This window comes from Stegodyphus dumicola, chromosome 2 (assembly GCF_044657685.1).
Source record: "Stegodyphus dumicola isolate Sdum_Otavi_A_Nest chromosome 2, ASM4465768v1".
Lineage (NCBI taxonomy): Eukaryota > Metazoa > Arthropoda > Arachnida > Araneae > Eresidae > Stegodyphus > Stegodyphus dumicola.
The window spans coordinates 83,510,196-83,582,284 of NC_140769.1; positions in this window are offsets into that span (position 1 = coordinate 83,510,196).

The following is a 72,089-nucleotide window of genomic DNA, read 5'->3' on the forward strand; positions in this document are numbered from 1 at the left end:
TGTGAGAAAAGAGTCAGCCTCAAAGAGTATAAATGTCTAAAACTTATCTGGCATTTAAGGGTTATCGGGTAATTACGCTCAATCTTCTAAATTTGTCAGTGTTACGAGACTCTATCTGAATTCATTCAGTTGGTTCTCCAGTAAATACATTTAAAAAGAGAAAATTAATCAAAACAAAACAAGCTAAGTAGTCAGAATATAACAGGCAATCCACTTCTCTACGGAAACTAGCCCTTTCCTTTTTTTAATCTAAACGTATACTAAAATATAAAGCTTTGCCAAACCATGAAAAATAACTTTAAAGAAAACTGCGTTTATTCAACCATTAAATTGTTCGCATCATTTCCTCTCAAATTTTAATTTATGTTGGGCAAAACAGAAATCAAAATATAATATGCTTAATAAGGAGACATAAACAACAATATACTTATTACAATTACACAAATATCCAGTCATAAAGATTTTACAGTTGACCTTCCATATTTAAATTTAACTATCTTATCAGGAGCCTTAATTTCTTTACTAGTAAGAATTTAAAATTGTTTTCTGTTTAGGTAAAAAAAGGGTCTCGTCGTCCATTCCTTCTAAAGAATAAAATCATTACACAGGATGGATCCGCTCACCCGCAGCTATTTTTACCTTTAACACAATTATCTTGATTCTGAAAGAAATGAACTCAAATTGCATGTCTGTCAAACCTAAATAATCGAACAAAATAGGAAAAAGCAGGCAATCCACCTTAGTAATAAAAAAAAACTGGCAAAAGCAGGCAATCCACATAAGTAATCAAAATAAAGCATGTGTCAAGGAATCCACCTAAGTAGGCAAATAAAGCAAGCAGTAGGCAAAGTAATCAAATAAAAGCAGGCAATTCATTTAAGTAATCGAAATAAAACAGATAATCCATTTTCACATCTTGATGATCAGAAAATAAAAATATAAGACACATGAAATTATCCGTGTCTTTCCTTCGAAGGATTTTCAGCATCAGTCTCATTAGGCCTTCTACATCAATGAAAACGCAAAGAGTTTTCAATTTCGACTTTTGTAGACTCTTATTGAAAGTTTCTTTCTGTACAACAAACAAAAGGTTTTTTCTCTGCTGCTTCTATTTCCTGAAAATTCTTCTTTAATTTCTAGGAGCGACTGAAGTACCTAAGGCCCTTATGCTCTTTTTTCTTTCTTTATAACATTCTACATTTAATTAAATCTTAGAAACTGGCCAGTATCCTTCATAATGTTTAAGCCATGATGGATCGTCAACCATCTAGATGTCAACAAAATTTCAGCGGAGCAACCTGCAGATGGGAGCTAGCTTGCAGGAATATGCTACTATTGCTTCTTTGACAATAAATGTTTTATTTCCTTCATTCGATCATTAATGAATTTTTTCCAATGATCCTCATTCATGACCAAAAATAAAACAGTTGAAGTGCCAGTCCAACAGTTGTTTGGAATACTTTTTAAATCTACAGCTTCTTTAGCTTAAATACTCCAGTAAAACAATCCAGTAATAATTACCAAAATTTTCAAAAATTTAATCATAATTCAAAATAATCAGTAAGAAGCTGGGATAACTGGATCCCGGTCCCTAAAATATTTCCTCTTTAGAGTACTGTAAACAACACACAGTTCTATTTGCCGACTCAAATACATTCACATTCTGAGTAACGAGCAATTTATCTTAATTCATTTGTAAGATTCTGTACTGTGTACTTTACACTTGAGTGTGAAGAATCTTAAGAACTGATAAGCGAATAAACGCTTGAGTTCGTGGTACAGAAAACAACAAGTAAGAAGGGTGAAATAGTCCTTTATTATATTAATAAGATGTAACAGAATTCCGTCTTGGAGTTGTACAATAAAGCCGACACTCGGGCTTGAACTTAAGAGACTAAGAACTAAACTAATCTTAATTAAAAAGATATAGCCGAAGCTATCAAAAGTCTAAAAGAGTTGTCCCCTTAACGCTGAACTGCGAAGCTATCAAGGGCCTAAAGTACGGCCGAGCGTAATAATAGCTTAAAAGAGAGTAGCCTAAAAAGGCGGACGCGTGCTAGACAGAATCTCTGGTTCTCTATAACTAAGACAGCAGAATTTCGCGGTTAAATACCGTTCTTCCTCAGTTTGGATTCAAACGTGATTCTAAAACTACGTTCTGGCCGGAAGTTGTAATTTGAAATTCAGAAATTAGAAAAGGAAGTTTAACTCAAAATTTAAGTGTTAGATAAATTAATATAATCTTTACACATTAATGAAAACTTTCTATAATCCTTAAGCAAGGATTTATAAGAGACACCGAAATCTAGCGTATTATTATTAATGCAATTTCTCTTAAACATCCAACTCCAATTACATATATGTATAAAAGATTGATTTAAGTTACTGTCAATGATATTAAATTACCATTAAAGTTAAGTGTTTTTCAATAATAATGTACAAACAAAAGTTATTATCATTACACATTATCAGTTACACAGAAGAATTCAAACAACAGACAAATCTGATTTTCAAAGCTGTGCAACGTCCAAGGAGTGTTTCGTCTATTTGCGCAATACACTGCGAATTGAAGCTTTCTCCTCTCCCAATAATAAAACGCAAAAGCGAAGATGCGATACTGATCATTGTAACTAACAATCATTTTTTGCTGTCCAGATGTTCACAAAATTACCTCTGGGAAAACTAAGAACTGAGAATAATGTAAAGCCTCTTTTAACTGCCAAAAATAAATTTCCACCACACTAGTCAACACGCAGATTCAAATAAAAATTTTAAAAAAAAAACTTAATATAAACTTAATTTAAATACTTTAACACAATCAAAATTTGAGGCACATCATTAGCCTAACATTATCACTGATGTTCATTGCGATAGTCAATGATTAATTAAATGATTTATCAGCAGAGCGCGCGCTTTCACATTTCATCTGCGTAATTACTTCCAAAGGATTTAAAAACAAGGAAAATCTATTTAAGAGTCAAATTATAAAATAAAGATTTTTTTTTTTTTTTTTTCAAATTAGTACTTTATTCTTTACTCAAATGAAAAGCATTTTGTGTTAGCGTACTCGCAAACACAATCACTAGTCTTCATATAGAATTCACTTTACTTCTGCTAAAATCTCTCAGCATCCATACCAGTGGCCGAGCGGTTAGGGACAGCTGAATGCTGGTAGTTTATCACAGTTACATATCCAGGCAACCGGACTGGCTGTATGACTGTAATCTTGGTTTTCCCCGTGGGTAAATTAAATATCGGCAACTTTACTTAGAAAGTCTACCACGAAGACATCCTACGCTTAGGCATATATCCGTCACATGATTTGCAGTGTTCAAATAATCTAAAAATCTAAAAGCAGGTAACCTCTATAAACGTAAGGGGATGAAACCAGATGAAAATGCTTTGATTTTAGTCTGAGAAAAAGAAGAACATATTCTGTTGCGCAGAAGGTTCAAATTTGTAAGTCATAGGAAAACAGTTTCCTTAATATGGAGCAGAATAAATAAAGTTCGTGCTTTTATTTATACATAACTACACGCGATTACGAAAAAATGCGAAATTCTTGTTAATTTACTACCAAAGGCGTCGTGAAAATCTGTTTAATATGAACTGTGTTTTTGAAGATGTCTAGTTTACCACTCAAAATTTCCTGAATCTGAAAAAGGGATTTCCACTGTCATAAAGTTTGGTCATCTATATTATATAACATGTGTAAAATGTAAGTAAAAAATAAAGAATACAGTTTTATAGCAGAGCTTTTATCTTAGACAATATATCAATATTGTGTTAGAATCCATTTTATATGCTTAAAATGTGTTACAGCCCACCAGCGGCCGAGAGGTAAAAGCGCTGAACACTGGTAGTTAAGTCCGGGGTTCGAGTCCCGGCGAACGGGTTGGCTGCATGGGCGTTTTCGTGGTTTTCCCCATGTGTAACGTGGATACGAGCCAGTTTCCCTTAAAAAGACCTCCACGGGGCATCACGTGGAGCGAAGCACGTAATAAGTAAAAAAAAATATTTATTACAATCCTTTGTTACGTTATTCCGACAGTAATTTTTAGGCTCTGCATTTTTTCTTAAAAATTATTGACACATTCATGAACAGATCTGAAGATACCTTTCTAGTTTATTAAAATTGTAATATTTGAGAAAGACACTGAACAATTCTATTACACATTTTTAGAGGGCGAAACCTATATGCGTGCAATAAGTCATCCCATCCGTTTCAAAGAGAACCGTTTAACATAATACTATGCTAAATTCAGTTCTATTACAAAGATTTCTTCCAGAAATAGAATTTATGCATTTTACGGTATATTTTGGAAGTATAAAATCAAATACAAGACTGGATACGAGAAAGAAAACATTGTATTAAAAAGATCACATACTTGGATAATATGTATTTCGTTATGCCTGACGCTCGCGTAAGTCTTAATCGAATAAACTATTGCATGTGATCGAATCGTATGTCATATCTCGATCGCTTTGTCAGTGGTAATTCAAAGATTATGTTTGCCAATAACATATATGTTGAGAAAATACGGAACATTCCCCCGTATTGAATATTTTACCTTCGAATTCTTGATTTTCGAATTCTGTCTCGTATATTCATGTTTTATTCAGCTGAAGAGTTTTCCAAAATTTATTCTCAGTTATCTATGCTATTCAAATTCTTATGAGGTTAAATATGCGGCTAGAATTCAGTTTTTATGTGCATGAATATTCATGACTGTTTACTTACGCATTACTTGCGAAAACACATACACGAAGGGTTTTTTTTTTTTTTTCCGCTTCCATAAAAGCAAATTTTATGAAACAAATTTAATGTGAAGAGTTTTTGGAAACGTGTATGCTTTTTTAATGATATTTGGCGATAAAGACTGAAATGTCGAATCTTCTCTCAATTACCGAAATAGAAATAAACATAACTAACACTCTAGCAATATATCGCAGCAACCTCGAGAACTAATGAAATGCGCGCATTACAAAGCAGTTCGAACTTTGGAATTTGTCGCACGGGAGCTCTCTTACAAGAGCGCTATGATATTCGACTGACTGCCGTAGGACAGACCCGTTATCGAATCCCAACGTCACTATCGTCTTGAGGGGCATGCAAACTCATGCGCTGCTGGACTTCTGAGAGATCACCCAGTAGTAGGGTCGCTTAGCGCTGCTTGGTATGAGTTTGCTTGCTCGTGTCGCCATCTATTAACAGCAAAGAAAAGTGCATCAGCCAACGAGTTTCGCATGCCCTTAAAGATTATAATAACCTTGGGATTCGATCCGGGGTATGTTTATCTCAGTTGAACATCATACCGCAGTTGCAAAACAGCTCCCATGAGACAGATTCTGATATTCGAACTACTTCGTAAAACAAACATTTGATTAGCTCTCGAGATCGCTAGAATATTAAAATAATAAAATGGAAGGAAACTTAAGTCTGCTAATTTTTAATCGTAGATTAAACACTGAATTATAAAATCTGCCAGATATGCATATATTAAGTGAATTAATTGTAAAACACTTTATATATGTGAAAATAAACAAGCACAAAAACAAGCACATGCTGATAAAAAACAAGCACATGCTGAGGTCAGTAACTAGAAATGTTAGCGTTAATTAGGTCAAATTATCAAACTCAAGTCATTCGAATCACATTCGCATATAAAATTATCTAACGCTATGCCACCTTCTCTAGCTTATTCTGCATAAATAACTTGAGTCTATATATAGAGGGAATAGCTTTAAAAAATAAGCTCAAAACTAGGTCGATATTGAGAAACTTCATTTAACATTACCACTGAAAAGTTAGAGATGTTTAAGGCACAATAACACGCCGAATAAATACTAATTGTTAACACTTATAAAGTAGCCAAAATGACCTGGCAACCTTTTTAACTGGCAAGCATTGTTTATACATCTCTTGCAAATTGATGCTAATAACCAAAATCTACTATATTCAATCGTTTTACATGCTGCGCTAAGAACTTTAATTATTTAAACTATTTATAAAATTTATTCATTTAAACTGTGTTAAATAAATCTTTAAAGTAACTGCAAAGTCATTACAATATGTAATTAAGGGTTTATTTATCCATTCGAATTGCGATATTATCGCTAAGAAAGCGAAACATGATTACTGTCCATCTTGTAATTAATACGATTTTTGGCAGCATGCCCTTTGAAATGTCATTAACATTTGATAAGAACTTGCAGTTTTGGGTAACATAAAATGAGATGAGGTAGCATGAGATGATGGTACTAATGAAAAAGCACCAATTTTTAAGAAATATCATTCATATATATACAAAGAAATTAAATCTAATGAAACTTTGACCTCAAAAATCTTTTTTAACTGATTTATTTTTCTAATTGTGTTTGTGTATTAATGCAAAAACATATTCTTGAAGTAAATAAATAAATTAACGCTCACATTATAATTTATTTACTATTTGTTATATTTATATATTGTCTTATATAAATAGAATAGGAATTTTACCTGCATAAGTTAATGATTATATTTAAAAGAAGAAGCATGCAACATTTCACAATAATACAATGAGATTACAAAGTATTTTTCCTCGAATTAAACTTCAATTCTCTAATTTATTCCGTGTAATCTTCAAAGGATTTTCTAAAGCATTTAATGGCCCTTCCACATTTCTCGTCACGGAGAAAAGTAACTTTCTTTTAAAAGTTCTTTGAACCGGTATTATCAGTTTCAACTAAGGTTTAAACCATTTAACTAAACTAGTTATATTACTTTGCCTTTGAATGTATCATTTATTTTTTCTTCCGAAATCCTTCAAAAACATTTTGTTGCTTTTGGTACCCTAAATTTTATGTATTTCGCCAGAAAAATTTCAAATTATAAAATAAGATATTTTTAGTTAATGCGTAATATTAAAAGAAGAAATCAATTTTATTTACTTTACGGTATTTAATGGTAGAGATGCTACTCCATGATAACCAACTCATTGAAATTGTAAAAATGTTTTAAGAATTTATTTCCATATACAAGCTTTTCTGAGTTATACTCATGAAACATACTAATTGAATTATACTTCAAATTATAGAATATAACAAATCTTGAGCATACGAACTGAAACTGGAACTGTTACAATTTAAATATTATTGAAAGTATCGGCTTTATATAATACTGCATAGCTGGAAAAACAAAATATTAATGTTTTATAATTACAAGGAATAGCAATTTACAATACTAAATTTATTTCCAGTTTATTAGTAAGATTCACACAATTAGAAATATAACTTAAATTTAACAGTCTCTTTTCTCAAATTTAGTGTCTTAAGACTGAAAGAAATAAAACATTTGTTCTAATTTCTTATTTATTCATGCATGGCTTCACTGTCAAGAAAATGCATCGCTTTTACCAAACTCTCTCAAATGTGGATTGTTATTATCAAAAAAGAATTAAATTAATTATTTCACAAAAGTGTTAAGTTCGCTTTCATTTGAAGCGCGGACTCTAGAAAACATTTTCGATCTAAATAATTATTTTTTGGAGAAAATGGCACCACTAAATTGCATCCTAATAGATAAAAGAATATATGTTAGATAGTAACTGTTAATGATTAACTTAATAACGATAGATATAACTGTTAGTTCAGTCTGAAAGCTGAGCAGAGCTCAAGAACATTGACACAATTACTGCTACTCATGCTGTTAAATTGACTACATGCTGATATCTCCCTTCGGCTCTTCTGACTAGACGTGAGCACCTAATTCATATTTGTTTGCTTCCTTACTAGCTGTAGTTGCTCAATAATTATTTTCGAAATTACAATTTCCTACAAATATACCAACATGAAGTCGTCATCAGAGATTCCAGATATAAATCCCGTTACATGATACGAAAGGAAAAACGAACTGTATCCTGTCACTCGCAACCAAAAATCCTGGATTTCAGAATGATCTACGTAAGTAAAATCTTTTACTTAAATGATTCATGAATAGTCTCACAAAAGTATAAAAAATTAATGCAATTTCGGTAACTTCAAGACGTGATTAGATCCGTTGTTAAATATTATGTGGGCCATTTCCGATTTTTGAAATTTCCATTCTGACATCTTTTTTTATACTCCCGGCCGTCGTTTATTGTATGGTTCGGATCTCTACCTTAGTAGTCTCGGAACGGGGGATAGAAACATGATCCTGGCGGTTACAGAAACCCCAAGGGAAGGTAATCTATATGCCTGGACCAACAAGGACTTGGTTGCAAGTTCCCAAACTGAAGGTATCGGTAGCGGTGCCAACGAATTCGTATAATTTTCCTAGGGCAGTGCTGTACGCGTATTTATTACTCGTGGGAGAATTATTGACGACCAGTCAAATCTTCAAGCCAATAAGGCCGCCCCTCGCCATGAAACTCAATGAACTGTAGTGGTGAGGTCCTAGACCCGATTCGAGTGGTGGGTAGAGAGAAACCAAAAAGTCTGCCGCTGGTAAGTATGGGGCTGGTGGATGTAAATGATAAACTAATGTTATTCAAGGTGGCGTGTTTGCCTGATTTCCTGCCTTCCGCCTAAGCCGAAAGGCTCTACGATGAGGAACAAGTCGCGTTGTGTACTCACTGTATACCTAACTATATTTGCTGCAAAACAAAGACATTAAATCTTTGTAAACGCATTTAAGTCAAGATCAATACTCTTCTCCCCTTTGCTGTTTCTAACCATATTAAACAATTTACACATTCCTAAAAATTTTAAGGTACACAGAAAAATTCATAATTTGGAAAGGAAAACAAGCCAAACCATTTAGTATGGGACTTTTATACCTACTATAATTTTACTTTAAAATATATTCTTTACTTATATTCACAAAGCCGTAAGAAGTGAACAGCCTTTTATGGCGCTCAACATTTCCACTCCCCATACCATCTTAAAGCGAAAAAACTTTAAGATACTTTCTACCATTATGATTTTGAAACTTCACATTTATTTTACGTACAAAACTAATACTGGTATGCAATCTAAGTGCAGCTAGCTACACAAATTTTATTTCTTTGATGAATTTAAAATAAATCTGAACGAGAGTTTAATATTTCCGTCTTTCTTCCCATGTTTGCTTTTTCAATTTCCCTTCTTTGGAAAAATGTTATATCTTAAATTTAATTTAATAAATGAAGGAATTCCAGAGTAAATATTGTGATATTTGCATAATGGAACTATCGAAAGGTAGGGAAATCGTTATATTTTCGTTTAAAAGATTATTAAAAAGCCGATTTTAGTATTTTTTTAATCTTCTACTTTTATTATCTATTACTACTATTATTACCATTAATATTATCTATTACTATTACTACCTCTATTATCTATTACTATTTATGTTATCTACTTCGATTATTACTACCTTCTGCTATTTTTAATAAGCGAAAATACTAAGCAAAACTATACATTAATAAAATATCATAAATTTCACCTGTGCAAAACATTCTTGATATTTTGAATTATTTTGAAGCGTTCAAAAGCACTTGAACATAACAAACAGCTTATATTATCTCTAAGCATAATAATTTAGTTTACTAAGATTACTCCTAATCAATAAAACAAAGCATCCAGGGACTACTGAATTTGCTTTAAAACGTTAATAAGCTAATTTTATTTTAACAAAGAAATTTTCTTTTCTTTGAAAATATAAGGCTTAATTAATCATCTCAGATTAGAAAAGGATTCATTATTTTACAAAGTTTACATTATTAATTACATTATATACATTCCATAATTTAGCAGTTTCATTAAAGTATTAAAGCTATACTTTGCACAGAAAATTCTAAAAGTTGAATGTTTAAGAAACACTATAAAATCTCGAAGAAACGTTACACAGGATAGTTTCGAGAAGAAAATTTCCAAAAACATATATGTTCAGCATCCAAGAACCAAATAAAAGTAAAAGCATTTCTGTGTGTATTTAATTACGGCAAAGCACACTAAGGCTACCTGCCGAAGAGGAGGGATGCCTTTCGTGGAGGACTTTCTAAGGGAAACTGGCTCGTATATACGTTACACATGGGGAAAACCACGAAAACACCCATGCAGCCAGCCCGTTCGCGGGATTCGAACCTCGGACCGAACTACCAGTGTTCAGCGACTTTACCGCTCGGCCGCTGGTGGGCCTAAAAGTATTTCTGAAATAGAACTTGAAAACAAGCCCCGAGGTGTTGAAGAATAAAATGAGAAAGAACATCTTATCTTGATAGAAATAGTCCTTATATTTCAAGAAAAGGAGAAATGTAAATATTAACGTTAGATAAGAATTTTAGCGATGACCCCATTCAATTTTTATTACTGTTATGGATCAACATAATATTTTTTTTATTAAAAAAGGATCCTAACCTTTCAGGCTCTAGAAATCATTAAAAAAGTCTAGAGCAGAGGTTCTCAGTCGGTGGTACACGTACCACTGGTGGTACGCAAAAAAAAAAAGTATTTTTAACCATTAAATTCAAAAACCTCGGGAAGAAAACGAAAAAATTGATCGAAATTTCCTGTGATCGAACTCTAACTGAAGATTTCAAAAATAATACACTTGTTAACTTTTGGCTGAACTCAAAAAAGGAATTTAAAGGCGTTTCAAAAAAAGCTGTTAATTTTTTTTTTTTTTTTTTTTTTTTCACAACCTATTTGTATGAGCAAATATATTCTTCCACATTTTGTTTGGAAAAGAAATACAGAGCAAAATTAAAATTGGATCCTAATTTACGGCTAAATTTAAGTGAAATAAGACCAGATATAAAGAGACTGATCTCTCTTAAATAGGCCCAAGTTTCACACTAAATTTTAAAGTATTTTAACTTAAATTTCAATAATTACAATGGTAACCAATTTTTAATTTAGTATTTTTTAATGTGTGCACATTAAATACAAATAACCCATAGGTTGTGCAAATGTCAATCTATAAATATTTTGATATTTCTATTGAGAAATTGAAAAATAATTATCGTAAAATGTGGTGGTGGTACTGAAGTTTTTCAGTTTTAGTTTAGATGGTACGCGTTAGTCAAAAGGCTGAGAACCACTGGTCTAGAGCATTTTAAGAGATCTGATTTTCGATATCTTTTCTTCAGAAGTAAGCGATTCTGAAGAATATTAAAACAGCTGCTGAAATGAATAAATGTTCTGGGAAAAAAGGAATATTGCTTTTTACTCTAGAAATGCATTTAATATTTCATTTGCTACTAAAATTAACTCAAAGCAAATGTTTGCTCTCGACTTCGTACAGCTGGATTCGTATTTGATATTTACTCGAAATTATGTTGATAGCACTCGATATTGCATCAATGTAACGCTGAGTGAGAATTGCGATTTATAACTTAAAAATAACTCGAGCGAGAGAGATAATAACAGCACTACAAAATGACTCCTTAGAAATGATTTGATGAAAAGTTTTATGAAAGTGCACTTTACAGCATTTTATGTTTTTTAAAGTTACTTTGTACCTACATTTTTGCAACTACAATAAATCTCTAAAGTGGGCTTTTACGTTTACGAAAAATGATAAAGCGATGTAAAGAAAACGAGAGTATCTCTTTCCATTTATTCTTTGGTTCCAGCGCAAAGGATTTTAACTCTAAGAAGCGATTTTAGAGGAATGTTAGCGATACGTTTTCATTGCCTACGAACAAATATGCAGTAAAAATTATGCGTTCCCCTAAGAACAGTATCATATTTGAAGCTCTTTCAGTAATCATATTGAATGATAAGACATGATGCATTTTTTTTTATTAAAAGAGAAAACAGACATTTTTCAATGAGTAACGTTATGGATATACTCGATGTTAACACATTATTTCCCTTCTATTTTTCATTTACCCTTGTCTCGTGTAAAATCTGTGTTCATGCAGGGTTTTAATGGCATCCAAATTTCATTCTCCAATCCCGAATTCTAAAAGGTAAAACTAGCTGGTAGCTAGTTTATAGCATTGAATTCCTTATTTATATAAACCTTTATATTTACCAAATTCTTAAAATTTAAAAACAACTTTATAGAGAAATTGGGTTATTTCGAAGCAGGTGAGTTGCAAAATGAGCAACGCCAACGGAATACGCGCCCAGCGTGCTGACCACTCCACTACGCAGGCCTGCTAAGAAGGCTATAGAAATACCTTATAACTTCTTGCTCTCAGTGTTACTTACAAATCGCATTCTTTCCTTTGTATCACCGAATAGGCCTCTTTTTGGAAACCTTAACCGCCTCCCTATATGGATGCAATTGAGATTGCTTATCCCTTATAAGATATTTTCTCTCTCCTGCAGCATACCTACGTACTGTAACGGTAGTACGCCCAGCGAGGACATTGATCATTGTCTCCTTCATCAAAAGTAACCTAATGACTCTACACTCGCTTTAATTCGTTTCAGCTGCGCAAAAAGGTTTCGGAAAAATGATTTAACGTTAATACCAGTAGCAAAATTCTCAACTCGGCAAATTCCTTACAGCAATTTTTTTGTATTATCTTAATTTCCTGTGATAAATCATTTTACCTTGTTCATCAAAATGCGCTTCATATTCTTACGTATATCTTGATTCCAAGGTTTGGTTTTCAGAGTCATTTTATTCCTAACGAGTCAATTATTTAAAATCGGTCGCTATTGACACAGAACGTTATCGTTCTGTTACTGATAAGCCTTTCAAAAATTTTCTTCTTGTCACCATTGAAGGCATTCTGCCACAATAACCTAAGATAGCCGCAGAAGAATAATAGCCACAATAACTTTGTTGGCATCCCATTTTATTCTTTAATTAGTTATCAAATTGCTGGATTCCTCCTCAGGTTCAGCTTTGCGGTCATTTCCAGGATTGTCAAAGTATACATAGGAACCGTGGGCTCTGCTTTAATGAAAGGCTAGGAGTGCTCGTTTACTCTTCTATCGTATAAAGCTGGTAATATGTGGATAAAATTCTGATTTTTGAGCTTTCTATTGTAAGACATAGTGATCTTGCATCGAGAAGCACAAGATTATTACTATTATTATTGTTATTATCTTTTGGCAGACCCAAAATACACTTAATATTTATAAATTGTTTGGCCCATATCAAGTCACTACAAATACTCTTTCACCATACCGGTTATTATAGAATAGTAGTAATTCAAAACAGCTAAGAAACAGTGCTTGCTGCCTTAAAAAAAAAAAAAAAAAAAAAAAACACTTATCGAAGTTGAGAAGAAGTATTGTTAGCACAAAGGAAAAGAGCCAGTATAACTTTTCAACAGTGCCATTTCGATCTCACACTGTTGCTTAGCGTTTTCGCCTGGACTATAGGCGAACTTTTTATGTATTGGAGCCATTTAGTCAGCTACTTTACAGGAAGAAACGAAAAAACAAATCAAGAGAGACTTACACTTTCTATTTCATACTAAAGAGCAAATTTTAAAGCTCCATAACTTACTGAAATTTCGTGAAACACACTTAAAGTAAAGAACACGAGGGACATAATATGTCCCACCCCCTGAAAAAGTTTAAAGGTTACGATGCTTCCTTGATTCGGTTAACTTTTAAAACGTGTTTTTAGTTCACTATCAATTATCTATTTACTGAAATCTGCTTTAACGCTCCCTATATTTACCCATCTTCCAATCACTATGAACAGAAATCCATGCGTATAAGTTTAAGTACATGTTTAGTTATATTCTTTAAATCTATGACATATGGAAGAATGGCATTAGAGGACCTGAAGATATGTGTGCCCTTCTCGACGGAGCTTGAAATTTTTTTTACAATTAATCATTGGTGTCATACTATAAAATTTCAGGATTACTATGTAAACAGTTTTCTAATAATAGAAATTATAAGCGTTGTTATATAAATTCAACACCATGTGTCAGCACTGATATTGATTTAAGAATTTTTAAAAATGGTTACAAGCTTTTATTAATGGTCCTGATAGATCCTCCCCGTTCTTTCAGCTCATGTTTTAAGAAAGATTTCACAACACCAATATAAAAAAACGGAGCAGCATTGCGGTTCTGGTCTAAGGAATCATGATTTTAAATTTAAGTCATAGCCATAATAAATACTGATAATCAGATTAGTTAAGCGATTATTACTCCACATTCAGTTGTTTCTGTTTTTTAGGAAAGAAATGAACGAACTGCTATAGGACAGAATATGTTCAATTATGCTAAAAAAACTATAAAATATGTAAGTGCTTAAAAACTGCAATTGTTTAAACATGCCCACCGCGCAGCAAATGAATCGCATGTTCAGTTTGCATTTCGACTGACTGCGCCATTTGAATGCAATTGTCATATGCTAGGGAAATAAAAAAGGGCTTTAAAACGTTACGAGATTCAACTGTTGCAGATGAATGGCAAGAAACTATGGGCTTTAGAATGAAGGAATGCATAGGTGCTCGTGAGGGCAAAACGTGGTTTAATCCAACCCTACTATGACGAGAATGCGATTTGTGTTTCTCATTTAGCGGAAAATCATTGACTGAAATAAATAATCCTGTTTCATTCTAAGGAAGCGAAAGTACCAGGTGTTCGAAAACAAACTATGAAGAATGAATCATTCCGTCAAAATAACAATACAAGCTGATTCGATGTGATTCCACTGGCGCCAGAGAGATCAGGCTATGTTTTTAGGGAAAAGGGGAAATTTTTATTTCGCTAGGGACTGCGTAAAAGGGTTACAAAACAAATAGCATCAACTAAGGAAATGGAAAGAACAAGCAAATCCTGAGTTAATAATGTCAGTTTCATTCTAGACTTACAACATTCTAATATTTTATAGACAATAAAAAATAAAAGCACTTATCGAATCAGGCACTCATTTTCAGTTATCGATTCACCGTTAATTGAAATCAAAACACCACGATAGGGTAAAATAGTACTCATGTTTCCATGAAACAAATGAGGTAAATTTTGCTAGAGTAGGATTATCGCTGAATTAAAATCCCCCCAGTCTTTAAATTATCATTGCAGCACTAAAAGAAAATATCTTTTTCTTTCATTTTAACCCCGAATATTAATTCTCAGTTTTGGAATGGTAAGTCTGGAAGAAAAAATAGCATACCACTTCCTAAAACCGGAAACGAATTTCAGAATGAAACATCTTTAGAAAAGTAGTTGCTTATTAAATATTGCAAATGTAATTAACTCATTAACGATCGCACTAACTTTTATTTGAAGGAAATGAACAAAAATCATTTTTGGATGTATTAGAGACTAATTAAAAGAAAAAAATGTCACAGGAAAAATATATTTATTTATACATAGGACACAAAATGTTGAGGAACCGCAACATCAGTCAAAACAGATTACTTTAAGCATTCATGGAAATCTTTCACAGATTTGCTACACAAAGACGCACTGCATTTATTACAAACAGTTATCGCTTGACTACCACAGTATTTGATTCTTTTTCTTTTGTTTGTTAAATTTTTCTCTATAATATGATTTGTGTTATCTTTTTTTGTTTCGCTTAAAGCTCAAATCTGAAAGAAAGATGGTCGGCCAACACTATGAGTACATGAAGTTGAAGGCTGCGAATTTTCAAAACATTCCTCCCTTGTTTCCGCAATGCCAGAGCAAAACTTTTTTGAAAACATGATAGGGAAAGTTTGGGCTCTACAGCAATCTTATAACGTTTCCATGCATTTTTAGCTACGTCAGTAAAATTCGTAAATATAGGCCACCACTATTTCTTACCTTGCATACACAGCATACATCGCAACAAAATTGTCCTGAAGATCGACGCCACCCATATATTTCTTATAATTTCCAATGTGTTTGGGTTGATTTACAGATACAGATTTGTTTTCTTTCTACTGTTTCTTAGCTACAGAAGGCAGCAAGATAGGCAATACAACGCGGAAAGTTCAAATACAAAGTCATCCACAGAACAAATCAACAAATGAGACACTTCAATGCATTGAGCAGAAATGCTGTTTGCATAGTCACTAACTTACAAAATGAAATCCCACTAAGATGACAACATCGCAAGAGCTGATGAGCGTCTTCAATTATTCAAGAATCTGGTCAAGAAAGGGCTTAGAGACGATTACCTACTAAACGATAATGCGGTGTATTGCAATATTGCCGAAGAAAACTCATCGTTGTACCGGATGCAATATAGATTATTCGTGGCATACACCAGGAAAGACGCTTTTCTCTTCTGAAAACTGAAGCCTTATTGAAAAGAGATTTCCATATTTACAATGTTAAAAATACAATGTACCAAGTTATCATGAACATCGAGTGCTTCCTCTGCAATTAAAAGCGAGGCAAGGGAGCGGGTGTGTTGAGCCCCTTTCCAAAGAGTAATATTACTTTAAGCACATGCAACATTGATTTCATTCGTTCCCTAACATCTGTAAATAAGAGATGCCATCACGTATTTACCTTCGAAGTTTTAAAAACCTTGCCTGGTTTTATTCAGTTAAGGCAACATCAACGGGTCTACAGAAGACAAATCTTTAGCTCTACAGGAGCTAAAGATTAAAAAATCCTCAAGAATTACCTCCGACAAGGAACTTTGCCATCACTTAAAATGACTTTGACGATTACTATTAAGGTGAAGGTATTCAGCACGTACAGGTCTTAACAGGAGTATCATGAGTCAAAAGGCAGATTGAAAGAATTCATGGAGCCCTCATCCCGTTGCTTGGAAACCTGTACGTAGATGATCCAGCTAAATGATTCAAGTTCATTTCGGACGTTCAACGAACCATTAACAACACCTTCAGCACATGCACTAAGTTCATCCTATCCTTTCGAGTTGATGCCAGGCGTTAAGATGAGAAAAATTGCAGACCAAAACATTAAGAAATCCTTGGTCAAGAATTACTGAACACGAAAATCCTTGAAAAAGAGACTATTTGTGAAGAGACAGAAGAGAATATCTTTAAACTGTAAGAGGAGACCCGAGGACAATAGAATCGGCATCGTAGAGATGCTCTTAAACGACATAGTGGCCATAAAATAAACTACTTTATAGGAGGTCTCAAGTTAAGGTCCTAAGTTCTTTGGACCTCATAAAGAAACCTCGTGGTCAAGCTAAAGCCACATGACTTCTACGATATAGCAAGAATAGGACCTCATGACAGACCTGAAACAGTTTCCACTTCGACTGAGTACATTAAGCTCTGATTAGATAGAATTCCAATTTGATATCATTCTATTGAAAACTGTTTTTTTTTCAACATCTCCTTTTTTGTTTTTTACGACTATCATTTCTTTTAAAAAATGTTCATGCTCTTCAATTTATGGGTTTCAGTGTTCTGAGGTCCATACACATGAATGACCGAGGGCTCTGGGAATCGTGCATCAACGATGCACCACATGGAGTAACTTACACTTAGGGTAGGAAGCCTCCAGACACATTCACTTGGTTCTAGAAATCCGAGAGAAGTGATCTAATTGAACGCTCGCAAAGGAGCTACAGAAAGGCACTTACAGATCGCGATAAGACCGGTACTGATCTAAACTGACCGCAAACAAGTGGTTAGCTGTCATTATTTACCTGTACATGAGGAAGATGAATACACTGGAACTAACCCTGCGATTCCTCTTCTAAAAATCATACTCGATCCATTTGTACAAATGCATCCTTTTTATCTTTTCCTCTGTGCTAATCATGAAATAAATCTAATACTTGGAACTAGTGAGTGGGATTTTTTATCTGTTTTGATACATCACCCCCACATATATTACTCAAATCTAAACCTATTTCCAGTATTCTATACATTTTTCAAGTGCATTATTTTCGTTTCATTAAGAGTAAATGCATATGCATTACCGTCAAATAAAATCTGAGAGCATTTGTACATATTAATTCAGGACTTAATTTTGCTACTGATAATTAAAATAACGTAAAGTGCATTCTGTTTCTAACAACTGAATAATCGAGGGATATATTTAGCTCCTAAAATATTGCTCAGGTGCAATCTGTTGTAAAATTTATCTCTTAGTGATATTCCCTGTAACTTGACAAACCAAAGTATTTCATTAATAAACTGATAATATAAACACTTAAATACCAGTATATGTATTTTTACTGTAGTCTACGCAAATTATTCTTCTATACAATTAAATACTGTATGCGACTTTTCTGATGTTACTTGAATTCTTTACGTATTCTTACTTGAACTCTTATAAAAGCGTTAATAAGTGATTCTTAGTAAGCACATTGAGAATGGCCCAAATCTAATTTGATAAATATTGTTGCGTTATTTTCTGACACCAGTTCGTACGGGGTGTGTGTGAATTTGGAGTGAATGACGACGACACTTGATGAAGTATCGAAACACAATTTATTTACCAATATTAATCAGTTAGCTCCAAAATCACTTTTACAGTCGTCGAACTGTTATAAACACACTGACACGTTCAGCGACACAGCCTTCACACTGTCGGGCAATAACGGTGGAGACAGCTTCACTACAAAGCACCCGAGTACAGCTCCCAACTCTACTTGATCGTTCTCGGAACTTCACGTACTCTCGAGACTCTCCACGCGATTCACTCGACGATACGCAAGAGTATAGATCTCGAATCAGCACAGTCTAAGACAAAACTCGATGATGCACTAATTCGCGACGCACTAAAAGACTCTCTCGATGCACTCGACGACGAAGTCGGCGCTAGACTTCGAGACACTCGCTCAATGACTGACTATCAGCTGGCTAGACGAGGCACACACACTAACTGACTGCGGACCAGCAAGGTTTATATAGCTTTCGGCTTGTGTTCGAGAACATTCTGGGCTAAACCAGTAAGAATTCGTTCCAGAAAGTTCTCCATCCGTCCATAGTAGATCGCCAATTGTTTCGCCAAGTTCGCCAAATAGGCGATTTCTCGCCAAATGTGGCAGCCTTGTCTTCCCTTGCCGTTTTATGGCAACCCTACAACTGCTTTGCGGGGAAGCCATCTTACCGCGCCAGTACATTTCGTAACAATATCAAATATTCTTATTACGAAAATTACTTGAAAAGAAAATATATAATATCATAGTACTTTAGGTTTTATACACAAAAGTCAGTTTTAAATAGCAGCATATCTATGGCAACCATTTAAAGCAGTTGAATATAACTGAGCTTTACGCTATTTTATTTATGAAGTTACTCCTTTTAACATCCTAATACCCGATTTCTAAACGCATCTGATGAATATCCACTATCCAAGTCTCATTTTTCGTTTAGACACTAATAGTTACCATTGCATTCTAGAACATTTTCTGGTTTAAAATTTTCTAGCCAATTAATTTAGACAGAACTTACTAACTTGTAGAGACATTAGGTTATTTTGAAGCAGAAGAGATTAAAAATAAGCAATGCCCTCGCCGGCACTCGAACCACGAACCTCTCGAATACGCGTCGAGTGTGCTGGCCATTACACCCTAAGGCATGCTAATAAGGCGGGAGAAATGTTTTATATAATCCCCCTTTTAAAGAGAGATTGGGATTTAGGGGACCCCGTCGCCAAATCCTGGTGGTGAAGAATCGTCATTCACTACCTTTTTTCGAGCGCCACTGTAGAGACATTAGTATATTTCGAAGCAGGAATGATGAAAAACGAGCAATGCTCTAGCCGGGACTCGAACCACGGACCTCTTAAATACGCGTCGAGTGTGCTGGCCATTACACCACGAAGGCATGCTGAGAAGGCAAGAGAAATACCTTATAATCTAACTACAGTTACTAATATAATAATGCAAGAATAAAATCTTTACAAGAAAACTAAAAGAAGCTTTCAGTTTAGTTCATTACTGCCATTGTTGTCTTTACTATATAGTAACAGAGTTTCTGTATTGATAAGAGTCAAAACCAACACTTAAGAAAACCATGGACGTAACTTTTCTTTTATTCACTTATATAAACTAAAACTAGTTTCAGTATAGTTATAATATGAAATGGTACTTCTCTGGTAATGTTATTCTGAAAAAAATATTAGATATTTTGTCTGCATTTTATCAATGAGATAACGAAAGGAGAAATTGATCAACGGTTATCTGAGTGTTTGTGTTACTGCTTTGGATACCGAAAGACAAGATTTTCTTTTTCTCTTAACTCAACACTGCTGCTATTCTATATAACATTCACTATATCTATAAGTGCAGTTTGTCTCAAAACAACAAAATTGGGGATAAATTAATTTTATATTATTGATTAATATAAACTGTAGTCTAACACTAGATAATGGGTGTAAATATAGAAGATAATCCAGAAACGAGAATGGGTATTCATTTCGCATGGCAAAATGAAAAGTATGCTACCTGACCCGAAAAAAAGGAAATATTCTGGCATAGACGAAAATATTTATTTTCACTCTCTTATTTAATATGCCTGATTTAACATGCTATTTAATATGCTATACTTTTACAAATAATTATAAAAGGTCTTTTGCTTCGAAAATTCTGACTTTGCATTTAGAAATATATCATCTTCAGATCAATAAAATTATTGAATTAGTTGGCACTGAGTATTATTAAATATAATAAATAAAATATGATAAGTGCAGCTTATGAAAGAGCAGTTAGTAAATATGTTTCCTGAAATTCATCGTTTTAACCATAGATATTCGGCAAAGAAATTTAATTTCTCCACAAATAATTGTTCCTTTCTACCTTTAAATTCTTTAAGGGGGAGTAGAAGTCTGCAATTTTATCAGCATGAAAGCATGAGAAGTTTCATAGCAATGAAAAATACACTCTGTTCTTAAAGCGCAACATTTTTAGAAAAGATTTAAATTATTTTCCCAAAATGCAATGACTCCAAAAGGGAAAAAAAAGTTAACCACTCAGCTCAATAACACAAGTGTTCATTTTTATCAAATCTCAGAACTAAAGGCATCCCGTATCGCTCTGAAAACAGAAACAACATAAATCGAAAAAGTAAAATGTGAAACATTTCATCTTCTTGAATGTGAAATTTTCGTCTTCAGAGAAGAAAATCTTTTAAGAGAGGAAAAAATTTAGTGAAAGATATCTCGCGGCTATGACGTCAGAGGCATTCTGATTCCAATTTTATTTGAGTAAAAAGCTCAAAGCGTATAAGGTCGCATCATGTCCTAGTTTTTCTCTTCACTTTCATCTTCAGTTTTTTTCACATGCACAGACTTTTTTAGACTTTTTTTTTTTAATCTGGCAGATGGATAGCTTGTTAGATATCCTTATCAATCCTCTGTTTTTTTCCTCTCGAACGTTGCATTCAGCCTCAAATTTCGATTGCTTAAGAACAAATATTACGCTTCTTTTTCTTATTTAAAGAAATACGAATAATTACATTTGGAAACATTGTTCCATTTATTTTTGTTTATTTCTCTAATAGGTTTTTTATTCTAAAGCGAAACAGAACTGCTTGCATCGAAATGTAATGCTTGAATTCAGTTTTACCATAGTTTTTGCTCTCAAGAAAGAGAAAAGAAATTGTGTGTTACAAGACATTTCCTCAATTATGAATAATAACAATAAGTAAAATATTTCAATTAATTTACACTCATCGAGCCGCATTTTATCTTAAAATCTAAAAGGATTTAGAGGGTTATAAGGTATCAAAAGTATCAGTAGAGGGCGCAGCCCGATTAACTTAACCAAACAAGTTGGTCTACATTATCATAACAGGCCAAACCCAAAGATGGTTATATTTTCTCCCTCCTTTCTGCATGCCTTCGTGGTGTAACAGTAGCACACACGGCGCGTATTCGAGAAATCCAAGTTCGAGTCCTGGCGAATCCATTACACATTTCTCATCTCTTCTGCTTCAAAAATACCCTAATGACTCTACAGTAACGTCCGAACCATAAAAGGCGGTGCATGATGATTTTTCACCACCAGGATTTGGCGATTGGGACTCTTAATCCCCGTTTGTCCTTTAAAATGAGTATTTTCTCTCTCCTTTCTGCATGCCTTTGTGGTGTAACGATTGGCACACTCGGCGCGAGTTTGAGTGATCCAGATTCGAGTCCCGAAGACAGCATTGCTCTTTTTACGTCTCCTGCTTCAAAAACAAAACCTAATGACTCTAAATGGTAATTGCTTTAATATATCCAGAACTCTTTGTATTCATATGCTTATACATCTGAAATTTGCATTGCATTTTCCTTCGGAAAACACACATTTATGCGAACATGTCGAGATATATAGCATTAAATTCAGAAACATTATTATTATGGGTATTTATGATTATTTGCCTTATTCTTGGTACAAAAATTTTAAACTATATGTTTTCGTTAATTAACCTTTGAAAGTATATAATATGTTTTAAGTTAAAAAATGTGTTTTTTTGGAAATATTGAAGCCATCTTACAGTCACATGCTGAGGGTCTTAAGTCACATGCTGAGGGTCGTAAGCTGTCTATTCTAGAAGATAATCTCATGCTTCACAAAGACAGCCAGGTAACTAATCGCCCCAACCTAGTATTTTAGTAAAGTAAAACTAAGTCAGGAGATTTTTAAGACAAATATTTTTCTTCTAGTCTAAAACTATCAGTGTAACAGGTCTTGTAGTGTAATGGTTCCGCTGCTTGAGGATTTAACAGAGCACATTCTTTAAATTAAATTTCGAGTATTTGCAAATTTAAAACTACAAGATTATACATTTTGACTCATTTGCTCCTCTCACGCTTAGCAGATGGAAAAGCCGATTCAATTCCGTTTAGAAGCTGTGCTATAATAGTTATGGGATGGTAAAAGCTTTGCCTTCGGTTCACAGCTCTGTTCTTACATTTACGTATTTTCTTCCTGATAGGAGTCGACAAGACTAGAGTGATAACACATATAAAAGAACAAAAATATTATTATAAGGCATAAATCATTACAAGGCTATCATAAAATAACACATCCTTTTCAAAGAAAGCAAAATTAGAGTTGCTGATCATTTTGAAAATATTATATCTTTAAATCGTTAAAATTTGTTTTCTTGCATCGGAAAAGCAACTCTAAGCAACTGGAAAATAATCATTTACATTACATTTTTTATCATTCAGTTCATATCTTTTGACAAGCGTGATTATTCAAGCAAGAGTATATTATCCTAAAACTGTATTTCCTTGTATAAAATCACAGGAAAAGAACACGAGTGTCTCTTGAGTATTCATTACGCTATAATTAGATTATGTATAAAAATAATTCGAAATCAAATTAATGATTCTTATCAAGTTGAGCTCCCACTACTCGTTCACATGACGTTGTGCCTCGAAGCTTCAGTGTTATTAAGTTGAGCCTCATAGTCTTGTTGTGTAGCGAATTTAATTTAATTAAATGATTCATAAAAATCAAAATTTTAAGTTGTAATTATTCAAAATTTGAGCTACACAAGTTTGGTTATATTCTTTTTGGGCCTATTAATTCTAGTGTAATATATTTTGGCTTTCCGAGTTTACGCGAACTGCGTCTTCAATCTTGTACACGCAAACAATGGATAAGTATTTTTGTTTCTGCGTAATAAACTCAGTTTTTCATGTCAAAAATTAATTTGATTTCTTAGTATTTAATATCATTAGTTGCAGAAAAATTAGCTCTTTAATTTGGCATAACTTTCATTTTACTAACTTTAATTGCATTTCAGTTATGAGCTTTAATTAGTAGATTTTTCTTCGTTTCGCTTGTGATTTTGTTAAAGGGGGATGAAATGCCTTCTTTCCGGTTGAAAAGTCACTTTTTGCGAGTTTTCAGCGTTCTTTCGTTGGGACCCTTGCAGGGTTGTTGAAATTCCTAATCTCCCCCGGTCGCAGGTGGCAGTTATTTGGCGAGGGTTTGGCGACTTGGATTTTCCGTTGAGGTTTCAAAATAGTGGTTTTGGCGAGTTTGATAACATGAGGGTATGCTGTGGTTGCAACTATTTCAACTTTCGGCGAAAAATGGGTTGCGCCAACTTGGCAGTCCGGCACTCTCCCTTTTTAACGGGTTGTTTTAGGGGACGAGCTGACTTTTTTTTCACTTTTTGCACTTTCTACTTACCATCTGACGCTGTCTCGTTGGCAGCAGAATTTCATCTCGGAAAATGCATTTTTCCGTCTTTGGAGCTACGGGCCTCTTGCCCTGGAGTTTTGAACGAGGAACTTAGTTGCACGAATTATGACCTCGACTAAATTATAGGCTCCTCATAGCCGTGCCTTAATATGTAAGTTACTCAAAGATAATTAAAATAGGAAAAAGCGAAGAAGAGTGATGCCTAGTTCTAGTGCCGTTAAGAAGAAATTTCAGTCTTTCTCTCCATGAACAGTTTCCATCTGCTTCGACCTACCTAATCTTTAAGAATTAATTGCCGCCATCAAGAGTCTTCTGCATCGCTAGTGATGCCTAGTTCTAGTGCCGTTAAGAAGAAATTTCAGTCTTTCCTCCATGAATAGTTTCCATCTGCTTCGACCTACCTCATCTTTAAGAATTAATTGCCGCCATCAAGAGTCTTCTGCATCGCTTGTGATGCCTAGTTCTAGTGCCGTTAAGAAGAAATTTCAGTCTTTCCTCCATGAATAGTTTCCATCTGCTTCGACCTACCTCATCTTTAAGAATTAATTGCCGCCATCAAGAGTCTTCTGCATCGCTAGCTCCGGTGTCCCACGACAAAAATGCTAACTTCAATATTGGATTGGACATCTAAGAGAACCTCCGTAGTACTTCTTAAATCAATGGAAATGGCCGGACTTTTTTGAAAACTTTCCTCCCTCGAACTCTTCTCATTTTCTACTACACTCAGCAGCCGTCCTCCTTGGCATCTTGAAAATTTTTAAATATGAGGGCATTTCTCCTCCTCCTGTTCATCTGCAGCTTGTATTTGATAAGATAAGTTCCTTTTATTTGTTTTCTTTTATTTGTTGGTCGGATATTTAAAAAAAAAAAAAAAGAGAAAAAATTATAATAGGCAATTCTTATAGTAAAGTTTACTAGACATTCCTAATAAGTAATTCTAACAACTAAAATAGTTAATAGTGATTGAAATAACTTAATTAGTTGAATTAAAAATTTTGTAGTTGAGTAAACTAACCTAATTCTAATGGAATCATTTTGTTGTCCATAAAGTAAATTATTAGATTGGCCAAGGAAATATATCATTATTTAAATTAGTTAATTGAAACTGTGAATGTAAATTAGTCAGATTGGTTAAGGAAATTTATTCTTCATTAAATTATTTAATTGAACTTGTGAATTTCTTTCTTGGTGAAGATTGATTGGTAAAGGTGTCATTATTTGAGCTTCTTTGCTCCTCTTAGGAGTTAAATTGCTTGTAGGATGTAATAGCTGATTTTAATTAACATATTACCCGGTTAAATCGTTCTTTTGAAAATAGAAAGTTACTATGTGCAATAACCAGAATTACATTGGTATTGATTACTCTGTGTGAAATGTTTTTTTTTTTTTTTGGAATGTATAACGTGTTAATTATTCTTTTTTTTTCCCCCGGGGAGGGTATTGTTAATTTATCCAAAATTTTATCTAATCATATTTATCTGAATGTAATAGCAATAATAGTTTGATATTATTGAGTCTAAGATAGAAGTAATATTACTCTGTAGAGGTATGCATTTTGTTGAAAGTAATATTTTACAGTTCAGCTTGAATCAGATTTTGCTTACTAAGTTAATTCTGCACTGTGTAATAATCTATATGTTAACAGTACTGATTGAATATTAATTGCGTACAAATTACTGGACTAAGTAACTCTTAAAAATTTTAATAAATAGGCTCACTTTTCTAGATCAGTCAACTTTTATTTATTTCTTTTTGTGTGTGTGCTCAATGATTTTCACCCGTCTCAGTCTCAAATTGATTTCAGGGTTAATCCGAAAACACAACGCAAATGTACTGGGCTTATTGATATTAGTATATTACTGTTAAAAAATTTTAAGTGTTATGTCAACAGAGTGAGTGAGTGAGTGACGGAGGACGTGGGCACCATCCCTCTACCGTTACGGTTAATTGGTATGAGCACCACGCCCGCCCTTATCTAGAATGACATAATTAGGTACTTAGGTTATCGCTACCCATTCAGACTTGCATGGTACATATTGCCATACTCTGACTTGCACGCCTATTACACATGCCGTACCATATTCGGACTTGCTTATTCATACTTGCATGGTGCATTTACATTCATATTGCATGGTACATATTTCACACATTTCATATTACACATTACATTTACTGGGAAATTGAATATGACTTATGTTTAAGGTTTTTTGCATCCGTAAGGTTCAATATTTACGTTAATTATACATGATTAGATACTTAGGTTAACTCTATGCATTCATTATTATTTACAGACTTGCATGGTACATATTACACACAGAGAGATTGATTAATACTTATGTTAAAGGTACTTTACATCTTAGGTATTTAGGTTAACACATAGTTTAACACTACGCATTCATTATTGTTTACAGGTTTGCATGGTGCATATTATATACATTACATAGTACAGCTTATATTTACTGAGAAAACTTGCATTGTACATAGTTCACGCATTACATAATACAAATTACATTTCTAAGAATTTAATTATTAATTAATAATATTAATTAATACTTGCATGGTACATATCATACATATCATACACATTTCATAGTGCAGTTTACATTTACTGACAGATTGATTAATACTTTTGTTTAGGGTACTTAATATTTATGTTTAAGGTACTTTACACCTGTTTGATTCAATTCTTACTATAAGTATGTATAGTTGGGTTCTTAGGTTAGCACATAGGTTGGCTTTACGCATTAATTATTATTTACAGTTTGCATAGTACATATTACACACATTGGTACATATTACACACATTAAATAGTGCATGCTAATTAATTAGAATGGTACATATTATACACATTAAATAGTACTGTGAATATTGACATGGTACATATTACACACAATTACTGAGACATGGGGTATATTTGCATGGTACATATTACACACATTTACAATTTACAATTAAAAAAAAAAATACAATTGCTGAGAAAATTAGCATGTTACATATTACAATAATATTAACATGGTACATGTTGCACACATTAAATAGTACAGATTACAATTACTGAGAAACTTAATAGTACTTAATTTCGTTATGTTCAGACTTGCAGAATTGCATTTACCTATTACCATATTCTGACTTGCATGACTATTATATGTTCTATACCCTATTCAAACTTGCTTGATGCATATACATTCATATTGCATGGTACATATTCTCACACGTTACATACTATATATTGCATTTACTCAGAAATTGTTTTTACTTATGTTTATGGTACGTTGCATCCGCAAGGTTCAATATTTTAATATTAATTAAACATAATTATGCATTCATTATTGTTTACAGACTTGCATGGTACATAGTACACACATTACATAATATTGATTACATTTACTAAGAAATTAATTAATAGTTTATGATATTAATTAATACTTGCATGGTGCATATTACTTGCTTATTATAGTACAGTTTACATTTATTGAGTGATTGATGAATACTTGTCTTTAAAGTACTTAATACGTTCAGACTTGCAAATCCAGGCTTGTATGATACATAAACATTCATATTGCATGGTATATATTTTACACATTACATACTATATATTGCGTTTACCTGGAAATTGAATATAACTTATGTTTAAGGTACGTTGCATCCGTTGAGTTCATATTTACGTAATCATACTTAATTAGGTACTTAGGTTAACATTATGCATTCATTATTATTTACAGACTTGCATGATAGATAGTACATACATTACATAAGACTGATTATATTTACTAAGAAGTTCATTAATAGTTAATAATATTAATTGATACTTGCATGGTACATATAACACACATTTCATAGTACATTAAACATTTAGTGAGAGATTGCATAGTGCTTAAGTTTAAGTGCTGAGAGTGTTAGCATGGTACATATTACACACAATTACTGAGACATGGTACATATTACACATAATTACTGAGACATGGTACATATTACACACATTTACAGATTACAATTACTTAGAATATTAGCATGGTACATATTACACGCATTTACAGTTTACAATTACTTAGTATATTAGCATGGTACATAATATAATAATATTAGCATGGTACATATTACTACAATATTAGCATGGTACATATTACACACATTAAATAGTACAGTTTACAATTACTGAAGGAAACATTAAGCAGTTTCTTACAATTCTGTGCCAAGTTTTACATAGTGCATATTACAAACCTGCATTTCACATACTACACACATTATTATATAATGCAGGTTATATTAATTTGCATGTAATATACATGCAGAAAAGGTCACTATGTTGAAATATTGTAACATTACTAATTGCACAAGGAAAGGTAATCTGCAGATTGGGTTGCAGTCTATATATAAATAGTCTGATGTGAAAAATAGGCATAGTACATGCATAAATTTGTGATTCCTATGTAGTAGTCACTATGCGGGAGCCTCTTTTTCAAATCCTTAAATTTTTTCACGCTAGCTTTTACTTTACTTCAGATCATTATGAATTGCAAGCTCATGGTACTTTATCATATACATACCATACCGGAGACAAAACTTTTCCAAAACTGTTAACAGAGCAAGCACTTTACTTTTACAAAACAATAAGCAAACATGCTTCATGCGTAAATATTTAAAATTCATTTGCATCCAAAAGATAACTTATTTTCCATTTTACATCACTATATACATAAGTTGCTAATATATATGCAAACTGCCTGTTGCCACATTGCCACAGAGTGACCAACATGATTGCTGGGATTGACCCACAATGATTGATTCAGCAATGATTGCTGGGATTGACCAGAATGATTGCTGATGATTGCCACAGTGGCAATAATTTCTTAATACAATCTTGTGGACTAAGATCACAGTAACATGTCTATACTTAATGCTAAAAATCATCAAGTTAAATGTATAACTGAACTAAAAAAAAATTGAATCTGAATAAAATCTTGGATGTTCTCGCTTGAGGCAACAGACATAGCAACCTTTGCACTAAAACATAAAATGAACTGATTATTCAAAGAAAATAATTTAAATTTTCACTTTATCAGGGTCAATGTTCCTTCTTACCTTCTTCGGGAACATACAAGGACCTGACTCGGAACAGAGAGCTTACTAAAGCTATGTTCACTAATTGTGGTAAGTAGACAGGATACAGACGAAGGGTATACAAAACCCTTTATTTTTCTCTATATACAATAACTTCCGTACTTCGGAATACACTGACCCGCTACTTGGGGTCTAACGTAAAAGTATAAAAATAAAACTAAACTCTAATTTAACTTTAGAATAGTAAACGTGGAAGATTGGCCTTATATTAACAGGAAGCGTATAGTACAGAGACTGTGAACACTACAATACGTTTAAATTTATCAAGAGGATTAAAACCTCTGGCCTGGAAGGCAAACAGCAACTAAGTAACTTCTAAGGTAAGCGGCCTGCTTTGACTCACTGCTTCCTCTCTCTCGCTTGGCAAAAGGCCACAACTTAAATACTTGGCGTTCGCCAGACAAACTTTCCATAGAAACCTTAACGCTTATAATTCTGGCCGGAAGTAGAAAATAAGAAGTGATAGTAAAGATTTAAAATAAAATAAACGTTAGTAAAACTTAAGATCCTTACAACTTATCTTTATTTCGTTGCACCTCACCCGTTCGTTTTCTCATAATTCTTACCAGGACGAGAGGCTCGACAACAGGCAGTTTGCACTTCCGGGATTTGCCGTTTATTTATTCAATTTCTTCTTGAGCTGGGGGAATTCTGGTGTAGCCAGCCGCTCTCTATCTTAGGTGATATATCGTCGGAAACATGCCTCAGTCCGACTGTAATTTCACTCGTTGGCCTATCTCGTCATCTATCAGTCGCTTGCCACGCCTATGCTTCGCTTCGGATTGCACCACACCACAGACTCATGCATATGCGGCTCAATAGATCACTATATGTTCATCGATCACTATATGTTCGAGTGTGAAATCACCAAAGACCTACATTTTCGGCCGTGCACAGCTGAAAATGCCCAGGCATGGCAGAAACAACCCCAAATGAGTAAGCTCCTTCGAAACAAAGCGGCCAGTAAAATCGCTGAACACTGGTAGTTCGGTCCGAGGTTCGAATCAAGCGAACGGGCTGGCTGCATGGGCGTTTTCGTGGTTTTCCCCATGTGTAACGTGTATACGAGCCAGTTTTCCTTAGAAAGTCCTCCACGAAGGCATCCCTCCCCTTAGGCAGATAGCCCTCGTGTGCTTTGCCGTATTCTCAATACACCACACCACCACACTTTCGAAACAAACTCAAAACTCTCATATACTACCTGGCAGCGAAAATCTATAAGCAATCTAAAAGCAGTCTAAAAAAAAATCATTCAGCACAGTCGACGTAAACATATAAATTCAGCTACAGATTTATTTAATTTTTAAAATTAAATAAATAAAAATTAATAATTAGTAAAATTTTAATATTCTATAGAGATTTTTGGCTAGGGTTAGCGATAATACTAGAATGCTCCATCGACAGAGTACAAATGCTGACAGTCATATAACGGGAGGTACAGCAACTCTGCTGGTAGTAAGTAAGAAAGTAAGTGGCTTGCCACGTAAAGTTGGGCTTAGTTGCCCTGTAATTTTTCCGAAATTGTAAGACTGTCTCGTAACTGAGAATCTCATTGCTGGTTTCCCAGAAATCGTTGCTGGTCACTCTGATGGTCGCCCCATCTGCCGGATGTTTACTTTTTTTTTTTTTTTTTACTTTTCGTTAGCCTTTTTTTCTGTCTTGTTGGTATTCGTTATCGTTGCTTTGATTTTTTCAGACTCGTCGAATTTAAGTTTTTTCTTCTCTTTTTCCCGCATTCCCGGCCTTCTTTCTTTGCGGACCTTGTATTCCGGATGTTTACGCTGTATCTTCCACATTTCTACACGGCCATTTGATATTCACACTTAGTAATTCCCCCTTAGTAATTAATTAGTAAGTATTAGTACACTTAGTAATTAATTAGTAAGTATCTTGTTGAGTGGCCTAACAACGCGTTTACAGTAACGCTTGATTTGGTTGACATTGGCTTTGTAATTTTCACCATTTTGACCTTTAAGGAATACTCTGTTTCTCTTATTCGTTCAATTACAAATGATTACAATAGTAATATCGTTTTGCAATTATCGAAAACTCCCCAGTCTTTCGAATGCGCACATGGAAAAGAATATTTAATTTTCAAGACTTTACCTCACACCTTAAAATAAACTTCCCGCCTTTTATAGTCATAATAAAAGTTTGTTTCACCTTAGCATTCCGAATTTTTAATTGTCCGGTTCACTAATTTCTAAACGCCTGACATAATAAATTCTGCAGACCTCTTTTGTGAAAAACATGTTTTAGGGTGTGAAGTTCCTTCCCCTGATGAAAGACGAAGAACGGAAGTGACCTACCCCGGAACAAACTGGTCGAGGCAGGCTGGTGGGGGGAAGAAAGACTGGACTGAGGGGCACTTGGAGTTGGACCGGCGAGCATGTCGTGTGAGAATGTAAAGAACTGAAATATGTTTTAATTTCTTTTGCGCGCCTTGTATATATATATTGTATATAGTATTTTTTACAGTGTATTCGTTGTATGGTGTATCAATAGTGCAGTTTGTGTAATAAATTAGTGAAGAAAATGTCAAAGCGGACAAGTGTTATTTTCCCACTATGGTAAGTTCACACAGAAGAACCCACCTCGTGTTTGAACGAGCGCGAGGCATGACATAGGGTTTACTTAATTTTCTGCTAAGAAATAATTAAGCTGGTGTCTTCCAAGCAGAACCATGTTCAGCCGTTCGTAAGGCAAATGAGAGTTCGTTGATGCAAATACCCCCAACGTATGTGATAATTATTTGCATAGTTGCGAATAATTTTAATTATATTTCTATATATCCAAACTGAAGTCTTAGACCATGGTTGATCAGGAAACATCTTAAAGCCAAGACCTATACATATATCTAAAAAATATGAGTAATGAAATGTATTCCGTCGTCTGATATTATTTTAAGCGAAGAAACATATTTAATTACATATAATTCGCAGCTCTGTTTATAATACCATCCATACTGTAGTATTCAAAGGTTTTAGGGATCTTTCAAATACGCATAAATATTTTTTTTTTTTTTTAAATTCAGGATCTGCTTATGGATTTCCTATAATTGTTTGTCGAGAATTTAAAATATGTTAAGTTAACATTCACAGTTCACATCGTTCCTGTCATCAAATAATTTAATTCTTGATATAGCTTTCGCAACAGCATTTTCTTTTTTTTTTGGATGTGTGTTTAAATATTAAATTATTAAGCAATTTAAGATCCCACAGTATAAGTTTACGTGATAAATTCTTCTCGGAATACAAACGAACGGCGACCACGTGGGCTGCAAACACAGTAACTATAGCCTTACCATAATACACTCGAAATGTCCGTTTCGCCGAAACGATTGCTGACGTTCCCTTTTCGGTAGCAGTATAATTTCTTTGAATTGGGTTAATTGTTCCACTAAGATTTACAAATTGCTCTTACAAAACATTGCATCTACTGCAGAATCTGTTTCATCTGCTGAGATTTCTAATTTGCCGTCCGCTTCAGGAAATTACAAGATGAGAACCTGAACTAATGCAGCTTTAACGCTTTGAAATACCGTGTTTGCCTTTGCCAGCAGGTGAACCTGTTTTTTTTTAATTTTAAATTTAATAATGGCTCTGCTATATGAGAAAAATCTTTGATAAAACTCCTATAACAGGAGCACAAGTCGAAGAATGAGGCCAACGGTTTTGCTGTGATCGGTAGTAGATAACGTTTAATTGCTATCATTTTAAAATCTTCCGTTTCATTTCACCTTTGCGACATCAGAAAACCCAGGCAACGAAGTTCTCTTTATCTGTAAATTTACATTTATTTGCATTTATGCTTAAACCTGTTTCTTTTAGAATCGAACAAAGTCGTGTAAATCCCGAATATGTTCATTAACTGTCTCGCTAGCAGTTATGATATTATCTAAGAAAATTAATAGAGATTTTCCGAGTCCATATATTAGAGTATCCGTATCTGTTTGATGTCTTGTATCAGTCCTTGAATCAGTCCTGTAATATCCATAGCTCTTTGAAAAGCGGCGCATGTTCCGTATGCACAAAAATGACACTAAAGAAACCCTAAACTCTTGATTTGGTAATAAATGCAGATTTTGGCACATGCACATATTTGAGAATATCCAAAGGTGAGTTCATGTACTACGGTCGTCTTCTAATTTGTGGATTTTAATTTCCTAACTATTTACTCTATTACTGGTGATGAGTAAACTGGTTAATGTGCTATGCTATTTAGTTTTCTATAGTCAATAGCAAAACGCCATGCTTTAAAACCAGTCAGTGGGAGATAAGTTTTCCTTGTGCACAATGCCATGATACTTGGTCCTAATTTCTTGGGATACAAGGCTAGCGTAAAGGCTACTTATGGGGATTATAATTTATTCTTTATCATTTCTCTAATATATTGTTTCATCATGTTTTCCTTAACCTTATTACAGAAGTAAGGTTTTGGTCGGCAGGAGAGAATGATATCAAGTTTCTGTTGTGTGATTTACCACCTGATTCAGCTCTGAGGCCTTATCAAATAAATCTGAAATTATCTTATTAACTGCTCACTAGCTTCCTGAAAAGTAATTTTCGCCCTTGCAATCCTTAAGAAAGCCATGCAATATTACATTCTCATGCATATTTTTCAAAAAGAAAAACCACCCTTCGACACAAAACAATCTATACTGTTTAAAGATTTTCCCGAAAAGCATTTTCTGCCAGGAACTACTTTTAACCCCTGTGTCCAATAATGCATAGGATGGTACGTTGTTTAACAGAATTCGAATCACCGGAAAGGACAGTTCATTTTCAACACTGTGTAAGGATTATGTTAATTTCTTTAACAGTTAAGTTTTGAGTTAAAATTTCTTTCCTGTTGTCCTGAATTTCAACTTGCAACTTCCGCTCAGAACGTATTTTTAGAATCGATTTTGAATGCAAATTGAGGAGAAGTATTTAACCACGAAGTTTTACTGTCTTAGTTAGAGAGAACCAGTGATTCTGGCTAGCTCGAGTCCGCGTTTTTAGGCTACTCTCTCTTAAGCTATTATTACACTCGGCTGTACTTTAGGCCCTTGATAGCTTCGCCGTTACTCAGCTTTAAGGGGCCACCTCGGTTAGAGTTTCGGCTATATCTTTTTAGTTAAGATTAGTTAAGTTTAGTTCTTAGTTTGCTAAATTCAAGCCCGAGCGGCGGCTTTAATGTAAAACTCCAAGGTGGAGTTCTGTTAACTCTTATTGGAATACTAAAGGGTCTTTAACCCTTTTTAAGTCTTATTTACTGTCTCACGAATTCAAGCGATTATTTGCTTACCAGTTCTTAAGATTCTTCAAATTCAACTAAAACTTAAAAATACACAGCATAGAATCTTACATCTGTATTTAATTGAATTTAAGAGAGATTCTTTTCTGTCCAGGGGGACTGTACTCTCTGTATGTCAATACAATGACCAGTTTAGGTTCTTAATATCTTCTCCTAGATTTCTGTGTTGCGATTTATTTTGGCGATGGTTTTTAGCATGTGAAAATTTCTTGTCAAAACGTCTACCACCGTCAAACCTTGGGGTTTCTTCAACTACAGATCTACGAAAGCATTCGCTTGATCTCTTCTCATCTGCTGCTATGAGTCTGCTCATCTGTGGGTACTCAGTGATACTCGCTACTTTCAAACTTCACTTCTAGTTCAAATAACTGCTCCAGCGTACTCGGGTTTCGTAATTCAATAAAACCCTGAATTTGTGGAGACAGTCTAAGCAATGTTATTTGTATAATCTCTGCATCGGGCTTTTTCTCTGCATCGTCTCTAATTCTCGACACTTCTATCCCGAATTCTACCATGGAGAATACTTGATGGCTTCATTGACGCCTGCATCATACTACGTTTATAATGACTTCTTCGCGCCGGTGGAAAGACTTGAGTCAGACTAAATGTTGTTTTGTCTCCAGATATGATTCGTAAGTTATTCGGGCCCCCTCGTAGGGTTACACTTGATCTGATAATGCTAATTATTTCAATTACCCTATAAGACTTAACGTGAATCATTGCTATTTCTGAAACAATTATATAGTCGTGAGAAGACGAAAAATAAAAGTTTTAAATAAATGGAATTTGGAACATAAAGGCGCTGCCTCGGGCTAATGTATAATCACAATTCCCAGTGATGTAAATAAGTAGAACAGTCAAATTTAAATCGAGCGTAAACAGTAGTCAAAGACCATACTAGAAATTACTATATTTGAGGCTGGCTCACTAGTCTACCAAAGGGTTAGAATTAACATGTCAACAGCATTAGTACACAAATCCGAATAATTACAACTATCATAGCTGGCAGGAAACTAACACGTAACGTGTACTTGATGCGAGAAACACGCTCTCCTTATAATCCAAAAACCTTAGATTTAATACTGGCTACTCATTTGCGTTCTGGAAAGGAATGCAGAAAGGAGAAATTTTAGTAAAGGCTTAATTTATAAATAACTGGTAAATTAACTTAAAATTCCCAACAAGCTTATGAATATGCATGTACATAATAAAGATACGAGCATTACTGCTGCGCTTCTCTACGTAAACATTTATTTTCAGACAACATTTATTGCTGAAGTACAAGTAAAGTTCGTAAAAAACAATGACTGCGGTCTACATTTTATTTTCAGTTTAAACGTTAGAGGAAATTAAGTTCTGAAGTGCATAAATAAATTTTGTTTTACTGTAAGACTTCGTGCAATATTCCTTTTGAAACTGCATTTTTTAGAGTTCTTTAGCATGTCACATTTCAGATGCAGTAAAATCACAAGCGAGAGTAATACTCTCTGTTGATTTGTAGAAATACTTGTACGAGTAGGAAAATCTTTCAAGATAGACATTTGTATAAAGATCACGTTTTTTCTACTTGACAAAAGACTGGGCGTAACACAAATGAAAACTTCGGAAAAAACATAAAATGTAGTAATAAGAAAACCCCGACAACAGTCTAAGACTGCTGCGAATGTATAGATGCAAGATATAACGCTTCACTGCAAATAATCTCTCAGATGTGTCAAAAGAGTTCCCCTTTGTGCAACTTTGGATTTGATTAAAATAAATTTTCAAAGAGGTTTACGATAATCGAGGAGCATTCTGTTTAGTGTGCATGCCTTTTGTTTGATGAAGGGAAGAAGTATTTGACTGATGATTAAAAAAAAAAAAATATTTTACAGAGTTCGTGCATTGGCTGTGGTGTTATTCTGGAGATAAATATAAAATAAGGATATTCCCATCCTATATATATGTAAGAAAAATAAAAAATATGTAAAAGATAATTTGTAATTTGAATTAGCATTTATGCTTGATGTAAAATTTGTTATAATGACTGTTTATTGTAAAAATAGCAATTTCTTTTTGTATTGCATCATTTCGAGACTAAAGAATGTCATATACTATTACATAATACTGATGACATAAGTGGAACTAAAACAGAAGAATAATAATTTTGTAGCACTATTAATTATCTAATCAAAATCCATGTAGAACCAAAACTAGTTCAGTCTGAATTAAGATTTCATCCTAAACATTACTTCACTTAATTGTACACTTCGGCTTAGCTGGACTGATGCCTGCTGCTCTCTTCTTGCTGGAAAGCTACCAACAATGTAAACATTTTAATAAACGTTTTAAAACAGGCACAAGTAGTGTCATAGTTGTTTTGTTGCAGCAACATGTTTTACTGAAATAAAAATAAATATTTTATCTGCCTCGGCTACCAGTTTCCTATTCATTATGATTCAACATTCTATGCAAGTGAAATTCTTGCTGTTCATTGTGGATTCAACATTCTACGTACTATTCAATCTACATGCTAAGCCATCAACATTGCAAAGTGCTTTTATTACATATATGTATCAATATATTAAAAGCAATTCACTTTGCATTATTATTCATCCTTTTGTCTTGCGATACGAAAGAGATGCAAAAGAGAATTTTTGATATTGATGCTAATGGCTTTCTATTGTTTGCGATCTCATTCAATTGGAAAAATTTGCTCATTTTAGTTTTAAATAAAGATATAATATTAGTTGATTGAGCTCAGAAAAAAACTTGCTGTCCATTAAAATCCTGCATTTTTATTATTAATAAAATCAAAATTATAATTTCATTCAGCTTTCTTAAAATAGATTATTGCTCTGAGAATTTTAGCAAGCTAAATTAGCGTAAAACCAAAAAGAATTTTAAAAATTCTGAAAGGTTTCAGATTTTAAATTACGTCTAAACGGGCATTTTTAAACGTTTTGTGTGTTACCTTTATTTATTTAATGTCATGTTCTTTGCACTTAAACCATAAAATCCAGTTCAATAGCAATGTAGCAAATTAATTTTAAAACAAGCATATCTTTAGAATTTGCAATACACAGTTCCGCCCCCGCTGGAGATTAAAAAGGTTTTTCCCCCCTTAGAGTCTTGCCATTGCTCGCTTTGAAATCCTTGAGTTTATTAATCAAAAATTCGTTAAAGTTTTACAAAGTATGAAATCAGTAATAAAACAAATTCCAAAATTTCAAATTTGGTCTTCTACATGCCTATATTCATAGGAGGATTACGTCATTCAAAATTCGATGGCCCTATGTACCGTTGTTTTATCACAATGCGGGAAATATACATACATTTATGCAGACTTTTCATTATTTAATTTCTTCAAATATAATGCAGGACTCTGCCATTTAGTGGCAACAGTTTGAAAAGTGAAGGTATATGATTATAGTGATTGAATGCAAAATCGCAAAACGGAAACAATAGTCCTACAGGGATAAAGCCCCTTTAGACTAATAACATCATATTAGTAACAGTTTGTAGAATCATTTAGAATCAAGAACCATTATAAGGTATTTTTACCTTTCTTTCTCCTTGCTTTCGTGGCGTAGTCGGAAGCATACTCGACGCGCATTCAAGAGGCCCAAAGTTCGAATACCGGTGACAACATCGCACTTTTTTCACATCGCCTTCAAAAAAACCTAATGACTCAACAACATAATAAATATATTGTGCCGTCGCTGGAAGTCCCATTATGGACCTTCTTATATTAAGCAGACGAGCTTCGAATTGCATCATATAAGCATGTTATAAGAAGGAGGAAGATACCTTAATTTCTCTCCACTAACAGGGCGACTGAGGAAGGGCAATTAGAGTCCCCAGAGCTTGGGTGCCACAGTAGAGAAATTTTATATTTTAGAGCCAAGAAACATAGGAAATCAGCGATAGCATCACTCACCGGGATTCGAACTTGATTTCTCATTGGTAACCTGACGTGCTTCTAATTTCATTAGAAATGGAGAAAACATATTACAATGTGACTTCCTGAAGAATTACTGATTTCAGCACTATTAATATCATATCGCCTATTAGTGTTTTTAGGCTTCATATATTGAGTTTGAAGAAAACTGCGTTTAAAAATAGGCAGCTCACAATTCATGGAAATGATTTCATAGTTCTGCGTTAGAAGTATTTTCCTGGTTGTAAAGTTTTAAGGCGCTTCTTTACAAAGTTTTCTCAGTGTGGTCAAAGTGCGGTATTTATAATTTTAGTGATGTTCCGGTGAAGATAGGAATTGCAATAATTTTAAAATTTGCTTAATAGGCAGCGTGTATTTATTTTTTAATTGTAAAAACGTAGTACTTGCATTATGGCAGTCCAATTTATCATAGCTATCTGCATTTATATAATTGAAATTTTATTTATTTATTTTTTAAGCTGTCAGTTAGATCTTCGTTTATGAGCAGAACAAGATTTAGCCTTCACATATGAGTTCAACGTATTTTCCTATGTCTCTTCGTTTTATACAGACAATATCCTAATGCACACTTTTCTATGGAAGAAAAGTGTAGATTAGGATATTACCGTGGATACCTAAAACAGTTTACCTGAAGTTCCTGAAAATATCAAACAAACAGTTGAGAAAAGTTTTTTCTCTGTTTTATTCAACACTAGCCATATGTAGGTCCTTTACACTAGGAAAATAAGAGAATTCTAGCTGGAAAAACAGTAATTCTGAAATGTAATAAATCATGAATAAAACACATTTTGACTTATATTGAGAACAATACACGTAATTATTAAATAAACCTTTCAATTATTAATATATTATTGATTATATATAGCAGTAACAAAATCTTAAAATCATTTGCAATGAAGGATCTAAATGAGAACTGCTAATGAGGAATTTAAATAAAGTAAACGTAATTTTTCGTATATTTATCATTTCTATTGTTTATTCTGTTCTGTATTGCTGTATACAAGCCAGTTGTAATAATATTGACCCGAGTTTCGAAGCTCTGAGAACAGAAGTAGTAAATTTATACTGTCTTTTCGGCATGGGAATAGTTAAAATATCGTGGAGCCGAAAATCCCGTTGAGAGTTTGGTGGTAGTGGAAAAGGGATTAGGAGACTCCGAATTCGATGCTCCAGGTTCTCTCCTTAAAATGGATCTAGATTGGGCTTGGCAAACTCGCACTGTCCTGTAAGTAAGGCGTCTAAAAATAAGCTAATAGTTGACGCAATCTATTGGATCTGAGCTATTTTATGATTAGAACAGGAAAAATAGTTCTAACAACTTCTATTGATCGTTGAGTTCTCTCTCCGTGTGATTTTATACCTAGTAACAGTGTTGAGAAATATTTGTTAATATCGTTAAAAGATGGTGTAACAAGTCCGTCTGTGCGATTTACTTAGCTCCTCCTTGTCTCCTTGTCTATTCGTACGAATTGAGGTATTTCTTGCATTTAAACTTGTGTTCCAAATTAAGATTTAACTTGAAATTAATGTAGATAATTACTGAGAGCATTAGATTTTTGTAGAGTAGTTTACGTGAGATGAGATCGCTTGGGATCACGTGATATGAACCGGCGAATCAGGATGTTGAACCATAGTAAATTCTTAAATTAATGTCTTTTTACAAATTTATTGTCTTTATTTATTGGCTTTTTAGAAAATTTTAAAAGGTATGAAAATGTTTATGCCTTCAAAAAAAGACTTCTTAGAACTAAAATTTTTTTAATATTTTATATGTGTAAACTGTATGTTGTCGCCAATAAAGTCTGCTTGGCGATATTTGCGCCGGCGAAACGGAAAAGTACCGAATAATTATATAAACGACACCCAATATTCTGGATTCAATTAACAACGAGTATATGATGTTTATTAAATGAATTTAAGAAGTTTTTAAACATAAAAAATCAACTAATTTTTTATCCTAAAATGTATTTTTACGCGTAGCCTATTTTCATTATATCCTTAAAATTCTAATTTAGAATGTAATTGTCAAGAACTGAATTCTAATCATCAGTAATATAATAAGTAATTATTACGGTTATTAATAAATCCTTCTTATAAAGTAATTGCAAATATTTCAAAAACTTTCTGTCTGAATGCAAATATTTTTCTATGCAAATATTTCTAATTTTATATTAATCAAGATTGCACACGATATTATATATTTGCACTTCAATTCTTACCGTCAGCTCTAGTAGAAGTTACAAATAAATTATATTTAATTAAGGAATGACCATCTAAGTTTAGAAACAGCGTACCGTAACAACAATTCAATTATTGGCGCCGTATCGTTCATGTTACTCCCGATTGACAAGCTACATGATTTTTAATGAGTATTCGGGTTTTGCTAGTAAGTTCACTTGGAAATCACGCTTAAACTAGGTTAGTTGGTTATTTGAACATAGAAAGAACATGGGAGCTATTTGATTAAGATGCTTTTATAGAGAACCTACAAAACTACGAAAACCAACCATGCAGCCTGGGTTAGACTTCGCAACAAACAATTAGTATTTAACAATCTTCAAATGCTAGGCAACTGGTGAGGCTCCAATTAAATCTCCAATTTAATATTTTATTTGTAAATATTTAAAATATTGTTGCATTATTAGACACAAAAAGCTGAATTTAAGTTTTGTTAACTCGTTAGAAAACTACCAAGCCTTAGTGCAAATGAATATTCAATTTCTTTTGCAATAATTGTATTCACTTAATATTCTTGGAATATGAGCTAAAGAAGGAATGTTCTCGGAAGGTTAAAGAAGTGTTTAAATCCAGTGATATTAGGTTTGTCTTACAAGCTCAGGTATCTAAACGATTCTGCAATTGTTCGAGTAGTTGACTTGTAAATGGCTGTGAATTAAGCAGATGACTTATAATCTTACCTTATTCAGTCAGAAAACGCATTCCAAATGTTTTGTATTGCATGACAATGCATCTTTTCATTATTCAATAACCAATCGGAGAACCGCTTGTGTTCCGAAAATAAGTATGTGTACTCAATCGTCCTGCATGTTCTTCAAATTTGTTTTCTTTCCCAAGAACTAAAGTTGCCTCTAAAAGGAAAGTTTTCTGACACTGAAGAGACAAACGGAGTATGAAGTCTACTTTTAGAGGCATGTCAAATCAGATCTCTGCAAGCCTTCTCTTCCATTATATGTTGTGCATTCAGAAAAAACGTTGCATCAGCGTAAATTCTATAATCTATTTTTATTACACTCTGATTACTTTATTAACACACAGTGGATACATACTGTTGCGTGAGTACGGGTTCGTTTGAATTGAATGCACACGTCCGATGAAAAAGGGACAAAATTTATTATAAACACAACAAATATGCTTAAATTTCCTCAGATATTCGTGCAGTATTACAATAGCTCACAGTAGTTATCTTTTAAACGCTCAAAAGAACTTAATTCAAACGCTCAATAGAACTTAATTCAAACGCTCAAGAGAACTTAATCCAAAACAGCTAGAGAAAGCTAATTCGCGAATTCGCTACAGTCAACAAGAGCGGTTTTCTAAACAAGCTCTTAAAACAGCAACAAACTAACTGACTAACTGAATTGAGAGGATTTCCTCCTTTTCATAAGATGTTAAATCGCGCACGAGAATTTTCTGGAATTTTCTCGAAAAAAGAAAAAAAAAGAGAGAGATTTATTTATTTATTAAATGTTAAATGCACGTGCTCTTGTATTTTTAATTTTCCGGCTTAGCTTTCCTTTAATATTTGTCACGCGCTGCACTACACGAGGGAAAAATTAATTTATAATTCAACTAACATTAGCTATTTAAATACAAAATCCGTAACAATACTAAACCTTTTACTTCAGCTTCAGTAACTCGGAATTTTTGACGGACTTGTTGTCGGAACCAGGACTTACAAGATAACTTAAATTAAATATTTCGATAATCCAATAAATTCAAGCTCGAAGTTTCAATATTTTATTTTCGGAGGGAGGGGAAATTTTTTTCAGTTTTGGTCCATTATCCTAAGTATATTTGCTTCGATTCTTTATTTTCTCCATAAAAGCGAAAATCTTACGCATGGTATACATATAACGCATAGCTCCAAATTAAAATTTAATAATATACAGGTGAAACAGGACCGTTGGAAAACTACTGGATCAAATATTATCAAACTTGGTAACCTCGTAAAGGAGGTCATGGGAACTTATTTTCCGCGAAAGAACGAAAGTTCAAAAACTCACCACCAGGCGGGAATTGGCGCTGTATGCAATATTGTTAAACAAAATATGGGTCGGAATCTAACTTAACCTTTTGTTACACGGGTTTAATATGTTGTATACCCTCAAGAAACTTTGAAGTAAGCAAATTACCATTTAAAGGCGTTAAATTCGATAAAAGTCGAGTGCGCCATCCGTATAAGTGAGAAATTCGTCCGTGAAAACCATGATTTAGCGATTATAAAATGTGAGATCGCAAATCACTCGCACAAGTGCGTACAATCTGGAAATCATTTTCTTCCAGATCGCTAATTTGTAATTTTTGAAGTCTGAATTCAGCCCTAAAACATGAAGATGCTGAATCAAAACACTTTTAATCGATCTGGGGCAAAGAAATCCCTCATGTTATCTACCTAATTCCATTGCATTCTCCTACTGCATTCGATTGCATAACAGTCATTCCGCACCGTTTGGTGTGGAATGACAGCTAGTTTCATAACTGAACCATTTTTCTCTGAAGAGCAGTCGACAGCTAGACCACTGTGATTACAGTTCGCTTAGAGTCAATGTTAAAATGTTTCGTGATACATGAACTGCAGTAACGTGGCATTTTAGATACTACGATTTTTATGCAGAGCTGGACCCCACCTTACATGTGTCGCACAGTTACTTAGGCAGCATTTCACGAATGAACGTCTTATATGCCGACACTTCCCCTCTTCCCACCAGACCTACCTCAACCTCTGTGACTTTTGGCTATGGGGTTATCTCAAAAGCACTGTTTATGGAGATAATCTAAACAATTGGGCATAAATGAAAAATGTGATACACTGACATGTCCGTAACATTCCTCCTGCTAATCTAAGAGCTGCTGTTGAGAATGCAGTAACACGATTTAACTTGCTTTCGGAAAATGCTGGACGCTGCATTGACTATGCTTTGTAACACGTTTCGGAAACGATTAAGCCCTTTTTAAACAGATGTTTTCGTGTCTTATTTCATTTAACAATATTGCATACAGCGGCATTTTTCCCCTGGTGGTGAGCTGGTTTCCCGCTGGTGGTTCAGCGGTCAAAATGGATATTTTCTTTGAAATATGGTACCCGGAATTTTTCGTAATTGCAATACTTCCTTTACCTATTGAGCGACAAATAAAAGCGACAACTCGAAAGATGTCTCTCATTCACCATGTGATTTGATGCCGCAACCACTACTTGGTTTGATGCTGAAACTCGATGCACAGCAATAACTGCTTACGTTTATTTCCTTCGAAGCGGATTCCTATGCTCTTTCTGTATGATCGTATGAAGTGTAAAATGATACCCCTTTAAATGCAGATAAGATTTTCTTATCTGAAATTTTATTTCTTACCTATCACAAAGTCTGTTCTCAGAGAAATAAACCCAGAAAAAAAAAAAAAAGCATCGAACCACATATTATTGTAATACTTGCCCTGACAAGCATGGCATGCATCTTAGGTACATAAAATATCATGCACAGAAAAATTACAGGGACTAATAGTTAAGAAAGTATGTTTATAAAGGTGTAAAGATACATAAAGTGTTAAAATATAAAAATGTTATACATTAATTTGTGTGTGTAATGATTTTAAGTTGCTGGTAAGAAATGCGTCAAAAATACGGCGAAACGTCTCCAGTTGCTGGTGCGCCACGCGATAAAGCCCTAAGTGAAAAGGGTTAATACGGATCACTTAGAGGTCATCATCATCATTATCAGAGAACGATGCACGAGTCTCTCCGTTGAGAAGGCATTCTGTTTCCTTTCACAGATCCAAGCCGTTCCTGTAGCAATGTATACCGCTAAAAATTTGAGTGATGAATGAAGATTTACGCCAGTAGACTGTTTTATTTACTTCTCAAACACCAACCCATATTATCTCAACGTGCCATCATTTGTCCACGCAAAACCTGCTTATTTCCTTCCCCTTTATTTGCCTTTCCATTTTTTCCAGCATTTTTTGAACTCCCTCTACATAAAAAAGTCTCTAAACTATAGGAATGGATAAATGAATGTTTATTGAAAGAAGTTAGAACGATTAACTATTTCTTTTTATAAGCACAAACAAGTTTTAATTGATTTATACGGGAAATAATCACTTGATATCCTTATTTTCAAATTTCTTAAATTATTTTATTTTCTTCCATCTTTTAGCAGTCTTAAGAATAGGTACTTTTCGAATAATTTTCTTTACTTAAGAACTTTCATCTACTTTTTATGAATAATATTAAGTGGCTTTATGAGACAAAATGGTTTTAAGCCGAAAAACGGTTTTGCTATTAATTTTTGTTTAATTTAATTTAAAAAAAATTCAGCAATTAAAAATTCTCTCTTCTTTTACAATTTTCAATATTTTTGCTTCAAATATTTATAATAGTGTTCTTAATAACTTTACGGATCGAATTTACAATTAATGCTTTAGTTTCTGGGAAAAAAATAAAAAGCATATTTTTATATAAAAACTTAAAAATAATATATGATTTCAGTGGCATTTCCACTTCCAATAATTTTTCTTTTCACTATTTTTCAAAACCCATCCTTGATACTGTTTAGTATGTAATTTTAAATAAGCAGTAAAATTATTAAATAATTTGGTACATATCTGAACAAGTTTTAGGACTTTTAATAAAAGGATATATTGAAAAATTGCAAACTGACAAAACGCAGTTTAGAGAATGTAAACTGTCAGAATGGTCATTAAATCATTTCAAATTTTTTAAACATTTTATAACTGAATTTCAATACATATATATATATATAAACTAAAACTTAGTACTGCTCAGTTGATTAATATGAACATAAATTACAAGCTTTTGTTTAAAACCTTATCTGGCTAGAAATATTGCAAAAATATCATAAAATGCAAGTAGAATTTTTCTTTACCCGTTTTGGTTTTTTAAAACACGCTCAAAACAATTTTAATGCATGAATTAATTATAATAGATTTTATAAAACGCTTATAATGATTATTAATAATATTAATAATATTAATTTGTCGTTTTATTCATTTTTTTAAAAAGCAAATTTTGAAATTTTAACAGACATAAAACATTTTATTTAAAACCATTCAGTAGCTTATGTGATTTCTTTTCTTAATTTATCCATTTTTTCTCTTGCATAAATAACATTTTTAATTAATTTATGTTCATTTTAATTAATTAAAGAGTTTAATGTTTGTTCCGGCACAACTTCAATAATGCTACAGTCAGAAACTTGATCACTTTCATTACACCTCTTCTTTCTGTTTGTGTCTAATCACAGATAATTTCAGTTTTTGAATTAGCATCGCAAAGTTGACTGAGAATACGCATAAAATTACCTGCTGAGCTCAATATAAATATACAAGCATGCCAGTTTAAAGGTGAAAAAAATTTTCAACTTTAATTTGTATTTAAATAAACCAGTATATACACATAAACAGAGGGTTTTTTGATAGTTGGAGTCATATTTAATTACACTCCTTTTCATTTACACTGATTTTTAGTAAGTTATTGAAAAAATTTAAGAAGTAAAAAAATAAATAAATAAATAAATAAACACTGAAGGGGCGTGGCATTTAAAGGGGTGTCAAATTTTTTAAAATCCTTTTTATAAATATCCTTTTTATAGCATTTAGTATCGTCAGATCATTTCATAATTTCTCTTCAGTGTAGCAAGGGTATTAAGGTACTTTCCCAGCAAAAATTTGAAAAATCGGTAATTCCATTGATTTTGGGGTACCGAGTCACCTTATGGTACCTCTTTTCAATGTTCTACTCAATAACTACGCTCCATTTACAGAGAAAAAAAAAGGTTACTTTACATGGATGACAAAAGCTCTGTTTTAATGATTCTGTTTGATTTAGAATCTTAGAATTGTTATTATGATGCAGAAGTAGTTATCTTGTAGGGTTTTATTTAATTTATTAAAAGTTGATATTATTTTGAAGCAGTCTATCCTATCTCTCGTCTTTCAACCCACGCTTTTTTGCCAGAATGATATTTCAATTCCATTGCGCTATGCAGGGTAGAAAGATACAATTTAAAGCAGTGTCTGATTTCCTTCAAAGAGCGTGTTCTGCCTCTCTGCCATGTTGTTTCACTGATACTTAAGATTGCAGTTTTACGGCCGTACATACGAATTGGCGGTTTGTCTGCGTCGGTGGTGCTGCTAGAAGAGCCAGCTCGCTTTAATTACCTCTGAGTAGTTTCGGCTGATTATTTAATTTACGCTTAGTTTTAATTTTATATTTTTGTTTTGAGTTTCGGTCAAAAGTATTGGCTTTATTTTGTAAGCACCAGGAGTGCGGACTCCAAGCATTTTCTTGAGTTGAATAAAAGGGTCTTTTCACCCTTCACATTGATACAGTTGAAATTAGCGTATATTCGCTTCACAGTTCAAGTAAAGATCTAACCAGCAAAAGTAAACTTTAATTTAGCTGGAATCTTACAATCTATTTATTAACCGGTATAACTAAAAGCAAAATTTTTGACACATGTTTTTCCTCCTGAATTTTGCATTTTTGAAGAATGTCCTGTACTTGTTCGTCCTCGAAATCGATAAGGTCTTACTAAAAATAAAAGAAATCGCTGGGTTGTTGTTTTGCTTAATTTTAGTGTAAATCAACGATTAGAAAAGTGGACGTAAATAAATTTATAGGAATATTTTTAGCATTCACTAACTGTTAAGTTATCTGTGAGGACGAAATGTTGTATGATAGTGCATTCAAAAAGCAATATGAACTGACCTACGGAATGTCAAATCTTTGCTGCTAACATGTACACACATTTCTTCGAAAAGGTAATATTACACACTGTCTTTTCTTATACGTATTTTAAATAACGCCTGCAAATTAGCACACAACAAGGAAGCGCAAGAAAATGTAAATATAAAGCAGAATATATGCAATTGATTTTGTTCACAAAAGCAATGAACAACTGTCAAAATTTCACACTAGAAGACGGCCTTAATTTTGTATTTAAACGTCAAATGCAAAACTGTTACATCATATTTAGGGTTACAAGACGATTAATTTTAGCTCGAACAGCTCAGGATTTATAAGTATCCGAGATTTTGTTCGGGATTGAAAATTGTTCGGGAATTTTAAATGGGTCTCATTGCACCCCTTGCTCTCGCTAACGCAGATTGTCTGGATTCCTTGTTCTTGAAATATTGTACCCTTAATCATATTTCGTGGATGCTATGGAAGTGCAATGCTGTACATAATCAGACTATCCAAATATCGCAAATGTATTAGAACATAAGTAATGGTTTCGATTTCCCGAGGAAAGCTACATGCAAAGAATTTCTTTAATATATCGTACTTTCAGTTATTTGGTAATAATTCTCTAGAATAGAAAATTAACGATTCTGGTACAAACTTTGCGATTTCAAATTCATTTCAGTTTGTCTAGTTCTACTTTAATGAGTTTCGGTTCTGCAAATGAACTGATCGTGAAGATACGTCTTCAGAATTCAGTGAAATTCTAGAATAGGATTATCTATATAGCGCAGCTAGACAGATTTATTTCTATATAAATGTATACAGAAGCAAAATGTCGGACATAATCTGCTTTGTCTAAGCTAAATAGATGAGATGATGATTTAAATCAGAGGAAATACTTCCTCAATTTAAATCAAAGGTACTAACGGAAGAGAGATCTTGGAAAATACATCATCGAAATAGATGAAAGAGGATATGAAATTGTATTCCACTAAGTCCTAAATTATCGAAAACTATTCAAGTAGTAGTAATTAAACCTCCCTAGGTAATTTCATAGGCACCTCGTAAATTCCTTGGATAGTAATTTTCGAAGTTAGTGAGACGCCCTTTTCATTAACAACCCAATCATCACTGTTACGTTTTACAGTAATTCAAGATCGAATTACTCCTCAAAGACGATAGGAAGATTTTGTCTTATTGAAATTGAATATTTTGCATATTTAACCAACCAGCAGACTTTTCTCAATCTCACAAATCAATTTAAATCATTCTCGAACATGTACCTCAAAGGACCTATTCGCTAACAATGTGGTCGAAATTGTAGGTGCAGAATGCTGATTGTATAGACTACAGAGACTATGGTATAAATCTCGTCAACGCCTTTTTTGAGGCTTAACGTAATTTAAACATGAAAACGTAACTTAGTAACAAAAAACGTTATCTAATGTAAAACAAAAATATATGCATTTACTACCGAAAACATGGCTGAACTCCGGATGTTTCTGTTTCAAATGAGATTCATTGTATAAGGCAGTAGGTTTATTTTAGAAATATAATTTGAAAGTTAAATATTGCTATGATACATTATTTTTAATATTCAGTAATTTATTTTAATTATATTATGTCCGTAATCATTTTAGAAATCTTCAGTTTGTGCATCACCTCCTTATAGGGTCCTAACTGAGTAGTACTAATTTAAGCTCCTTCAGACCCTAATATACTGATAAGCGAATTATCGCTTCATCTAACATATTACAACAAAATATTAAAATGATGTTAAATAACCTTTTCATTAGCTCTTTAAATGAAAAGAAACAAACTGTACGTAAAACTCCGCCACTTGCTGGTGTTTAAAATAACGAAGCTGAAATTTAAAATTCATTCGAAGACAACAAATTATTTTCTACCTAAGCTGATTCAAAACGTTAGAGGAGTGTGTTAACATCTGCTAGAAAAGCTGATAAAGCCGGAATATTCACCGACATAGCTGAGAGAAAACGTAAAATGCAGACATCGCTGCCAAGCGCTTTATCTAAATATTTTAAGGCTTCGATTTAATTATATTTCAAGCTAATTTGCCTCCTGGTGAGAGCTACGGAAATATATAATTATTTTATTATAATAAATCTATAATAAAAGTATATAACAAAAGAATTTGTAATAAAAAATTATTGTAAGAGTTTGTAGCGTTGCGCGCCTTCAACTTGCACGCAACCAAGAGGTGACTTTGAAAACTGGATAAAAGACAGAGTCTTGTTAAGGGTTTAAGTCCTTTTTTATTCAAAGTAATAAATTACAAGTGCGTGCTCTTGACGCTCACAAACTGCGCCAACTCGGCGGTCAAATAAAAATAATAACCTGAAAAGAAACTAAAGACAAGACTCTAACTACGAGGCTCTCTAAAAGTAACTAATCTCACCGTGTTTTACAATACCGCTGCTAATTCAGCAAACTTGAAGATCACGTTGAACGATTAACAATACTTCCAGGCAAGCACACAGACCGAAACGCGGGGTTCTTCAATTTTCGGCTAACTACCTCCGCGCTCGTGAAGTAAGAACAGCACACCTCGAACTCGTTTCCTTTCTATTTAACTCAGAATACTTCCGCTGATAATTTGAATCCTTGCGCGTTCTACTAAAATTTACATACTCTGGCATTGGCAGTTCCAGGTGAAAATAAGGCTTGAGAGGAAAGGTAGTTTAAACTTAAAATAAATGTTAGTTAAAATAAATATAAACCCTACATTTGCCGCTGCCAGAATTTGGAAAACTTGGAAGCAGGTCCTAAAACGACCTGTTGTAAGTTTCTATAATTCTGAACTAACTCTCGAGAACCTCGTTTACACAAAAAAAATCTTATGTGACAAATTGTATACTAAAATTCTGTGTATACTTATAACTCTCTCTTCTTACAGCAACTTTTCCTGGACTTCATCAATCAATCTTGGTCTTTTCCTTCCAGCATCTGGAAGGAATAAGTATCAGTATCTTTCTAAATACATTATAATGTACACTTTTTTCACACAATAAATTTTTGTTTTTAAACGATTCGTTTTCCTTAGTTATTGCTTAATTCACATTCATTCAATGTTTCAAGCATTAATTTAACTTTACCCTGGCTCTCCACCATGTGTGGTGTCAAACGGGAATATTCGTGTTTTAGTCTTACAACACTTCCCTCAACCACCATGATTTGTTAGAATTCAACGACCAAATAGACACACCTTACTCGACATTCTACAACTCAATGAGCTACTTTAACATTCTTAAAAATTAAAGTGTAGGTGGAGAACCCTACAAAACACATTCATTCTAACTTCCCCCTCATTCATCTTTAAACATGCAGGCTTTCGCTCTAAAGCATGACTTTATCTACAGTTTAATACTTAAATTTGAATTCATTCCTTCTGAGCATTTTACTTTTAGCGTCTAAAATTTTATGCTTCTAGACTAAATTCTACTTTTACATAACATTCAAGTATTTACGTACATTTACAAAATTTTAATACATATGATTTTTACAATTTACCATAAAATGAATAAGAGAAATAAATTTTTACTTTACTCATTCTTCGCCAAGCTGGCTGCACTGAAACTAAAATTTTTATTAATACAAGAATACGAAGTTATTTTTATCTTCGGCCAAATTTTGGCTTTAACATAACAGAATTAGTCTTTCGACCAACAGAAAATGCTTGTTCTTAGCTTTTATACTTAAAGAATATAATACTTTTGCCTTAGCTAAATAAAGTAAAACGAAACTAAGTCTCAACCGAGACATATTGACTTTCGTCAAAACATAGAACTTCGTACTTATGCATAACATTTCGGAACAAAAGAGAAAAAAATTTTATAGAAGATTTTAACTTATCTTTGAGTTTTCGATGCTTGAAACTCCGTCATTCTTTTGTGGCAATATTGTTCCCAAGTTATAGGTTTCATGGACGTCAATCTTCTCCTACTGACCTCCGAGTGTCGTCCACATTAGTTTTTCTTTTGCGTCCTCTGCATGCTGGCCTCTTGGCGGAGTAATCGTCGGGCTGTTGTCGTTTCCGTTTTTCCATGGGACGGCTGGTCTTGACGTCCTCCGGCCTGGAGTCCTTCTTGAATTTCTTCTGTTCCTGGTATTTTTGTTCCTCCTGCTGCCGTTTCAGTTTCCGGAACGGCGGCCTTGCTGGCACCTGACTCTCTGGCCCTGGGCGCGTTCTCCTTGATGTATAATTTCTCCTGCGATCCGTTGTAGGTGGTGTTTTGCTCTTTACCACGGTTTCTTTACGCGGTGCATCTGTATTCTTGTTTTTCTTAAATGCTCGAGTTTGAAAGTTTTTCTTTTTTTTTTTGGTACCGTCGTCCGGGTTGTAGAAGGGCTAGGTCTCTCTTCAGTTCTCTGCTTCTTGGGTGGTGGAACAGTTGTTGTTATCTCTGGACCTTCTACTTCGTTTAGGCTTGAGTCCTGCAAGAAACTTTTAAGGATTTCAAAATCATTTGGATTATAGTATTTTTTCACCTGGTCGGGACTTGCTTTACAGATCTCCCCTCTCTCGTTCTTAAGATATAATACGACACCTTTGATTTCCTGAATTACATAGGGGCCTTCAAATTTTGGAGCTAGCTTTGCCGTAAAATTGTCTGGGGCACTTGATAAAGAAAATTTCCGCTTCAATACTTTATCCCCAACTTTAAAATCTGCTTCACGGCGTTTTCTATCATAATATGTTTTTTGCTTATTTCTTGCCGTATCCGAGCTTTTAAGCGCCTGATCAATCAGTGTTTGCACATCTTTCTGTTTAAACTCTTGCTCTCTTTGTTGCACAAAGAATAATTTATCTAAAGGCGTAATTAACTTTCTGCCTAAAAATAATTCTGCTGGGGTTTTTCCCGTAGTATTGTGATTTGCCGTTCTTAAAGCATAAGCTAATTCATTTATGTAGCCATCCCAGCGCTTGTGATGTGTGCTCACGTAACTGCGAATTATTTTTACTAAGTTTTTATTCACTCTTTCTGCTATGTTTGCCTGTGGTCTATACGGAACCATTTTGATATGGCGTATGCCAAGTCCACTGCATATGTTTTCAAATATTTGACTAATGAATTGTTTTCCGTTATCGCTAATTACTTTTATCGGTGCACCGTATTTTAAAATGTATCTGTGTAAGAATGCATCTGCGACTGTTTTGGCTGACGCGCGTTTAAGTGGAACAATTTCTGTCCATTTTGAAAAATGATCTACTATTACTAAAAGAAAACGATTTTTATTTAACTCGCTCTGGGGGAAGGGACCAAGAAGATCTATGCCTAAAATTGCATTCGGAAATGTAGCGCGAATGCTATTTAAGTACCCGGCCGGGGTGTAATTAATATCATTTATTAACTGACATTGATTGCAGGACCTGACATACGCCGTTACTATTTTGTATAATTGAGGGAAATATACCGCCTCGCGTACCCTTTTTAAAGTCTTTCTGACCCCTAAATGACCCGCTGTTTTCGCGTCGTGTAATTCCTTCAAAATGCTTAATCGAAGCGAGGCTGGGATGACTGGTTTGTACTCAAGATTTTCGTTTGTTGTTTTCGTATAAAATAATAAATTATCTATTATTTCATAGTTTTCTGCTCTATTTCTTATCGCATCGATATCTGTGTGCTCAAAGCTTTCGGGGTCTTTCAAATAAGCATAGATATTTCCAAATTCAGGATCAGCTTTCAGTTCAGTAATAACCGTATCTCTAGAATCTAAAATTTTTGAAGTCAACACAGCGCATTTAAGTTCATTTCCTTCATCGTCCAGTTTTATACGAGAAAGTGCGTCAGCTACATTGTTTTCCTTACCCGAATTAAGTTTATATTTTATTGTGATATTATATTCTTGGAGTTTTAAAGCCCATCTTATTAACCTGGGCGTTAGGTTTTTCCCCGAGTAAAGTCTACCAACAGCCGCATAATCCGAAAAGACTGTTACTGGCGCTTTGCCGAAATAAACTCGAAATTTGTATCCATTAATACGGCTAATGTTTCTCTTTCTGTAGCTGTATAATACATTTGTGTCTGATTCAATGTTTTAGTAAAAAATGCCAGAGGATGGCTATTTTGCATAAGAACCGCACCCACCGCATAGTCTGACGCATCTGCTGCAATTTCCAGGTTTTCGTCAACCTCCGGGAATTTTAAAACAGGGGCATTGATGAGCGCTTCTTTTAATCTTTCAAAAGCTGTGTTTGCTTCCGCTGTCCACGTAAATTTACCTTTCTTTCTTTTGATTACTAAGAGTGGTTCAACAATATTAGCGAAATCTTTTATGAAAGACCGATAGTAAGAACATAACCCAAGGAAAGAAGAAAGTTTCTTGGTGGTGTTGGGCGGTGGGAAATTCTTGATAGCTTTTATTTTTGAATCTTGCGTTTCTATACCCTTTTGCGAAATTTTATAACCGAGATATTTAAGTTCTTTAGTTGCGAACTTGCATTTTGAGGCGTTAATTGTAAGGCCGGCCTCTTTTAATAATTTAAAAACTTGTTCGAGGTCATTAATGTGTTGTTCCAACGTACTACTCGTTATAATTATATCATCTAGATAAATTAAAGTTGATTTTCCTAGGACAGGCTTTAGATCAATGTCCATAGCTCTCTGGAATGTTGATGGGGCCCCACACAACCCAAAGGGCATGCGTAAAAATGCATAAGTGCCCGCTTTTGTTATAAACGCGGTTTTATGTATGTCTTCGGGTCTCATAGCTCTTTGTTAGTAGCCAGACGTTAAGTCCAAAGTAGACATGTATCTTGTCGATTTGATCTGTCTAATAATTTCCTCTATAACCGGCAAAGGGTAAACTGGGAATTTAGTAATACTATTTAGTTTTCTGTAATCGATAGCAAACCTCCAAGCCCTTTTATCCGAAGGAGGAAACTCGTTCTTTTTCCTACATAGTACGACTGGACTCGCGTACTCACTATTTATGGGCGTTATTATTTTATTCTTTAACATCTCCTGAATATGTTCTTCGATGATTACGTCTTTTTGTTTGTCGTACCGATAAGGTTTAGTCCTACAAGGTTTTTCGGCAGTTACTTGTACCTTATGCTTAACTATCTGACAATTTCCCGGTTTCTCTGAAAACAAGTTAGCAAAATTACTCACCACTTGCTGGATGGCTTGCCTTTCATGGTCATTCAGATGGCTAAGGTCCACTTGCGGTGTCTCCACAGGTTCCACCACCCTCTGGTCCATCTCCAGTACCACGGAACTGTCTTGAAAATTCAGTTTGGCCCTCGCTGGCCTTAAAAACTCCATACCTAAAATAAGAGAATTTTGCAGATTTTTCACTACAAAAATTAATACTTTGAGGCTTTCCTCTTTTACCTGTATGTTTAATGATAATTTCCCGATGCAGTGACATGTTTTTCCTTGCGCCGCTATAATTTCCGTATTTTTGGTTTTAAATAATCGTACCCTATAAAAATTCTTTTTGAAGAAATTTTCGTTCATAAAATTCCCTTCTGCTCCTGTATCGATGAGGGCTTCTACTGGTACATCGCCAACCAGGACTTGTATAATTGGTAGATGTGAGTTTTTTACGATGACCGTATTTAAATGTCTTTTTAAGGGTTCTTTTAAAACTTCCGGGGTCTGGACCCTCCCTTTCACAGGCCCCTCTACTCGTTTAAAGCTTTCCTTTCAATCTGTCCCTTCTGGGTACGCGGATGTTTATTTTCGAATTTTCTTTTTGGGCCTTGACCTTCGAGGTTCGATGAGTTAGCTTGATAGCTCTTTCCCCCATAAGAGCGATTTCCATTTCTGGTTTCCTCATTTGAAGATTTCCTTCGAGTACTTTGAGAATACGTTGCCCCTCTCGCTTTTTCCGCTATTCTGCGATTTTGAAACTTCACCGCCAATTCGAAGAGCTCCTGCAATGTGCTTGGGTTTCTAATTTCGAAGTAGTCTTGAATAGCGGGTAACAATCTTGGTAAGATTATTTCAATAATTTCCGCATCGGGTTTCTTCCCATACAGTATATCCGTCAGCTTAATTTTTCGTAGAATAAAGTCCGTCAAATCTTCTATATCCCGTTGATAGAAACTATATAGTTCGGCTTCCAGCCTTGCTCGATCTTTCACTATGGGGAAGGCCTTTACTAACGATTTTTTGAAATTTTCAAATGTATATGTCTGGCTTCCAAATTCCCCTAATAAAAATTTGCCTATATTTTCCACCATAGCGCGGCCTGTCCTCTTAGTGCGGATGTGGCAATGGCAACTTTTTGTCTTTCAGGAACAGGGTAGAGCTGAAAGTGGTTTTCTAGACCTTCTAGAAATACCGCCACCGAATTTTTTCCGTCGAAATGGACGTTTGGCTTGATTGACGCTCTCAAAGTCTGGACCAGGTATCCAAATCCTTCCAATTGGCTTGTCATTTCTTGGTGTTGTCCAGCGGCTTCCATCCAATTTTCGGCCATTTCAGTTCGATAAGTGTTCGGGCGCCAAAGTAGCGTTGCGCGCCTCCAACTTGCACGCAACCAAGAAGTGACTTTGAAAACTGGATAAAAGACAGAGTCTTGTTAAGGGTTTAAGTCCCTTTTTATTCAACGTAATAAATTACAAGTGCGTGCTCTTGACGCTCACAAACTGCGCCAACTCGGCGGTCAAATAAAAATAATAACCTGAAAAGAAACTAAAGACAAGACTCTAACTACGAGGCTCTCTAAAAGTAACTAATCTCACCGCGTTTTACAATACCGCTGCTAATTCAGCAAACTTGAAGATCACGTTGAACGATTAACAATACTTCCAGGCAAGCACACAGGCCGAAACGCGGGGTTCTTCAATTTCCGGCTAACTACATCCGCGCTCGTGAAGTAAGAACAGCACACCTTGAACTCGTTTCCTTTCTATTTAACTCAGAATACTTCCGCTGATAATTTGAATCCTTGCGCGTTCTACTAAAATTTACATACTCTGGCATTGGCAGTTCCAGGGAAAAATAAGGCTTGACAGGAAAGGTAGTTTAAACTTAAAATAAATGTTAGTTAAAATAAATATAAACCCTACAAGTTTAAATCATAAAAGTCATAATAATTGGTTAATTAACTTAAAGTACCTTACACCGTAGTCCATTAAGTAATAAATAAAACACAAATAATTTTGTTTTATTAGTCGGCGGTACTTTTCGAAACAGTGAAAGTAAATGGACCAGCTAAAACATCAAATGCTAACCAGTGCACCTCAGATATTGCTTGAAGAACATTGCCAATATGTTTATGTATAATTCGCACTGAAGGAAACATATTGCATGTCTAATAAAATAATTCAGTACTTCTAAAAACTCAGTTGGATTACCTGAAATGAGGAAACAAGAGAGTCTGACAAGAGATTTGAGTAGGAAACAAGAAACATTTGTAATGCTGTCATCGGGATTCGAACACCAAACCTCCCGACAGCAGCCGGATGTGCTTCTAATTATAGAACGTAGACACGGGCTAAGAAAGGAGATTCTTAGCATATGATTAGATTCTCCCACTCTTGAAGAGAGATTGTGGGAAAGAGGATTTAGCATCCAAATTCTTGTGGTGACAAGTTATCGTTAACCACTATTTTAATTCGGGTGCCATTTGTAGAGTCATTAGTTTCATTTTGGAGCGACAGAAAAGAAAAATCACCAGTGCCGTCTCCAGGATTAAAACACTGGACCCCACGATTACAGGTTCAGGTTCAGGTGGAAATGTAGTGGGACACCCAATGTTTACTATAAGTAATGTAGGTATAGTCCCACTACACTTGGGTTTATTTTTAAAGTAATATTCAAAATAGTACATAGTATAATATAACACATAATATAACATAATATAACAGTATAAATAGTATGTCGATATTTTGATTGATATATCTGTTAGATATAATTATAGTAGTTATAATAGGTATAATAATAGTAGGCTAGCAGTCATAATTTATAACAGTTCATAATAGTTCCTTGAGATAAAGTTTATTATATGAATCTGTATCTTCTTCCTCTTCTTTTTCCTTTTTTTACTATATCATTATTATTGCAAGGGTTTTTAAGATAATTAGATAATAAAAGTTTAGATTACAAGTGGACGTGTTTTCAATTACATCCCGGTGGCGTAATGGCAAACCACACATTGAGTTGATCAATGTTAAACGAATTTCGTTTATTGCGTATGCCCAGAATAAAATTTGGTGCAATTTTTAAAAGAAGACAAATACGGTATATGGTTGATACATGGAGGTAAGAAGGGAAGGCGTGGCCAACCAGCACTAGAAGTGAAGCACTGCTTCGAAGCTTCGGTCACCAGATGGGGTGTTCTTTGTTTACATTCAGAAGCTCGCTTTACAATGTTCTGATAGTATTTCCACACACACGACAGTTTCATACAAATCGAAAAAGGGACACTTTCGCATGAAAGAAACATTCTTAGATGGATAATAGAAATTTGTATAGTTTAGAGATATTTACGCAAAATCATATCTTGGTTATTTTTCGATAACTAACAAAAACGATTTTGATTATGAATTTGTTTTATAAAATTCTAAACTGTTAAACTACAAAAATATAAATTTTAACAAAAATGCTATGCTTAAAGAATGAAAAATACCTTACGGTACCTTTAAAATTGTATACGTCTTTCCATACCCTTGATAGAGTATTCGCTACTTTTATTTTATGTTCCAAACGCCAAAATGTTTTAAATAAAATAAAATATTTTCGCATCCATATATTATTGTAACATGTACCTTTTAAAATTTTTTTAGAGAGGCTTTACTGCTGCTCATTTTAAACTCATCATTTTAATTTTATATATCTGACTTTGGGCTTACATGTTTTACTTATTTGGGTTAATTAAAAATAAAATATAATGAATGCACATAAATTAAAGATTTGCACATGCCGGAAACGAAAAATATGAAATATGTATGGGTATTTATGCATGTGCGTGTAAAAAACATATATCTGCCTTTAACAAAATCCATAAATATTCCTTAAATTGTTTATAAATGTATTTAAAATGAAAAATTTATTCATTTATAAACAACTGTGAAGAACTCTAACTATTAAATGTATCTAATTTATAATTATTATAAATGTTATCTAAATACATAATAATCTTAATATTGAATTGTACACATAAATTGAAATCCTGTTGACAAATACGTTATAAAACTATTTAAGCAAGAATTGTTCGTACTGCAAAGCAATCTGTTAAAAGGCAATGTAAAGCAAATGCTATGAGATGCGCACCTAAGAAAGTAATAAAGAGTTTTGGAATATGTATTGTTGAAATGAAGGGTAAAAAAAAATCTGATAAGTATAATTAAAAGAATTAACCCCCTTACATTTTATAATAACTCAGTTACAAGTTTAAATAATACTTTAAAAAAATCTTTATTTTATTCCCTTTCAGAAATCTTCAGAGAAAGTTAAGTAGTATTTAAAGTATTTCGCTAATATCTAATAATTCTCTAATTTAAAATGAACCGAATAGAGCATTAATTATAAATTGACTTATAGTTTTGGATTTAAAAGATGCCTCAGAAGCCAAAAAAATCATGTCATATTTAAGAAAGTATTTTAGGAAGAAGCTCTATAAATTAAAAAGAAATAATGCATAATTTTAATATTAATAATACAATAAACTTTGATTTTAATTTTTGTACCTTAACCGAATAAAATCGAATTACCTTAAATTTTTTTCTAATGTAATTAACGAAAACTTGTGAAAATATTTCATTCAAATTAAACTATTCTGAGAAAACTGTACTGCGAAAAGTGTAACATTTAATTCCGTTGAAAATTAAATGTTGTTTAAAAATATGTTGTTTTCATATACTTAGGACTCTGAAGTGTTATAGAAAAAGAAAATATATACATTTATATGCATATTTACGACGAAATTAAAAAAATATTTACATACGATTGCGTCAAAACCCATTGAATTTAATGGTAAATGACCCAATGTTTTGGTCACCACGTAGGGATCGCCAGTGCTTCAGAACAGGGTACGGGAGAAACCTGATTAGGGCTACTCCATCTTACTTCCTACCTCCATGGGTTAATATTGTGTTATGTGGACGCAAACAGTTCGGGTTTTTACTAAAACTTGTTAGGTTCATTACTTAGAATGTAAATATCGATTGTAAACTGCGTAAATTTACGTGTAAGAAGGATTACAATACAGGAAACATTGCAAAATGAATCAGCTGAATACTTGTTTATTATACTTCTGAGGAATAAAAGCAATTGAGTATTTACCATACGTCCATTCGTATATACTTCAACAAATTAAGGAATAAATCCAGTTTAAATTACTGAATTAAAGTCAAGGAACTGATATTAAATATAATGTTTCTGAACAAAATAAACCGAAATAAAGCAGAAACGCATGCAATAACCACACACAAATTTCCGTAGTATTGCAATTGTAAACAGTAAAACCAACATGACTAACAGGCTTGTGTAGGGTTGCTTTTGTTTTTAGTTGCTAGTATTTCCTCCCACGCCAACGGTACACCATTGAGCATGCACAGTAAGCAAAATTCGTTAACATTGATCAACTCAATGTCCGGTTTGCCATAACGCATCCCGGTATGAGTTAAGGAGGGAGAATGTACTTTATAATGTGAGAAAAACTGAATTGTAATTTTTTTATACGAAACCACTCTTAAGTTTAAAATTTCCATATTAAATAATATACTTATATAAAATTAAATTTTGTCTACAAAGCCTATTTTTAATGTCATTTGATTTATTCTTTATTCAGGTGCACATATAGCTCAAAAGTAAAGGAAAGTTGTGTGGAAAAAAATTACTATTCTATTTTATATTCAAAAGAAAGACGTTTTGCATTAATCCATGTATCATTACATAATCTTTCTTTTTAACGAAATTCTTTTAAAATTATGAGCAAGCAATACAAAAAATTTGGAATCAGGAAACAATTTTTTAATTTCGATCTGATAAACCGTCTTCAGTATTCCGTGCAATAATGTAAATTTTGCATACCGTTAAAAAGCACTTTTTTGAGACAAAGCAGAGAAAAAAATGTTATTTCTTTATATCCATAAATTACCAATTTAATTTAAAATGAGAAATCTTTACTAATATACTTTAAATGTTTCTTTCCGAAACTATATTAGAAGGTTTAACATGGAATATATATAGTTCTGCAGATCTTGTTAAATGTAGAGGTCTTGGTAAACGCAGTTCTTGAATACTCATAAATTATGTCTGTTATTGACATGAAGTTTAGAACCCATGAATTATGACATGACTTTTGTTGTATTTAGATTTCGAACACATTTACTATGTATGAGACGATGTAAAGAGGACTATGTAAATTATACGGCATTGGAGAATTTCACTTAATTTTAGCTGATCAACTTCGAAATTTCCATTAATTGGTTACATATCATTTTTCCTTAATTAAACTTAATTTTTTAAAGAAGTACTTTTTAATTAAAAATTGTTGTATTTTGGAATAATTCTAGCTTTCTTTCTTAGTGAATTTATAGAACATCTTCATCTAAAATGTAAACGATAACCAGTGATATTAAATAAATGAAGAGCATATAATATTCTAGGCAAATTTTATCTCACTGGAGACAACGGCAATCTAACTAACACTGTTACACTGTTTATCAAAATTAAGAATAATGGAACAATTTCGAGTAAATAGTGTTTTAACTTGTCTAAGAATTATTTAATTTACTATCTTTATATGATTGATGATATATATATGTATAATATCTTAAACTGATTAACATAATATAAACTTTATGCATATATATCTAACTATATATATATAGTTATTTATATATATATATATATCAAATGTTGTATGATCTTAAAGTATGGACTTACTAGTATGGATTCACTCTTTTAAGATAATCCTACTATAATTAAACTTAGGAGATAATATAATCAATTAATCAATAATTTTTAGTAAATAAATTATGTATATATATATATATATACGTTAACTTATTTATCTTAACTGAGTTTGCCATAAGTATTTTTCCTTCTTTAAAAGATAAATTACGATGATATGAAGAATGTCAAGTGGAATAGCTGAACTCACATAATTGCTATTCCGTTTATATTTTAAATGAATGAAAAATGCATGTAAAGCACCAAATACAGCTTAATATAAATTGAAAAAAGAAATGTCTGGAAAACTATGAGTGTTCTAACTCTAAAACAGGAAACGAAATTAATGAACTATCAATTCCTCTTCGTATATCATATGACTCATCTTCTTTCTTTCAAAAGGGAATTTTTTCCCTTTATAAGTTCAGTTATGATGACGGTGTATATTATTATTTGTTCAGTGATTTTAATATATGATAATTAGTTAAAAAGCTTTTGTCAAATATATTCTGCATTTTTATTTTCCTTGTGCGAAGTACTATGATAAGCTCTGTTGTTTTTAATTTTCAAACACCATGACATAATAAAGAGAGGAAGACGAAGGAACTGCAGAACAGTTATGATGATGATGATAATAACAATAAAATGAAATCATACTTCGATGACGAGAAGCTGAACTAAAACTTTTTTCCCTAAAATTCAATAAGTATTGTTTAGTAGAAATAGTTGGCTCCAGCATCAGTATTATTGATTTCTATGGATTCGTGGATTCGGCATGATTGATGGCAACACTTGATAAAGAATAAAAGCACAATGTATTCGCGAATATTGCACAGGGCAGATCCAAAGACACGTTTATACTCGTTGAAAAACTAAGATAAATACCTGAAACAATTAGCAACACAGCCTTCATGTTATCAGGCTATTACTGTAAAGACAGCATCACGGCAAAGCACTAAATTACAGCTCCCGACTTGGTCGATCGCTCTCAAGCTAATCTCTGAATTCAAGTCACTTATGTGCCACTGGTACACCTTCAACGTACCTTCAAGAACATTCCGAGAAAAACCGCTAAGAATGCGCTCTAGAATGTTCTCGCACCGTCTATGACATATCGCCAATTTTGTAAGCAAATATCCCCAAATGGGCGATTTCATCCCAAATTTGGCAACCCTGCCTTTCCCTGTCACTTTCTGGCAGCTCTAACCCCGCTTTGCGGGATATCTATCTCACCCCAGCTGTGCGTTTCGAAACAATATAATTTATTTATGAAAGTTTCAACATCCTATCAGAGTTAAAATTAAATTTACTATTCTATCAACTAAGTCTAAACAATTGTTTTACTTCAGCATCAATATAACTTACGGTAATTTTCCGTTTCGCAGGCGCGAATCTCGCCAAGCAGACCGTATTGGCGACAGCATACAGTATACACATAAAAAATGTTAACAAATGTTAGTTCTACCAATTTTTTATTTTGAAGGTATAAATATTTTAATATAGTTTAAAATTTTGTAAAAAAAAGTAAATAAAGATAATAAATTTGTAAAAAGACGTTAATGCAAGAATTTACTATGCTTTCATGATTCAACATCCTGATTCGCCACTTCATATCACGTGACCCCAAGTTATCTCATCTCACGTAAACTACGGTACAAAAATCTAATTTTCTCGGTAATTATGTACATTAATTTCAAGTTAAATCTTAATCTGGAATACAAGTTTAAATGCAATACGAATAGCTTACTCAGAAGTTATGTAAAACCGCAGTGCTTTACTTCGCTAGGGCATTCTCAATAGAACTGATGAATTTAACCCTTGACTATAGTCTGCCTTTTTCTATATTTTCGCCTTCGGGTGAGTGGTGTGATTGGATTCTAATTGACACAATTATCGCGAATGGCCTTGGGGCATAAAATTAAATTATTTATTAATAAATTTATTTTATTATAAAAAATTATACGCAATTATATACCAGTATTGACAGAAGCAATCAATCTGGTAAGAAATGGCTGCAACTTGTTTTGAAAATAAGGCGTAAAAGGTTACCAGCGAGAATATTCCGTTTGGCATCGGTTGTACCATTATTGGCGACTTTATCGCCTGCGCCGGCAAAATGGAAAAGTACCTAATTTATAAAATGTTCAAAAATTGTTGGCAACAAAGAAATTTACATATTAATTTCTCAGGTTATGTTCTTGTGATTGTTTCATTCCAAACAATTTGGATTCCGAGAAAGTAAAAATACTACTCAGCAATTCATCAGAATTATGAACACAACAACAGAGCAAACTGCACACTAATTATTTCTTTTTATAGATCATTATAGCATTTTTCAAGATCAGGCACAACGGCTTGCTCTATAAGCTCATTTAAATCATTATTGCAGGATTATATCATCCAGGTCATCAGTTTCTTCCTCAAGAACCACAAATCCTGTGCCCCAGTAAATTCGAAACGTTTTACTATTCTCATATTCAATGCTGGAATGGCAGTATGCTTGGCCCCATTCTTTTCAAAATCTACACTCTTCATTCCCAAATCCAACTGACGCTATTTTCCAAGAGTACCACATATTCACGCATACTGAACATCAAAAAGATGTGCCATCAACTTCACAGTTATCGGGACCTGCTAGAACGTTGGTACACAGAATGGCGTATCTTGATAAACACGCAGAAATCTTCTTCCATTATCTTCCGAAAAGTAAATAAAAATATATTCAAATAAAAATGTGCCTGAACCCAGATTATTTGACCTACCAATTGCCTGGGACAGCAAGACTACCTACCTAGCAGTTACCCTAGATTTCTCTAATAATGTTTTATTAGCACATTCCGTCACTCATGCGCCACATACAGTCACTCATGTGGCACATGAGTTGATGTAGAGATAATTTTCTTTTAATAATGTTTTATTAGCATTATTTTAGTAGCTTTTGTTTTACAGGTATATTATTCCGTGCAAAAATGTGTATGAGTAAGATTTACAATTAATCCTGTAGCTTGCTATCTTTCTAATTGCAATTATAGTTTTCTGGTTTATTAATACCCTTGTATCACTATGCAGCCAATTTATCACTATAGTATAGATTGGTCAGTATTTCTAAATAATTAAAAAATAAAAGCTAAAATAAAGCTGCAAAATGAAATATAGAAAACTGATACAGTTTCAGTTGTATCTGGATATTCCAAACTCTGTATGGGTTCCGTATAATGAGAACCTTGTTCGGCGGTGCACATCCCTCCTGGAGTTGACTCAGGTGAATGTCTGGGAAGTACTGGTTAGGATCTCTACCTAGACAGTCTCAACCATGGGGGTATATAATTTGGCTTCACAGGACCGGAACCCGAGTATTGTACTCAGGTTGGTTCAGGCTTGGAAGGGACCGTACTGGTAGTGTCGTGTCTGTTCCTTCGGCTGGGGCGGACCTAGATCGGAGATCGTCGGCCGAGTCCCCGGGGGTTCGACCCCATTCAGTTCTCGTAGCGGGTACTGACAGAGTGGACAGAGCACCAACAACAATTTAGTTTTGCCGATGGAGTGGTGCCCGGAGGCAAAGTGAAAGAGTTTCAACATAGCACCAATGCTTTGTAAAATCCGGGCGGTGACTGCGGAGGCTGGGCCCGCGAGGATGCGGTCCCAAGGACTATAGATGTCTCAACTCTGTATGGGTCGTCTAGAATATGGACCTGGGTCGGAGGTCTATGGTCTGGTGTGTTTGTCTGTCGTGGGGCATGTATAGTGCCAATACTATTTAAATTATCGATACAGCACACATTTTCTAATATATCAAATTTTTATTGCTTTTTGGCACATTTTAAAAATAAATTAGCTTGACGCAAGAATGCAACTATTTTTTACACTTGATTGATAGAATAGTAGATTTAATTTTAACTATGATAGAATATTTAAATATTTAATAAATTATATCCAGGCTGAAATACAACTATTTTTTAAACTTAATAGTACGAAGCATAACCCTCACGTAAGCAAAAAGGAAATAGTCTTAAGATAAGATAACAGAATATACACTGCTCGACATTGAAAATACAACACCAAAAAGGAGTGGTCAAAAAGTGATGAAATTTGGAAAAAAGACAGAGACAGCAAGCAGCAATAAGTGATCTTTATTTCAAAATGATAGAATATAGAGCGAGAACGGCGTCGGCTCAGTAGAATGCGACATGCGACATGCGACGGAGGACGTGGGCACCATCCCTCTACCATTAGGGTTAATTGGTATAGCGCCACGTCCACCTGTGTCTAGTGAAACGTGCCAATGTCACTGAGGCCACAAAAACGCCTCGCACCGACCACCGAAACCCAGCGTCTGATGCAGGCCACATTGCATCAGCTATAATACCCTTGCGGCCACTGGGAAATTATTTTACAAATATTGTAGAAAATGACATGGCTAAACAAGGGTCATCACTGCTGCTGCAGGCTGAATTATCAGACATTAGTATGCACAAGTTGCTGAATTATATACCAGATTACTAAATTATATATTGGAGTACAATATGGTATAGAATCATGTAATGCATAGTAAGATTATGCTAATGCTCAAAATACATATTGAAACAGGAAGTATTATACATATTGAATTATTACACTTACTGTATCTGAACATACTAAGATATGATATACATGATGAGGTTATACAGATATTTCTGAGACTTAAAATACATGATGAAACATTAAATACTGTACATACTGAACATGAGCATACTATGACTGAGCATATTGAAACATGAAATACATAGTGAGATATTACTGATTACGCTAATTATACGAAATACCTGATGAAACATGAAATACTGTACGTACTGAGACAGAAAACATACTATAACAGAGCATACCGGAAAGTGAAATGCATGGTAAGATTATACTGATATAAGATACTGAATTATATACAGGATTGCTGCATTATATACAAGAGAGATATTCGTATGACAAACATAGAATGCATAATGAGATTGTACTGAGACTTGAAAAACATGTTGGAACAGGAAATGCTGAACATATGGAAACATATAAAATACTATAATTGTACATTCTAATACGTGAAATACATAATGTACTGCTACAAAGTACTGAGTTATATACGGAATACTTAATTATATCCAGGAGAAATATACATATGTCAATATTGAGCTGTATAGAAAGGTTATACTGGTGCTTGAGGTACATAGTAAAGCACATTGTAACTGAGCATTCTGAAACACGAGGGTAACATAATAAGGATATACTGAAATAAGATACTGATACTAATACTTATGTTATAGTGATATTTGAAAGACAGAGAAACATGGGAAACTGAACATACTGAAACATGAAACATGCTGTTACTGAATAAAATGTGACATGAAGTACCTTGTGAGTTTATACTGATGCAAGATGCTAAATTAGATACCGGATTGCTGAGTTATACAAGGAGGATATATGAATTACAAATTTGAAATACATAGTAAGGTAATTGATACATAGAAAGGGTGACATTATGCTGATATAAGATAATAAATTATATACAGGATTACTGAATTAAATATGGGAGAGAAATACGTATTATAATGTTAAATACGTAGCAAGATATGCAGACAGACGCTACAAGAATACATAAACAAAACAGTTCACTTGGTGGCAGGATATAGGTGTAATAATGGCGTATGTAAATTACAGACTTGAGATGCATAGTGCGGTGATATTGAAACATAGAGAGGGTGAGATTATACTGATACGAGATAGTGAGTTATATACATGATTACTGAATTAAATACCGGGAAAAAATACGCATTACAAATTTAATACGCATAGTGAAATTGCAGACAGGCGTTACAAAAATACGAAAATAACAGTGCATTGGTGGCAGAATGTAGGAGTACATAATGCATACATTTGGTATTTCATGTGTACATATGATGCTGCTGACTGTGATTACAGATGCTACTATTACTGCGTTTTATGATGACAAAGTACTTGTATACTACTGCTGCATACATAATAAGTTAGAGCCTATCATATGTGCAGTTACAATTATATAATGTTGCCAGTTAGCTCCCTTTAGCTGGTATGGGAATGTTGCATGATGCACTAAGTACTCTTAAATGGTTTACATTTGGCATAGGTTTGTTCCTAAGCCCATAAGCTTGTCAACAATTTTTGTAATGCTGCGTTTGAGATGTCGCTGCTTAATTATGAACCTGCTGAAGGCTAATCTGTTTGTCTCTGGGAACGAGATGTGTAGATCCTCCGTTAGTGAGCATTTTTCGCATAGTGTTCTGGCGTTCCCAGTTCACCGCAGCAACATAAGGAGGTACTCGTCTTGCCGAATCTTTCAAAGTAGACTGGGAATGGGCCATGCCCGGTAATATAGTTGACCAGTTGTGGATTTACTATAAGACGTTCTGGATCAACCTTTGGCAGATGCGCATACGCACGTCGTCCTGTCTCATCGTTGTTCCATGCCTCTTGCCACAGTGTGAAAGCGACCTGTTTCAAGCTCTTTTTTAGATATGAGGTGGGCCATGGAATTTGCAGTGTCTCTGCATCATTATTTTGGGCTGCTTCTTTTGCGAGCCGATCTGCGGCCTCATTCCCAAGGTTGCCAATATGCGCTTTTGTCCATTCTAGGTTGATTTTTAAGGTCTTGTGAAAAGAGAGTTGTTCTTGAATTGCTGCAATTATGGGGGAGCCGTGCATAGGATTTAATATAGCATATAATGTTGACAGACTGTCTGTTATTATAAAACTGTTTTTATGTCGATATTGGGTAATAGTGTTTATTGCGTGATAAATGGCTGTGGCTTCGCTTTGAAAAACACTGTTTCTGGATTCCAAGTGTCCTTTCCATTGGCGTATTGGTTGCTGTTGCCGAAATGCGATGTATGCACAGCCAACATTCTCGTCAGTTTTTGAGCCATCTGTGTAGAATACGATATCATTGTCCGTAGCTCTTGTGTTTTGCTTAATATTAATGTGCACGCCTTGGCCTTGCGTCGACGGGTGTGTGTGGAGGCGATTGGACTCTCGTTCTAGGTTATCTGCCGTAAAAGTATGGTCACCAAGCACCGCAGGACGGCTAAGCTGCTTCACCAATTGGTAGGCTGCCTCTTTTTCCACATTTATGTAAAGAGGGGGCAATCCGGCCAGGATATTGAGTGCATTCGTTGGAGATGTTCTAAAAGCTTTAGTAATGTTGAGCAGGAACGGCCTTTGTATACTCTGTAGATATTTTATTTTGCGTCCTTGCATCGGAGAGGCCCATATTGCAGCTCCATATGTTACTATTTTCTCAGTGACTGTCATATACAGGGTCTTGAGTAAATGGGGGTTAAGTCCCCATCTGTAACCATTCATCAACTTGAGCTTGAGGGCAATCTGTGCTGTTCGTTTCCTAAGCTCCAGCACGTGAGGGATCCAGTTTAGTTTATCATCAAAAGTTATGCCCAGGTACTTTAGTTCTCGCTTAATGCGGAGTCTTTGGCCGTTGAGCGTTATTTTTGGTTGGCGTGCGAGTGTGCTCTCTTTTTTAGGAATCTGCAGTATTTGAGATTTTGTCTCAGCTATTTGGAGTTTTATTGCTGTGCATCGCTCCTGGAAGAGGTTGCAGGATTCCTGGGAATTTGCTTGCAGCTGTTCCCTGGTGTTTCCTTTCACAATTAGAGCTGTATCGTCCGCGTATGCAATTATTTTTATGTGTTCCGGCCACGGCTGTGTGAGTATGATGTTGTACGTTACGTTCCATAGAAACGGCCCTGCGCAGGAACCTTGTGGACATCCTGGGGTTTGGTCTTGCTGGATGACACCGCTGTTATGCGGTAGAATCAATTTTCGCTCTCCAGGGTAACTCTGGTAATTCTCCAGGGTGTGGTAAATATTCCGTGGACATTTCGCCTCTCTCAGGGCATGGCCGGCCACCACAGAGTGTCAAAGGCACTCTTTAGGTCTAATGATATGAATGCTGTGTGGTGGCCGGTAAATTTGTTCTCTAAAATGCTTTCCTTGACTTCCATGAGTGCGTGGATTGTTGATCTTCCTGCTCTAAATCCGTATTGGTTTCCGCTTAGGTATTTGGTAGTATGCAGGTGGTGTTGCAGTCTGTTCATGAGTAAATTTTCAAATGTCTTACCAAGCGCTGATAGTAGGCATATTGGACGATAGGAGTCCGCTCTTTTTGGGTCTTTATTCTTTTTGAGGAAACGAATAACTTGGCCAATTTTGAAGCACCTGGGGAATGTGCCAGTGGAAAGCAGTTTGTTGAAAAGGGTACGGAAGAGGTTGACGTGGTGCGACCGTATTGCGATCTTAACTATTCGATAGTTTATTCCGTCTAGCCCCGGTGCTTTCTTTTGCGGTAGCTGTCGCAGGACATGTAGGATTTCTTGATTTGTGAAAAAAACATCGTTCATGGCATCTGTAGCCAGGGTTTGATTACGCATGGTTGCTTGTCACGTTGTGTCATCTGTAGGATCGTCCTTCGTAAAGACCGTGTTGAGCACTTCTGTCAATGTAGCTTCAGTAAGGTGTTCATTGGTGTTAGGTATTGGCAGGAGATGAAAGGAGGCCTGTTTGAACAGCTTTTCCGCCACTATCTTGTGATGTATGCCGTATTTGTAGTTTCTGTACAGAACTTTTTCCAGCTGTCCAGTTTGGCGGTAATGATCATTTTTTTTTTTTGTATTGGGCCCTGGAAGTTGCCGTGTGTGTCACGTACTGAGCCACGCTCGGATAGCGCTCCGTCATTTTGATCTACAGCAGCGGCAATAATCGTTCTACGAACGCAAAAGTAGTTGTCACGTAATAGCGTATACCCTCAGGAGTACCTGGATATCAATTTCGTATACGACTATTAGTTCGTTAACTGTGGATTTTACAAATTTTGAACATTAATCAGCGTTCCTTGACGCCATTTTCGACGTGAATTCCATCTTCACAACTGCATTAGGAAGCCATCTGAAGTCACAGCAGTCCAATACTGGTATCATTGGAAAGAAGATTACTTCAGCTTTCTATTAATACTGGTTTTATCTCAATCGGCAAACTGGATGATGAATTATAATTAATTTACTAATATAAGGTAGTGAATTTTCGCTCAGCAAGCACTTTTCGACCGTTTGAGCAACCGTTGAAGGAAATCGTTCCGCCCCCCCCCGCGAGCTGCAGGAAGTTCGCGAAGGTCATTCACAACGGCGAATTTTTATCAAGTGGGTCATTTTATTCAACGTAGTAATTAAAGAACAACTCGACGCACCAATCTGGGACCAACGCCATTACTCATATTTCACCTTCGCGGACAGAAGTTTCCAAATTTGGTGTCATTCCGATAATTAGATCCGGAGATACATTTTTTTCCTCTATTTATTGGACTTAGCAGAATTCAGTGCAGTGTAGTGTTTACATAGTGCAAGTGTGTGTGTCAAAGCTAGAAATAAGTAGCAGAATTCAGTGCAGTGCAATGTTTACATAATGCAAGTGTGTGTGTCAAAGTTAGAATTAAATAGCAGAATTCAGTGCAGTGCAGTATTTACATAGTGCAAGTGTGTGTGTCAAAGTTAGAATAAATAACAGAATTCAGTGCAGTGCAGTGTTTACATAGTGCAAGTATGTGTGTCAAAGTTCGAAATAAGTAGCAGAATTCAGTGCAGTGCAGTGTTTACATAGTGCAAGTGTGTGTGTCAAAGTTAGAATTAAATAACAGAATTCAGTGCAGTGCAGTTTTTACATAGTGCAAGTGTGTGTGTCAAAGTTAGAAATAAATAGCAGAATTTAGTGCAGTGCAGTGTTTACATAGTGCAAGTGTGTGTGTCAAAGTTAGAATTAAATAGCAGAATTCAGTGCAGTGCAGTGTTTATATAGTGCAAGTGTGTGTGTCAAAGATAGAAATAAATAGCAGAATTCAGTGCAGTGTTTACATAGTGCAAGTGTGTGTCAAAGTTAGAAATAAATAGCAGAATTCAGTGCAGTGCAGTGTTTACATAGTGCAAGTGTGTATGTCAAAGTTAGAAATAAATAGCAGAATTCAGTGCAGTGCAGTGTTTATATAGTGCAAGTGTGTGTGTCAAAGTTAGAAATACATTTACCGTGGATAACAATTATTAGATTTCAACTAATTAATATCAGATGAAGAACAGAGAAGTCTGTCTGCCAAGATACCCAGAGAGGCACAATCGTGCAATAGTGCTAAAAGTGTGTTAAAGTGTGTCAAGTGTTATAAGTTCACCAAGTGTGACGCAAGTGTCATCTCGAAGTGCTAAGTGCTAGTCTTTTAGTGTTCAGCGCATAATTGCTCAGTGCTGTGTTCCACTCTGACATGACACGTCCAACAACTTTATCAGATAAAGCAGGAACTACCTCACAAGATAACTTGCATACGGAGGCCTTATTGAAGTCTGAGCTTACACGCGAAGAGCGAATTTCAGCTCTAGCAAGGGACATCAGTCTAATTGCCGACACTTATCGAGGAGGCAAACACGTTCTTTCCCAAGTCTTAAGGAACAGGCTCAAGGATTCACTGGAAGTGCTAAAAGGGTTGGCACTCGAAGGGCCAGATTACAGTCCAAAACCGCCAACACACGAGGCAGGCACAAACACATCTACCCTCGTCTGTTGCGGCTTAGCGCACTTCCAACATAACGCAGGACCAAGTGATTCAGCAGCACCAAGCCCTTTCACTGACGTAGAAACAGCTGTAATTCCCCAGGTTCCCATCCCAAGATCATTTGCGGAGGCAGCAAAGCTGATTCAGAAGCCCAGCCAGTCTAGAAAACCCAGAACCCATACTCTGCTGATCTATCCGGCCCAAGATGCCAAAGGAACAGGCAAAGATCTAAAAGCCACCTTGAATGAAAAATTCCCCCTTGCTACCTTAGGAGTTAGAGTTAATACAATAAGGAAAATCCAAAAAGGAGGACTGGCAGTAGATTGCCCCACAAAAGAAGACCTCTCTAAACTAGCCAATACATTCGGCAGTGAAGAAGG